General features: G+C 45.3%; 1 long non-coding RNA gene across 1 annotated transcript; it reads right to left on the reverse strand.

The window, feature by feature from the left end:
* Positions 1-29,257: 29,257 nt before the first annotated feature.
* LOC137518177 (uncharacterized) lies at positions 29,258-60,695 on the reverse strand. Its single transcript, XR_011020752.1, has 2 exons — positions 60,606-60,695; positions 29,258-29,478 (listed from the first exon to the last, which is right to left on the reverse strand). It is a non-coding gene; the product is annotated as an uncharacterized lncRNA (long non-coding RNA).
* Positions 60,696-69,371: the final 8,676 nt, after the last annotated feature.

Here is a 69,371-nt window from a genome sequence, read left to right on the forward strand (position 1 = left end):
GCCCCAGGTAAGTAAAGCTACCGTATATACTCGCATACAAGCCGAATTTTTGACCCCCAAAAAGGGGGTCAAAAGTTGGGGGGTCGGCTTGTATGCGAGTCTTCCCTGGTGGTCTAGTGGTGGGTGGTCCGCGCCCCGCTCCCCCCCTCCCCGCTCCCCCCGCGGCCGCCGCTGCTATTACCTGCTTAGGCAGCGGCCGCTTCCTAATCCGCGTTCCCCTTCTGTTTCAGAGTGTATCACAGCAGCGCGCCCGGCGCTGCTGCTGTGACGATGCAGAGGGGGAAGGAAAGAGCGGTTCCCCTGGTAACGGCGATACAGATCGCCGCTTTAGGGAGCCGCACTCTTTCCTGCACTCTGCATCGTCACAGCAGCAGCGCCGGGCGCGCTGCTGTGATACACTCTGAAACAGAACGGGAAGGCGGATTAGGAAGCGGCCGCTGCCTAAACAGGTAATAGCAGCGGCGGCCGCAGGGGGAGGGGGGAGCATTACCTACCTATGCTGGGCACTATACTGGCTAAACTAGGCACTATACTGGCTAAACTAGGCACTATACTGGCTAAACTGGGCACTTTACGAGCCATACTGGGGCACTATACTAGCTAAACTGGGCACTATACTGGCTAAACTGGGCACTATACTGGCTAAACTGGGCACTATACTGGCTAAACTGGGCACTATTACTGGGCACTATACTAGCCATACTGGGGCACTATACTGGCTAAACTGGGCACTATACTAGCCATACTGGGGCACTATACTAGCTAAACTGGGCACTATACTAGCTAAACTGGGCACTATACGAGCTAAACTAGGTACTATACTAGCTAAACTGGGCACTATACTAGCTATACTGAGGCACTACCTACCCATACTGGGCGCTATACTGGGCACTATACTGGCTAAACTGGGCACTTTACTAGCCATACTGGGGCACTATACTAGCTAAACTGGGCACTATACTAGCTAAACTGAGGCACTACCTACCCATACTGGGCGCTATACTGGGCACTATACTGGCTATACTGGGCACTATACTGGGCACTATACTGGCTATACTGGGCACTATACTAGCTATACTGGACACTACCTACCTATACTGGGCACTATACTAGCTATACTGGGACACACTGGGGGGCTGCACCAATCCAGCATTTCCTACCCCCGGCTTATATGGGGGTCAATCATTTTTCCCTGGTTTTTCAGGGAAAAGTTGGGGGGTCGGCTTATATGCGGGTCGGCTTATATGCGAGTATATACGGTACTTTATTTAGGTCACCTCACATGTCCTTTAAAGAGGAGCTGTGACCAAGGATTGAACTTCATCCCAATCAGTAGCTGATATCCCCTTTCCCATGAAAAATCTTTACTTTTTCTCGAATAGATCATCAGGGACGCCTGTATGGCTGACATTGTGGTGAAACTCCTCCCACAGTGTGATGCCAGGACCTAGGTTCTGACATCACACTGTGGGAGCCTTGTTGCATTGTGGGAAAGAACGTCTGTTTCCAACTGCCAAGCAACCAGTATCTCCCTCTGTGCACATGTATAGCTACAAAAAAACAAAAACTTTTAACCTATCGCATTGTTAGTGGGTGTGGTTACAGATAATAGCAGTTGGTGCTGTCTGTTTTTTTCATGTCTGCCAGTAGTAAAGATGATGGCGTGTAGGCTGAATGTGGATCAAACAATATCAACAAATTACATGGTGAATATCAATAATTTCTTGATCTCTCTTCTATTTTTTTTAAAGGAAACCTGCAATAAATTAAAAACAAAAAAAAAAAAAAGTTGAATTTACCTGGGGCTTCTACTGGCCCCCTGCAGACGTCCTATGCCTGCACCCCAGGATGAAACAAATCTCCGTTCCCCCGCCACAGCTCAGTTTTGGTTTCACCAACTTAGAAGTCGACGGCAACTGCGCGTGGGGTATTGTTTGCACTCCCATTGCCAGGAATGTCCTGCGCAGGCGCAGCACGAGAAAACCTTGTGCCACTCCCAGCGAAGTGAGCAGTGCGAGGGCGTGCATGGCCAGGGCAGAGCAAGCGCAGTGGCCCACACCACGTGCAAAACGGAAACTGAGCCATGGCGGGGGACCGGAGAATCGTTTTGTCTTGGCACAAGCACAGGATGTCTGCAGGGGGCTGCCAGAACCCCCAGGTAAGTTCAACAGGTTTTTTTTAACTTCTCACTTTGCAATTATTATTCTTATTTATTGTATTTATAAAGCGCCAACATATTACGCAGCGCTGGACATTAATTTAGGTTACAGACAATATTTAGGGGTGACAAACAGCAATATGACAATACAGGAATACAAGAAAACCAGATCACACAGTACGAGTACAAGGTAATGCTTAGTCAGTCACTGGAGGGGAGCATGGAGATTAGGCAAGTTAGGTTCACTCAAATGCATAGCATGGGTGCACAGTAATGGAGGTGCATGATCAGGTAGGACACAAAAGGAGGAGGACCCTGCCCAAAGGCTTACAATCTAGAGGGAGAGGTAGGGACACAAGAGGTAGGGGACCAGAGTTCAGCTGTGGGTTTAGAGCAATTGTGAGGGGTGGTAGGCCAGAGTGAAAATATGAGTTTTAAGGGCCTTCTTGAAGGTGTTGAAGAAGGGGGCTGCCCTAATGGGTGGAGGTAGTGAGTTCCATAGTGTTGGAGCGGCTCTTGAGAAGTCGTGGAGGCGTGCATGGGACTGGGTGATGCGGGGGACGGTCAGGCGAAGTTCATTGGAGGAGCGGAGTGAGCGGCTTGGTGTGTATCTCTGAGTAAGATCAGAAATGTAGGTTGGACAGGTTTTGTGGACAGATTTGTAGGTCAGACACAATATCTTGAATTTGATTCTGAACTGGATAGGAAGCCAGTGGAGGGATTCACGGAGGGGAGCCGCCCTGGTGGAGCGATGGGAGGAGTGGATAATTCTGGCTGCCCCATTCATGATGGACTGCAGTGGGGCTATTCGGGTCTTAGGGAGACCAGACAGAAGGGCATTGCAGTAGTCGAGGCGGGAAATTATGAGGGCATGGATGAGGAGTTTGGTGGTGGCAGGGGTCAGGAAAGGGCGAATCTTACAGATGTTACGAAGGTGGAAGTTGCAGGACTTTGTGAGGTTTTGGATGTGGGGAGTGAAGGAGAGTGTGGAGTCCAGGGTGACACCCAGACAGCGGGCTTGAGAGGTAGGGCGAATGGTAGTGTGGCTAACAGTGACCTGCACATCTGGGAGGTCCAGGGATGACCGGGGTGGGAAGATCATAAATTCTGTTTTGTCTAGATTTAATTTCAGGAACCTAGCGGACATCCAGGAAGAGATGGCAGATAGGCAGGAGGAGACCTTGTCCATGGTAGTGGTGGATATGTCAGGGGTGTGGAGGTAGATTTGGGTGTCATCTGCATATAGATGATAGTTAAAACCCATGGAGGAGATAACCTTGCCAATGGAGGATGTGTATAGGGAGAACAGTAGGGGGCCAATGACCGAGCCTTGGGGGACTCCCACTGAGAAGTGGTTGGGGGTGGACGAGGACTCATTGAAGGAGGTCGTGAAGGAGCGGTTGGAGAGGTAGGATGAAAGCCAGGTCAGGGCGAGATCGTGAATGCCTATTGATTGGAGGGACTGGAGGAGTAGGGGATGATCTACTGTATCAAAAGCTGCTGAAAGGTCAAGGAGGAAGAGAATGGAGTATTTACCTTCAGCTTTAGCTAAGGCAAGGTCATTGACCACTTTGGTGAGAGCAGTTTCGGTTGAGTGGGCATGCCGAAATCCAGATTGCAGTGGGTCTAGTAGTGAGTTGGCATTGAGGTACTGGGTCAGGCGTTTGTGAACCAGTACGCTCAAGGAGTTTTGAGGCGAAGGGGAGGAGGGAGATCGCGCGGTAGTTGGAGGGTAGCGAGGGGTCGAGGGAGGGTTTCTTGAGCAGGGGCAGTACTGTGGCCTGCTTGAAGTCTGAGGGGAAGGTGCCTGTGGATAGGGAGAGGTTAAACATGGTAGTGAGGACTGGGGCCAGATCCGAGAAGTGAGGCTGAAGTAGATCAGAAGGGATAGGGTCAAGGGGGGAGGTGGTGGTATGGGAAGTCTGCAGTAGGTGGTTGACTTCCTCAGTGGTAGTAGGAGTGAAGAAGGTGAGTGGAGGATAGGGTGGAGGAGGAGTTGGTTGCAATGTATTGACTTATTTTGTTCCCCTTTTCGCTAAAGTTTCCTGTTTAATCTCTGCAGCCCTGAAGAACACTGCAGGCAGGCAGAGCACTGGGTGAGTGTAGTTCAGGCTACTGGCTGGAGGGAAAGGAGGGGAGGGATGGGGAAGAGGGGGAGTACGTGAAACGGTTTAGAAACTGGTATTATTTGCAGGTGTAAAGAGCAAGTTAACAAGCATTCAGAGCTTGTGCCCCCCAATGGTGACAGTGTGACAGGGACAGCTGGCCGAGTTTTCTCTGTGAAAACACCCCCTTGGTGGACCAAACATAACGACACTGACCTTTCTGCAGGGGAATGAGGGATGTGCCGCGGCTTGAATTAGGCACAAAGACGTCTTGCTATGACTTTTGTTCCCCTCCAAAGTGAAGAAATATGGAGTCTAATATGAGGAGTATTGTTCACAGCCTTGCGGTGCCCTTTAAGAAATATTACAGTGGCCCCGCTTCACATCCCCACCCCCGCAGCCGAGGTTCAGTTCACTGCTCACTCAGCGTGGCGGATTTGGGCCGAGTTGAGAACTTTTCAGCCCTGAGCTGGACCAATGGTGGCAGTGAGAAAAAGTATGGCAAGGTGTTGCCCGTGGCAACCAGTCCAATGCCAGAGGTCGGTTGACTAGTGCAGATTAGGGGATAAAAAGGGTATTTGCTGCTGTAAACTATGATTATATTATTATTATTATTGATTTATAAAGCGCCAACATATTCTGTGGCGCTGTACAAAGTAAGAAACAAACATTGGGTACATACGGTAATAATACAGACAATGGTATACAGCACATACACAAAATACAGAATTGGTAATTACAGTGACAATAATAACATGGTAAATACAATGTATAACACATTCCAAGACACAAAAGGGTGAGAGAGCTTACAATCTAAAGGATCATATCAATGTTTATGGCATTCCCTATAGATTGTGCATAGTGGCACAAGGACAGTAACGGCAACCAAGAATGCTAACAAGCCCCTTCTGCAGACTGTCCTTCTCATATAAAGGCAGTGAGAGCAGGAGAGAAGAGCTCATTGGGGCTGCCGGGAGAGTTAAAGAGACTCCGTAACAAAAATTGCATCCTGTTTTATCATCCTACAAGTTCCAAAAGCTATTCTAATGTGTTCTGGCTTACTGCAGCACTTTGTACTATCACAGTCTCTGTAATAAATCAAGTATCTTTCCCCTGTCAGACTTGTCGGCCTGTGTCTGGAAGGCTGCCAAGTTCTTCAGTGTTGTGGTTCTGCTATGAACTCCCCCTTCCAGGCCCCTCTATGCACACTGCCTGTGTATTATTTAGATTAGGGCAGCTTCTCTCTTCTCTCATCTTTTACAAGCTGGATAAATCATCCTCTGAGCTGGCTGGGCTTTCACATACTGAGGAATTACAGACAAGGGCAAAGCTGTTTGCAGGAAGAAAAGAGCAGCCTGAAACTTCAGTGCATGAGAGATGCAGGGGGAAAGAAACACACAAATGATCTCTTGAGATTCAAAAGGAAGGGTGTATACAGCCTGCTTGTGTATGGATGTATTTTCTATGTGTGGACATACTGTACATCAACCTACTTCCTGTTTTGGTGGCCATTTTGTTTGTTTATAAACAAACTTTTTAAAACTGTTTTTAACCACTTTTAATGCGGCGGGGAGCGGCGAAATTGTGTCAGAGGGTAATAGGAGATGTCCCCTAATGCACTGGTATGTTTACTTTTGTGCGATTTTAACAATACAGATTCTCTTTAAAGAGGAACTCCAGTGAAAATAATGTACTTAAAAAAGTGCATCATTTTTACAATAATAATTTATTTATTCAAGTATTTATATAGCACTGGCATATTACACAGCGCTGTACAGAGTATATTGTCTTGTCACTAACTGTCCCTCAGAGGGGCTCACACTCCAATCCCTACCATAGTCATATGTCTATATCATGTAGTGTATGTATCATAGTCTAGGGCCAATTTACTTATCTGTATGTTTTTGGGATGCAGGAGGAAACCGGAGTGCCCGGAGAAAACCCACACAGACACGGGGAGAACATACAAACTCCTTGCAGATGTTAACCTGGCTGAGATTCGAACCAGGGACCCAGCGTTGCAAGGCAAGAGCGCTAACCACTACGCCGCCATGCTGCCCACTAAAATGATTTAGTCAGTGTTTGCCCATTGTAAAATATCTCCTCTCCCTGATTTACATTCTGACATTTATCACATGGTGACATTTTTACTGCTGGCAGGTGATGTCAGTGGAAGGAGATGCTGATTGCTTTTTTGGCAGTTAGAAACAGCTGTAAACAGTTATTTCCCACAATGCAATGAAGTTCACAGACAGAAAACTGCCAGGACCATGGGCCTCACAGCTTCCTGTGGGAGGGGTTTGACCATAACATCAGCCATACAGAGCCCCCTGATGATCCGTTTGTTAAAAAGGAAAAGATTTCTCATTTAAAAGGGGGTATCAGCTAAATTGGAATGAAGTTCAATTCTTGGTTACGGTTTCTCTTCTATGTAGCATTCGGGATGAGGATCTGTGGATGAGGCCTCTGAGAGCCGTTTTTTGTAATCGGCCACACACAGAAAGATGTCAGACTGGTCCTCTTGCTTGCAATCAATACCTCCTGGGCAAAATACAGATTAAGGAGGAGCAATCGTTACAAGTGTTCATATCAATAAAGCTGAGCGCATGCTTGAGCAGACGTTCACATTTTTGTGTGGGTTTTTTGCATGCGATTTTCAATTTTTGTAATGCATTTGTGTGTGTTTTAACACTTAGCATTAAAATATATATTTTTTTTTTATTAAGACCTCTTGCAATTCCATCAAATAAATGTGTGTCAGCTAGGGTAGTGTGACGGCTATGTGTCAGGGCAGGGCAGCCTCTAGGCGAAATACACCCCCCCTCCCCCGTGGAGCCAGGTATAGGTGACCCAGTATAGGTTAGATAGGTAGGTGCCCCGAATATAGGTTAGATAGGTAGGTGCCCCGAGTATAGGTTAGATAGGTAGGTGCCCCGAGTATAGGTTAGATAGGTAGGTGCCCCAAGTATAGGTTAGATAGGTAGGTGCCCCGAGTATAGGTTTGATAGGTAGTTTCCACCAGTATAGGTTAGATAGGTAGGCGCCCCGATTATAGGTTAGATAGGTAGGTGCCCCGAGTATAGGTTAGATAGGTAGGTGCCCCGAATATAGGTTAGATAGGTAGGTGCCCCGAGTATATGTGAGTGTGTGTGTATGTGTGTGAGTGTGTATGTGTGTGAGTGTGTATGAGTATGTGAGTGTATGTATGTGAGTGTATGTGTGTGTGTGAGTGTGTGTATGTGTGAGTGTGTATGTGTGTGAGTGCGTGTGTGTATAAGTGTGAGTATATGTGTGTGTGTGTGTTAGTATGTATGTGTGTTAGTATGTATGTGTGTGAGTGAGTGTGTATGTGTATGAGAAGGCTGCGAATCCCATGGCCGTGCATGGCACGGCTGATGGTATTCGTCTGCGTGCCCGCAGACTGGTGCAGACGTGTGTGGCACAAGTGTAAACGAGCTCTGACAGTACAAGCTGCTTGGCTATAGCTGTGCACTGTCTGTACAGTGCTTGTTCCCTGTAATGCCACCTATCAAGTAATGACTGCTATGGGCGACATATAAATCCAGCTTGTGTATGGGTCTTAAACTGTATCAATTTGTTGTCTATTCATTTAGGAGGCAGTTATTAGTGATCATTTCTTTCTATACCTAGTTTCCAAGGCCCAGCAAGACCCCAATCCTTCACCATAAAGCCTTTATAACCTATCCCTAATCTTACCCTGCGACTAACTGTAACCTTCCTCCTGTGCCAAACCTGAACTGAAACCATTACTTGCCACTACTAGCATGCCTCCCAACTTTTTGAGATGAGAAAAAGGGACACTTAAGTCACACCCCTGGCCACGCCCTCACCACGCATATAGCCACGCATACCATAAAGATGTCATAAGAAAAATATGTTGTTTTATAATTCAAACCACATTGGTCCTTTTTATCCTGGTTCATTTTCCTTTATAGTAACATTTTAAAATTAGTAATATATCAATTTAAAGGTTGGGAATAAAGTTTAGAGTCAGTCAAACACATTTTTAGTATAGAAATATATATATATTTACATAGAAAGAGGGACAAAGTCCTGAAAGAGAGACAAATGAGGAGGAAAGAGGGACAGAGGGACCGGGCTCCCAAAAAGGGACTGTCCCTCCGAAAAAGGGACAGTTGGGAGCTATGCTACTAGGGATGCTAATTCAGATTCTGTGGAATTGGAACTTCTGCAATTCAGATCGGAAATTCCGCATTACTCCAATCAAAGAACTTGGAAGCATTGGACCAATCAAAGAATGCAGAATTTTTTTGCGAAAATCAGACTACTGTGGTAAATTTAGACCAATCACCAGACTCTGATACCACCCTCGTGTATTACTGTGTCCTGTGATTGGCCTAAAATTTCCATGGTATTCTGATTACCATAGTAAAATACTGCACCCTGACTAGAAAAAATGACATCTGCGGAATCGTTAATCAGCATTGGCGGAAATAAGAGTCTTCACGGGATCGGATATCAGCATTTCTGACCATTCCTAGCCACTACCCCCTCAATAGTCTAACTACACTTCACCCGTCTGATGCCTAACTATCCATCACCTTTCCTTTATACCCAACTTTCACCATTCTAACCTTATGCTCCTATTCGCTTAGACCAGGGGTCAGGAACCTTTTTGACTGAGAGAGCCATAAACGGCACATATTTTAAAATGTAATTTTGTGAGAGCCATACAATATGTTTCAAACTGGGACAGTGTGCATGCGCAGCAGAGGGATCACGTCCCTGTTACCATGGTGATGTGTCTACAGTTGATTTGCCGGGCAGCGGAAGTGTCAGACACGTCTTCAGCTTCTCTTGGGTTTCAGCAACATCAGCAATTTTCCCCGAGAGCCAGAGAGGAGAAATACCGCTTAACAGCTTGTACTATTAGCTAGCTGACTTGGTGGATGATTCACTTTGTAGGACGAGATCCCGCACTTTAGCCCAATAGGCTGCCTGTCAAGTGACAGACAGCTTATTGAGTTAATCAAAGTGTGGGGATCTTGTCCTACAAAGTCACTGGACCTGACAGGGTCCAGGGTGGGACAATTGGAGCAGCCGTTAGTTTTGGTGTAGTGCGAGTAAGTTAGTAGTGCAGGCTACAGCAGTAGCGTGCCTACTTTAAAAATTTTACTTGCACTGCTACACTAAGCTTTGCTGCTTGAGCAGTGTAGCTTAGTGAATCAACCCCTACTGATTTGTATGTGAGCCAGATGAAGCCATCAAAAGAGCCACATCTGGCTCCAGAGCCATAGGTTCCCTACCCCTGGCTTAGAGGCAGCCAACTGTAGATCTTTGTGGTGTGGCCACATGTCCTGGGTGTGGAGTGACAGTGGCTGCATCTGTAAGTGAACAGGCAGTTCTAGGAAGTGATTTGTTGGAAACAGGAGAAGCGGCAGCAAACATAAGGATTTAAGTGACTTTGACAAGGGCTAAATAATAAGAAATTTTGATCACTTGACCAGAAAAAAACAGTGGGGGGGGGGGGGGGGGAGTCAGATTTCAGGCTTTTTTGTTGTAGTTGCTCTTTGTGTTTGGATTGCATCATCTCCACTGTTCAGACTAAAGGTGGAAGGCCCAATCCGAATCCCTCTGAGATAAATGTAGCCTACAGCACAGACAGTCTGTCATACAGAAAGTGTCCATTGTCCATGTTTAACATCCATGCAGTGCTGGTCGTAATGGAAAAAGCTACGCTTACGGATCATTACGCGTAATTTTACGCTATTACGCATTACGAAATTACGCTTACGGCATAGACAATCAATTTCGGTACATGTCTGTAATTACGCATTGCCCTTACGCAATTACGCGTAAGAATACCGTAATTCAGGTTGTTACGTTATAGGCTTACGCGTAAATTCCTACTAGCAATTAATGCGTAAGGTCATGCTGCCAAGCGGAAAAGTTGACGCATGGATCAATGTTAGGTAGCCGCCGATTTTAAGGGTTAATAGCAAAGCCCCCTTAAGTGCTAAGAGCCTCAAATTTGGAGAATATATTAAGGAGATCAGAAGGAATAAGAGGAAAATTTTTTTTTCAAAAAGACCTTATAGTTTTTGAGAAAATCGATGTTAAAGTTTCAAAGGAAAAATATATACATTTAAAAACCCGCCGACTTTAACGGTTAATAGCAAAGCCTGCTTAAAATTTAGAAACACCAAATTCACAGGGTATATTAAGGGGATCAGTGGGAATAAGAGGAAAACATTTTTTTTCAAAAAGACCTTATAGTTTTTGAGAAAATCGATTTTTAAGTTTCAAGGGCAAAAATGTCTTTTAAATGCAGAAAATGTCAGTTTTTTTTGCACAGGTAACAATAGTGTTTTAATTTCATAGATTCCCCCAAGTGGGAAGAGTTTTACTTACTTCGTTCTGAGTGTGGGAAATATTGAAAAAAAAACGACGTGGGGTCCCCCCTCCCAGACCTCTTTAACCCCTTGTCCCCCATGCAGACTGGGATAGCCAGAATGCGGAGCACCGGCCGCGTGGGGCTCCGCACCCTGACTATACCAGCCCGCATGGTCCATGGATTGGGGGGTCTCGGAAGGGGAGGGGCAGCCAAGCTTTCCCCTCCCCCTCCCAGCCCTTGTCCAATCCAAGGACAAGGGGCTCTTCTCCACCTCCGATGGGCGGTGGAGGCCGCGATTTCCTGGGGGCGGGGTTCATGGTGGCATCTGGGAGTCCCCTTTAAAAAGGGGTCCCCCAGATGCCCACCCCCCCTCCCAGGAGAAATGAGTATAGAGGTACTTGTACCCCTTACCCATTTCCTTTAAGAGTTAAAAGTAAATAAACACACAAACACATAGAAAAAGTATTTTAATTGAACAAAAAACATAACCACGAAAAAAGTCCTTTAATATTCTTAATTAACCATTAATACTTACCTGTCCCTTTAAAAGCCAGTTCCCACGCAATATCCTCGGAAATATACTAATCAGTTACAATGTAACAAAGTTATTACAATGTAACAACTTTGTTACTTTGTAACACCACCGCACCCGACGTCACTCACCGCTCACCCGCCGGCCGCCGCATACACGCTAAGTCCCCGCCGGCTCCCGCCGTCCACTCCACCCACACCTGTCACCCATATACATGCTGGCACCCATGGGTGCCAGCATGTATATAGGTGACATGTGGGAGAGGCGGGGAGGGCAGCGGAGCCGGCGGGGACTTAGCGTCCCTTTACCCGACAGAGCTCTGAGCTATAGCTCAGAGCTCTCGAAAGCATCTTTGTATTTGGGCTCCAAGGAGCCCCATTGGTCCTTAGCAGACCAATGGGGTTCCTTCTGATTTGAAGGAACCCCATTGGTCTGCTAAGGACCAATGGGGCTCCTTGGAGCCCAAATACAAAGATGCTTTCGAGAGCTCTGAGCTATAGCTCAGAGCTCTGTCGGGTGAAGGGACGCTAAGTCCCCGCCAGCTCCGCTGCCCTCCCCGCCTCTCCCACATGTCACCTATATACATGCTGGCACCCATGGGTGCCAGCATGTATATGGGTGACAGGTGTGGGCGGAGTGGACGGCGGGAGCCGGCGGGGACTTAGCGTGTATGCGGCGGCCGGCGGGTGAGCGGCGAGTGACGTCGGTTGCGGTGGTGTTACAAAGTAACAAAGTTATTACATTGTAATAACTTTGTTACATTGTAACTGATTAGTATATTTCCGAGGATATTGCGTGGGAACTGGCTTTTAAAGGGACAGGTAAGTATTAATGGTTAATTAAGAATATTAAAGGACTTTTTTCGTGGTTATGTTTTTTGTTCAATTAAAATACTTTTTCTATGTGTTTGTGTGTTTATTTACTTTTAACTCTTAAAGGAAATGGGTAAGGGGTACAAGTACCTCTATACTCATTTCTCCTGGGAGGGGGGGTGGGCATCTGGGGGACCCCTTTTTAAAGGGGACTCCCAGATGCCACCATGAACCCCGCCCCCAGGAAATCGCGGCCTCCACCTCCACCGCCCATCGGAGGTGGAGAAGAGCCCCTTGTCCTTGGATTGGACAAGGGCTCGGAGGGGGAGGGGAAAGCTTGGCTGCCCCTCCCCTTCCGAGACCCTCCAATCCATGGACCATGCGGGCTGGTATAGTCAGGGTGCGGAGCCCCACGCGGCCGGTGCTCCGCACTCTGGCTATCCCAGTCTGCATGGGGGACAAGGGGTTAAAGAGGTCTGGGAGGGGGGACCCCACGTCGGTTTTTTTTCAATATTTCCCACACTCAGAACGAAGTAAGTAAAACTCTTCCCACTTGGGGGAATCTATGAAAATAAAACACTATTGTTACCTGTGCAAAAAAAAACTGACATTTTCCGCATTTAAAAGACATTTTTGCCCTTGAAACTTAAAGAGAAACTCCGACCAAGAATTGAACTTTATCCCAATCAGTAGCTGATACCCACTTTTACATGAGAAAAATAATGATTTTCACAAACAGACCATCAGGGGGCGCTGTGTGACTGATTTTGTGCTGAAACCCCTCCCACAAGAGGCTCTGGTACCGTACGGTACTCTGGGCAAACTGCCACAATGTAACAATGTTCAGACAGGAAATAGCTGCTTACAGCTGTCTGTTAAAGCCAGACCAGCTCCATAATCTGCCCACAGTAACAATGTCACCATGTAAAACATGTCAGAATGTGAATCTGGGAGGGAAAAGATTTTACAATGAGCAAACACTGACTAAATCATGTATACATAATTATTGTAAAAATGAAGCACTTTTTTTATTACATTATTTTCACTGGAGTTCCTCTTTAAAAATCGATTTTCTCAAAAACTATAAGGTCTTTTTGAAAAAAAAATTTTCCCTCTTATTCCCACTGATCCCCTTAATATACCCTGTGAATTTGGTGTTTCTAAATTTTAAGCAGGCTTTGCTATTAACCGTTAAAGTCGGCGGGTTTTTAAATGTATATATTTTTCCTTTGAAACTTTAACATCGATTTTCTCAAAAACTATAAGGTCTTTTTGAAAAAAAATTTTTTCCTCTTATTCCTTCTGATCTCCTTAATATATTCTCCAAATTTGAGGCTCTTAGCACTTAAGGGGGCTTTGCTATTAACCCTTAAAGTCGGCGGCTTTTTTATATTATACGGGAGCGTAATATTACGCGATTACGGCAGACTGTGTAATTTCAATGGGAGTTTACTGTCTTACGCGTAATTTGTTACGCGTAAAAACGTAACCCACGGTCTACGCGTAATTAATTACGCGTAATACCGTAACCTTACACGTAACGCTTACGGTGCATTTGTAGTGAATTACGATGCGTAATTACGCTAATGCGTAATTTCGGCCCAGCACTGCATCCATGTACTGAAGCCCCTCTCTTTACTGTTGCCTCCCTAAGGCAGCAGCTCTCCTTTTCCATATGTTGCTCCGCATTTGCGTCCTCCCTTTTCCATTTGAAGCCTCCTCTTCCATATGCAGCCACCCCAACACATGTCCAGGTGTCCTATTGGGCAGCAGCTACCCGAGGCCTGGGCCTTTGTGGCCTTCACAGAAATATGGCCGTGCAAGTAGGATTATGTCAGGTCTGCATGCTAGATTTTTGTAGTTTGATGGTCTTTCGGTTGACCATCCAGTGTGTGTAAAGAAGTATCTTCACATTAGCAGCCTCCCAATCATCAGTACACAGAGTTAGATCCTATCCGTCCGTCTGCTGTTGTAGTTATCACTGCACCTCCTGCTTGTCCCTTACCCATCCCCATCCCTATGATAGAACAGGTTACTCAGCAAAGAGCCAAGTAACTCACTGTTACACCGATTGGGGAAAAAAATTTCACCTGTGAGGATTACAAAATATTTATCGCCTTTGTATATGTAGGCACGTGCGATGCAAGAAAAATTTGGTGGCGGTGCAACACGCATGCGCGGAACAATGCAAATACAACGAGGAAATACAGCAGGGAGTACGTGACTGGGTGAGGTGCAGCAAAGGGCTTGGGGGGGAGGGCATGCACGGGTGGGGGCGCCATGCATATGTCCCCGTCAGTGCACTAATTTCTGGCATTGTAGTGTGATGCAAGGGGGTGGTGCATCCTCCAATCGGCTTACAGAGGCAGGGAGGGAAGGGACACAGGCTGGGAGCCGTGTAATACAGGAGGAGGGGGAACAGCAGTGACTGACAGGCTAAGGTAAATAGCAGGCTAGCGACAATCTGCGTGTCGCTGGCCTGGCACTTTTTTTTAATGGGGGCAGCAGAGCCGGGGGGGGGGGGGGGGCTGGCAGCACACTGAAAGGACACAGAGGGAGGTCATTGTATACAGAACATCCCTCTTTGTCCTAATATGATTTGACACACCCACCTTGTGTTCTCTTTAAGCAATTTCTACTGCAGTCCAACTCAGAAGCTATCGTTTACAACTGTGGATTCTTAACCCTTACAGTGAGGAAAAATGAGACACAGGTTCGTTCTACAGTATGTAGGACTGGGATTGTGCATACAACTGCTTATCTTACCATGTTAGCCAATAAATGGTATCATCCTGACTCAAAACTTTTTGTTTTTATCTTACCATGGTACAGGACCCTTTATACGAAATCTGTGTGTGTGTTTGTGTGTGTGTGTGTGTGGGGGGGGTCTCGATTAGAGTACTTATCTAGGTAAAGGGAAGCCTCTGGAGTCCAAACAACCCCCTCAAAGCTGGCTGGGCCACGTGCCTCCTCATTGCATTCCTGTGCACTGCAGCATTCTGCGCATGCGCAGTACAGGAACATCACAACTCCCAGCAACAGGAGGGCGAGCAGGGTGTGCGTGATTCTGGCCTACAACTGGCCAGCTTTTAGGGGGTCCCACTGGTGGGTCGCAGAAAGACGGTGCTGGCACAGGATAGCTGTATATGGCTGCAAGAAGCTTAAGGTAAGTTAAACAGCTTTTTTTTACTTAGGTAACCTTTTACGAATAATATTGCTAATAAAATAACAGGAACAATATGAGCTTCTTTAAGTCTAGAAAAAGACTCAGAAAAACATTCTCGGTCGTACCAATTTATCAGAGACCACCACAAAGACAGACTTGCCCCGAATCCAGAGTTATTCTTTCTTCCGTTAACTTTTATTTACATACAAAAAAAAAAATTGTTGAAGACAAATGTGATAAATTAGAGATATGCAAATTTCTTTCAAGTGCGAGTCTGAATGAGGCCGAATCTGTGCTCACGCCGGACCCCAGGGAGCTGATCAAAGCACCCTTTCTCATTCAAGCATTGAGCCCCCTTCCAAACTATCTCTATACAATATGTTTCCATCATGCACTTAATGTGCTCAGACATAGAACTCACTGCTATCAAGCTAGCCCCCCCTTCCCTCCCTTCTCCCCCCCCTTTTGTTCCCTGGTTTAAGCTGAGAAAGAACTGAGCTTTTTTCCCCTTGTTGTCAGCTTTCTGAAATGCTAAAACATGCGTCATTTTTCACTAGCGTTCTCCACGATATTCTCAAAAGCCAAACTATAAAACCGACCTTGCTTCTCCTTTTAGCATTAATTACTTGCTGTCCGGCCAATGTGTCCCCCTCTTTTTTTTTTTATACCCCATTATAGGCATTTCACAGCAGGGACCTTTTCCTTTCGAAGCCCATTGCAGCTGGGAATGAAGCTATTTTATAACTGGAAAATTACTTGAAAGTGGAAGACAAGTGGAGATTTCAAGCACTCCGTCTTATCCTATAGATGGTCATAAGGCACAATGGCAGTAGACGGTGCATTGTGTCTGTGCATATTAAGTGGCTCTGTTGCCTTTAAGTTTTTAAACTAGGCTCAAACTTTGGCTTTTGCCTTGCTAAGTTGAACTTATCGGGTTTGGGAGCGGGGCGACTCACCCCAGCGTGGCCACGCATACCTGGGTCAGGGCAGGTGACGAGGATGTGGCCGTTGGTTGGTGAGGTTTAGGGAATTACCAACTATGGCGTGAAGCCAGTTCTGGGAAAGATTCCAGTACTGACTCCTATTAACCCTCTCTGGTATAACTCTGCTGGATTCCAACTCACCAGCCATTGCCATTAATCTACTTACTAATTAAGCCAATTCATCGCTAAAGGGGGAAAATTCCTCTCTTTGGAAAGAAATTTGAAAGAAGCGCCAAAGTGTGTAACTGTAATTATACCCGAGACTGCCAGAACAAGGTGTTGATATATAGCAGTTTGTTTAGGGAAGTTTAACGGGTTTCTAGGGCAACACAGCAATGGAGATTGGGGGAAAATTTGCAGATTTGCGAGGACTGCTCGCTAGGCGTCCTACAACAGCGAGCTGCCAATTATAAGAGATGGGCAGAAGTCCATCCATGAGAACATATTGATAAATACCAACACAGAAGGCAATCACATTAGGGTATTTCTTAAAGCCCAATTCAGTATAAATGTTTTGCACAGCATCTGTGTGGCAAGGGGGTTAGAATCTGTTTTGAGTTTTTTTGGCTAATCTGGGCTCTCCATTTAAGAGAATTTATATCATTTCCCGTCTAGACAAAACATGGGAGAACTCTCCAAGAGTGATATGGGTACCGGTACTTAAACTTTTCTCCGGGGATAATTTTTCATCTATTCTGCAAAACATCTTTTTTAGCTAGAAATTGAAAAAGTACTAAAAGCTAGATAACAGTATCATATCAGCCTGTTTCTTGGCTTGCTGTGGACATAAAAAGTACTTTATTGAAGAGGTGTAAAATTATCTCCTCGGAGAAATGCTAACCAAGTAGAGGCCAATAGAGACCAAGCACGTTAATTGCAGCACAGGAGATTTGGGCACAGCCGGTGCCCATCATAGGCCGTAATAGGAATTAGGGCTGTAGCGGCGCACAGGGAGTAACGTCAGAAGATGGAGCTGAAATTACTTTTACAACACTAATTCCACCGCCAGCAATAGCTGGAAGCCGAATTACATCATTCCTCACCATCCACATGGATCTGGAGGGGGAATAGTAATTAACGCCGCCGGGACTTGTGCAGGAGCGGGGTAAGCTGTATATCGGCTGTATCCTGCACCCAAGTCTCCTGGCGGCGATTTCTCTCGTTACGCCATAGAGACAGCTACAAATACTAAAAATACTGCTGGATCAAACAACATGAACAAATTACACAGCAAATATCAATCATTTATTGATCTATCTTTTATTTTGTAACTTTGCAACATATTGATTTACAGGTGAAACTCGAAAAATTTAAATATTGTCTATTTATTTCAGTCATTCAACTTAAAGGACCACTATCACGAAAATCTTAAAATTTAAAATATATGTTAACACATATAAATAAAAAAAATACGCCATAAATTACTTTTCTACTATGTTGCTGTCACTTCCAGTAAGTAATAGAAATCTGACATTACCAACAGGTTTTGGACTAGTCCATTTCTCCAGAGGGGATTCTCAGCATGGGCTTTATTCTTTATAAAGACACTCCCTGAAAAATATTTATATAAAGATGCTGACCAGCTTCCCTGCTCACCGAACACTTTTTTTGGGCAGTTGGAGAGAGCAACTGCCATTTACTAAGTGCTTTTAAAAATAAAGGAAACCCTGAGAACCCCCCCATGAGGAGACAGACTAGTCCAAAACCTGTCAGATTTCTACTACTTACTGTAAGAGCTGGTCCACACTAGGTCCGGAAATGTATCCGTGGCTGCGTTTTTCAAACCTGATGAAAAACGGAGTCCCGGATACTAATGTTTAAAATAGCAGCCAGCCTCACCCAAGTAAAAAACGGATCCGTCTGCATTTGCGGGGACCCGTTTTCAAAACCTGAACGGAAGGTCCGGACCTGCTGCATTTTCACGCAACGGATCAGGACCACGGATACACGCAGGGGTAGTGAAAAGCAATGAGAAAACGCAACTCCAGCTCCACAGGCAAAAAACTGATGTGAAAACAGATAGCCTGAGCTTTATGATTGGCCCAAAAAAATCCTCCCACTCCTTCCTAATGATAGAGACGTTTTCTGTCAGGGAAAAACTGAACGGAAACTGATGCAAAACTGATGCACCTTCATCAGTTTGCAGTACAGAGGTACTTCCCCTAATCTTCCCCTGATCCGGACTGCAGTGTCCGTCCTGCAACTGTGTCTAGTGCGGACCTAGCCTAAGTGACAGCGACATAGGAGAAAAGTAATTTATGGCTCATTTTACTCTGGAAGAAACATACTTCTTATCTGTATATGTTTACATATATGTTACGGTTTTTGTGACAGTGGTCTTTTAAAAGGTGATACTAATGTATGAAATAGGAACTCTTTGCAGGTGTTTTGGATGAATTAGCTGATTAGAGTCTGACACTTTGAGCCTAGAATATTGAACCTTTTCACAATATTCTTATGGTCTGAGATTTAGATTTTAGGGTTCTCATAAGCTATAAGACATAATCAACAAAATGATAACAAATAAAGGCTTGAAATATTGTGTATTGGGGATGATTCTAGAAGCTTTTTCACCTTATCAATGTTACATTTTTTATATTTTTTTTAAAATAATATAATTAGGGTAAGAAAAGTAATATTGAGATGAAGTTAATCAGGAAAAACTTACTTTGAGTGATTAGTTTGCTCGTAAATGTGCTGAAAGGTTATTTTTTACGAATTAGGTGAAAAATAAGTCATTTATATGAGAAGTTTTGTGAAGTGACTCCTTTGCATGTAACAAGTCTATTTCAAATATTAGGTTCAGCTTTTAAAGGACATCCAATGTGAAAAAAACCTGATAAGAAAAACAATTGTATCTATCCTCCTGCTCCTAAAAATGACTTTTTTAGATATCCCACAGTTTTATTGTATTTATTGTACTATTAAATCTAGTTTTTAAGTTTTTACTGTTTCATTGCCTCTGCTCAATGATACCTTCATTGAAGTATGCCAGAGCTCAAATCTATGAATTATTGACCCTTTTTATCTCTTTCCTGCTCCAGGAAGCCAGTAACTGTCAGGAAAGTGTTTTATGGCTGTAATTACTTATCAGTGAAGGTTATTTTATAGTCTGACCCAGTCCCGACCCGGGCAGAAACTGTCTTTTGCATACCTGATGTTTAAAGGCTCATACACACGGGGTACGGCCGTCGCCGCAACCACGTGGCACGCGCGTGTTGCGGCGACAGTTCCCCCGTGTGTATGATGCGCGCGCACCGAACCGTCGCCCGTCGGAGCTGTCGCCAGGCGATTGACATGTTCAATCGCCGGCTACAGCCGTCGCCGCAACCTCGCCGGAACTGTCGCCAGTCCCGCATGTGTATGCGGGCTAGCGACAGTTACCCACACACGGCACACGGAGCTTCCGGCGGGGGGGAGGAACCTCGGCGACAGCTTCCGCCGCATCGCTAATCCCTCTGCTGCCGTGTGGATGCAGAGGGACTTGGCGACGAGCTGTCGCCGAACTGTCGCACACACGCTCCCGTGCGCAGCGACAGCTACAATTGTCCCCCCGTGAGTACTTAGCTAAAGTTTTCAGGCAGAGAAAGAAAAAAAAGGAACACAGCCCAGTTATTTGTGTTTTTTGCACTGTACATACACCTGTCTATATCATCATATCACATGTCTCCTCGGTTGTCCTTTAAGCTGAATCACTGAAAAAGATGAACTTTTGTGCAATAGTCTAATTTTTTGAGTTTCACCTGTATTTCCCCCCCCCCCGCTATATTTTGATAATGTTTCACTTTAAATTCCCACAAGTTTTTTGGAGGCTGACGTTCGGCTTTAGCTGTAATAAATACACACAAGGTTCCTGGTGGAGAAATGCAACGTTAACTACTGCGCAGCAGCTGTGTACAGATAGGATTTAATCCTTCCCAACGGAACGCAGGAGTCTTATCCCTCGCTGACCCCATTGAGCAGAAGTGTAGAGATCATCCAGTGTCTCCCGGGACTGATCTCCATAGTGTATACAGCCCTCTGTACATTAGATGCCAGGGCTATGCCTAATTATGTTCTGAGTTGGAAGAGGAACCTGGGGAAACTATTTAATGATGCACATCTGGTGCCTGCATGGTGATGGATCCCCAGCAGTCTGATGTGTTTCTGCAGGAGAAACCCGCTGCAAGGTCCTCTTCCATCGGTGCCTCATGCCAGACAGAACTGTCTAGAGCAACCCTAGTTGAAAGACAGAAAACAGGACAATCGAGAGCCCACTACAGTGTAGTAATATTGATACTGAGTAATAAGAGAGAAGGAAATGCTGATCACAAAGATAGATAATCTTTCAGGGAACCACTATATGTGATAGTAGAAAAATTAGCCTGTTATTACTCAGGTTAAAAGGTCACTCTCTGCAGAAGATGGGTGACACCCCTCCAGCAGGATGGGTAACTGAAGTACCAGAGAAACAGAGGCGCCAATGCACGATAAAATATAATAAAAACAGTTTAAAAGGGAAGGTAGCGGTGGACTTGCCTCCCCATAGAAGACTCATTATGTCAATATCAGACAAGAATGAATGTTTATTGTTCACGCCAACAAAGCTGTAACGTGTTTTGACCCACAGTTAATCCTTTATATTGCCTGATGAAGCAGGCTATAGAGCCTTGAAACACGTTGCAGATTTGCTAAAACAGGTCAACTTACCTGGGGCTTCTTGCAGCCCCCTGAAGTCATCCTTCAGCCACTCTCCAGCGAGCAGCGGCGAACCCCTCATAGCTGGCCGGCCACAAGCCTCCTCATTGCGTCCCTATGCACGGCAGCCTTCTGCACATGCGCAGTATGGGAAAATCACTACTGCGCATGTGCAGAATGCTCCCGACGAAGGGATCGTGGGCGGGCACAGCTTGGGCTGTGCATGCTGGCTATGACCGGCTAGCTTTGAGGGGGTCACTGTTGCTCGCTGGAGGCAAGGACTGTGTGGGCACAGCATGACTGCAGGGGGCTGCAAGAAGTCCCTGGTAAATCAAACTGTTTTTGTATTCCTTTAAAGCAGTCCCAAACTCTTGCACAGCACACAATGAAAAGTCTTAATTCCACATATAAGTGGAAACACAGGATCTCAAGCCCCCTGCCGGGAAAGCCAGCATCCGAACTGGAGATAATGTTATCTTGTGTTTACATTTCTCACTTTATACAATTAAGTAAACACTTCTCTGACACTGTAGACTCTCCTGAACACAGTCAGCCAATCAGAAAGCATTTCTGCTTACATTACAAGATGAATAAAGCAGTTATGAATAAAATGCAGTCAGCTCTCAGAGCAAAAAAAGTGTACTTTGGGAACTTGTAATTTCTAAATGAATAAGAATACTTTTGTACAAAAGCAAATATGATAACCGTATGGCATATAAAAAGTAGGAAAACATGTTTTTATTGAATATTATGTCAGGGTTTTATACCGCTTTAATAATCCTTTACTGATAATGCCTCCCTTGAAGAGATCTGAAGTTCCCTGGTTGCCTATTGTATAGTAAAAGCAGTAGAGTGTTGTACCATGTTAGCCATCAGAAAAGGCCTGTACACACGCCTAAAGCCTGGTACACACCATGCAATTTCCCGTCAAACAGATGGGTTGAATAGATCATTTCCGACAGGCCTGATCTGATTTCCGATCGTTTTTCTGATTGATTTGCATAGAACAGATCAGAACATCGATCAGAAATCTGATCAGATCTGGCGGAAATTATCTATCGACCCTTCTATCTGATTGGAAATTGCATGGAGTATACCAGGCATTAGAGATGTCGCGAACCTCCGATTTTCGGTTCGCGAACACCGTTCGCGAACTTTCATGGAAGGCTCGGTTCACGCGAACTTTTGCGAACCGCAATAGACTTCAATGGGGAGGCGAACTTCAAAATTTTGAAAAATTTCTGCTGATTGGAAAAATGATAGAAAAGATGTTTCATGGGGTCTAATACCCGGAGGAAGACATGGTTGAGTAAAATACACATCAAAAGTCCCAGAAAAAAAAAATCTGGAGTTAATACAAAGCAGTGTTTTAAGGTCAGAAATCTCATTGAATGTTCAATTGCAGGCCTACACTACTTTATGACATCAGGAATCCTCTCTCTCCCTCCTCCCGGAGGGTCTCATCTTCCAGGGAATTGTAGTATTTCAAAAGCCAGCTTACATACCGTGGCTGGGAATTGAACCCAGGCTGGGCTGGGAATTGAACCCATGTCTCAGTGTGCAGTAGGTAACTCATTTAACCACTATACCACTAACAACACTACATGCTGAAGCCAGCCTAGCATGTACCATTATGAACAATCCAAGAGAAAAATTAGCTTGCTTAACCACTTCCCGACCGCCGTATATACAATTGGCGGCCGGGAAGTGCACCCCGCAAGGACCGCCGTATAGACAAATGGCGGCGGTCCTTGTAGGGGCATGGGCGGAGCGATCGCGTCATCCGTGACGCGATCCTCCGCCTCTGCCTGGCGCCGCTCACCCGCCGCAACATCCCGCCGGCCATACGGAAGCGCCGGCGGGATGTTAACCCGACGATCGCCGCATACAAAGTGTATAATACACTTTGTAATGTTTACAAAGTGTATTATACAGGCTGCCTCCTGCCCTGGTGGTCCCAGTGTCCGAGGGACCACCAGGGCAGGCTGCAGCCACCCTAGTCTGCACCAAGCACACTGATTTCCCCCCCCCCCTGCCCCAGATCGCCCACAGCACCCATCAGACCCCCCCCTGCCCACCCCCCAGACCCCTGTTTGCACCCAATCACCCCCCTAATCACCCATCAATCACTCCCTGTCACTATCTGTCTATTTTTTTTTATCCCCCCCCCTGCCCCCTGCTCCCTCCTGATCACCCCCCCACCCCTCAGATTCTCCCCAGACCCCCCCCCCTCATGTACTGTATGCATCTATCCCCCCTGATCACCTGTCAATCACCTGTCAATCACCCATCAATCACCCCGTCACTGCCACCCATCAATCAGCCCCTAACCTGCCCCATTTCGGGCAATCTGATCACCCACCCACACCAATAGATCGCCCGCAGATCCGACATCAGATCACCACCCAAGCGCAGCGTTTACATCTATTCTCTCCTCTAAACACCCACTAATTACCCATCAATCACCCATCAATCACCCCCTATCACAACCTGTCACTGTTACCTATCAGATCAGACCCTAATCTGCCCCTTGCGGGCACCCAATCACCCACCTACACGCTCAGATTGCCCTCAGACCCCCCCTTATCAATTCGCCAGTGCAATATTTACATCTGTTCTCCCCTGTAATAACCCACTGATTACCTGTCAATCACCTATCAATCACCCATCAATCACCCCCTGTCACTGCCACCCATCAATCACCCGCTGTCACTGCCACCCATCAATCAGCCCCTAACCTGCCCCTTGCGGGCAATCTGATCACTCACCCACACCAATAGATCGCCCGCAGATCCGACGTCCGATCACCTCCCAAGTGCAGTGTTTACATCTGTTCTCTACCCTAAACACCCACTAATTACCCATCAATCACCCCCTGTCACTGCTACCTATCAGATTAGACCCCTATCTGCCCCTAGGGCACTCAATCACCCGCCCACACCCTCAGAATGCCCTCAGACCCCAGCCCTGATCACCTCGCCAGTGCATTGCTTGCATCTATTCCCCCCTCTAATCACACCTTGAGACACCCATCAATCACCTCCTGTCACCCCCTAGCACACCTACCCATCAGATCAGGCCCTAATTTGCCCCGTGTGGGCTCCTGATCACTCGGCCAACCCCTCAGATCCCCCTCAGACCCCCTTCCGATCACCTCCCCAGTGCATTGATTGCATCTATTTTCCCCTCTAACCACCCCCTGAGACACCCATCAATCACCTCCTGTCACCCCCCTAGCACTCCTAGCCATCAGATCAGGCCCAATACAACCTGTCATCTAAAAGGCCACCCTGCTTATGACCGGTTCCACAAAATTCGCCCCCTCATAGACCACCTGTCATCAAAATTTGCAGATGCTTATACCCCTGAACAGTAATTTTGAGACATTTGGTTTCCAGACTACTCACGGTTTTGGGCCCGTAAAATGCCAGGGCGGTATAGGAACCCCACAAGTGACCCCATTTTAGAAAAAAAGACACCCCAAGGTATTCTGTTAGGTGTATGACGAGTTCATAGAAGATTTTATTTTTTGTCAAAAGTTAGCGGAAATTGATTTTTATTGTTTTTTTTTTCACAAAGTGTCATTTTTCACTAACTTGTGACAAAAAATAAAATCTTCTATGAACTCGCCATACACCTAACGGAATACCTTGGGGTGTCTTCTTTCTAAAATGGGGTCACTTGTGGGGTTCCTATACTGCCCTGGCATTTTAGGGGCCCTAAACCGCGAGGAGTAGTCTAGAAAACAAATGCCTCAAAATAACCTGTGAATAGGACGTTGGGCTCCTTAGCGCACCTAGGCTGCAAAAAAGTGTCACACATGTGGTACCGCCGTACTCAGGAAAAGTAGTATAATGTGTTTTGGGGTGTATTTTTACACATACCCATGCTGGGTGGGATAAATTTCTATGTAAATGGACAATTGTGTGTAAAAAAAATCAAACAATTGTCATTTACAGAGATATTTCTCCCACTTAGCATGGGTATGTGTAAAAATACACCCCAAAACACATTATACTACTTCTCCTGAGTACGGCGGTACCACATGTGTGGCACTTTTTTACACCCTAAGTACGCTAAGGGGCCCAAAGTCCAATGAGTACCTTTAGGATTTCACAGGTCATTTTGCGACATTTGGTTTCAAGACTACTCCTCACGGTTTAGGGCCCCTAAAATGCCAGGGCAGTATAGGAACCCCACAAATGACCCCATTCTAGAAAGAAGACACCCAAACGTATTCCGTTAGGAGTATGGTGAGTTCATAGAAGATTTTATTTTTTGTCACAAGTTAGCGGAAAATGACACTTTGTGAAAAAAAACAATTAAAATCAATTTCCGCTAACTTGTGACAAAAAAATAAAAACTTCTATGAACTCACCATACTCCTAACGGAATACCTTGGGGTGTCTTCTTTCTAAAATGGGGTCATTAGTGGGGTTCCTATACTGCCCTGGCATTTTAGGGGCCCTAAACCATGTGGAGTAGTCTTGAAACAAAAATGACCTGTGAAATCCTAAAGGTACTTCATTGGACTTTGGGCCCCTTAGCGCAGTTAGGGTGCAAAAATACTCAGGAGAAGTAGTATAATGTGTTTTGGGGTGTATTTGTACACATACCCATGCTGAGTGGGAGAAAGATCTCTGTAAATGGACAATTGTGTGTAAAAAAAAATTAAAAATTGTCATTTACAGAGATATTTCTCCCACCCAGCATGGGTATGTGTAAAAATACACCCCAAAACACATTATACTACTTCTCCTGAGTACGGCAATACCACATGTGTGGCACTTTTTTGCAGCCTAACTGCGCTAAGGGGCCCAAAGTCCAATGAGCACCTTTAGGCTTTACAAATTAGCACCCCCCAAAATGCGAGGACAGTAAACACACCCCACAAATGACCCCATTTTGGAAAGTAGACACTTCAAGGTATTCAGAGAGGGGCATGGTGAGTCCGTGGCAGATTTCATTTTTTTTTTGTCGCAAGTTAGAAGAAATGGAAACTTTTTTTTTTTTTGTCACAAAGTGTCATTTTCCGCTTACTTGTGACAAAAATTAATATCTTCTATGAACATACTATACCGCTCAGTGAATACTTTGGGATGTCTTCTTTCCAAAATGGGGTCATTTGGGGGGTATTTATACTATCCTGGAATTCTAGCCCCTCATGAAACATGTCAGGTGGTCAGAAAAGTCATAGATGCTTGAAAATGGGAAAATTCACTTTTTGCACCATAGTTTGTAAACGCTATAACTTTTACCCAAACCAATAAATATACACTGTATGTTTTTTTTTTTTTTTTTTATCAAAAACATGTTTGTCCACATTTTTCGCGCTGCATGTATACAGAAATTTTACTTTATTTGAAACATGTCAGCACAGAAAGTTAAAAAAATCATTTTTTTTGCCAAAATTCATGTCTTTTTTGATGAATATAATAAAAAGTAAAAATCGCAGGAGCAATCAAATAGCACCAAAAGAAAGCTTTATTAGTGACAAGAAAAGGAGCCAAAATTCATTTAGGTGGTAGGTTGTATGAGTGAGCAATAAACCGTGAAAGCTGCAGTGGTCTGAATGGAAAAAAAGTGGCCGGTCCTTAAGGGGTAGAAAGCCCTAGGTCCTCAAGTGGTTAATTCACGGAATTGTACTATATCAAAAGCCAGTTTACATACCGTGGCTGGGAATTGAACCAGGTCTCAGAGTGCGGTAGGTAACTCATTTAACCACTATACCACCAACAACACTACATGCTGAAGCCAGCCTAGCATGTACCATTATGATCAATCCAAGAGAAAAATTATCTTGCTTAATCCACGTAATTGTACTATATCAAAAGGCAGCTTACATACCATGGCTGGGAATTGAACCCAGGCTGGGCTGGGAATTGAACCCAGGTCTCAGTGTGGGGTAGGTAACTCATTTAACCACTATACCACCAACAACACTACATGCTGAAGCCAGCCTAGCATGTACCATTGTGATATACCCAAGAGAAAAATTCTCTCTCTCTCTCTCTAGAACTTGATGCCATTGAAGTGAATTTTCAGCTTAAAACCATTAACGGATACCGGCAGAATTTCACAGGCAATTTCCGAATTCCGCCAGATTGAAAAAGCAACCAAACGGAACGGAATTACCAATTTCCACCTAAAATTGCGGAAAATACAATTCCGCGGAAAGCGGTGACCATCCGTACTAGAGAGAGAGAGAGAGAGATTAATCTACCTGGCTATCTGGGGTTCTCTTTGGACAACTGTTGAACACAAAAGGCAAGGCCATGCCTGGGTGGGCTTGAACCACCAACCTTGCAGTTAACAGCCAAACGCACTAACCAATTGTGCCACACAGACTGTGTACCACAAAGACTGTGTATGCAGTTGCTGTTGAATGATTTTATGGGGATGTATGTGTGTCTTTTGGAGGGAGGAAGTAAGTCTGCTCCAAGAAGTTTCAGCATGTAGTGTTGTTGGTGGTATAGTGGTTAAATGAGTTACCTACCACACACTGAGACATGGGTTCAATTCCCAGCCCAGCCTGCGTTCAATTCCCAGCCACAGTATTTAAAATGGCTCTTGATATAGTACAATTCCGTGGATTAAGCAAGCTAATTTTTCTCTTGGATTGATCATAATGGTACATGCTAGGCTGGCTTCAGCATGTAGTGTTGTTGGTGGTATAGTGGTTAAATGAGTTACCTACCGCACACTGAGACCTGGGTTCAATTCCCAGCCATGGAATGTAAGCTGGCTTTTGAAATACTACAATTCCCTGGAAGATGAGGAGGAGGGAGTGAGTGAGGGAGGAGGAGGAATAACAATCAGCTAGGAACAAACCTACAAGATTCTAACTAAACTCTCCCTAGCAGAGTCTGTCAGCAGCTGTCCCTTAACTAATTACTGGAGGCAGACGAGTGAGTAAAACGACTGCAAAACCTTGCCTTTTATAAGGGGGGGTGGGGCTCCAAGAGTGAGTGTAATCTGATTGGTGACAATGTGCCTGCGGACTGTGATGTAGAGGGTCAAAGTTCGCTCAATGGAGCATTATGGGGCGTATCGAACTTCCGCCAAAGTTCGCCTTCGCCGGCGAACGCGAACCACCTAAAGTTCGCCTGGAACCGTTCGCGGGCGAACCGTTCGGGACATCTCTACCAGGCATTAGGCGGCCGATGACGACTGCCTGAGCCCATAGTCAGGCATGTGTACAGCGGCTATTCTAACGAAGGCTTGTGTACTTTTGCGCTGTCAGTCAGAGTTCCAGGGCACAGACTCCCTTGTGATGCAGGTGGTAGATACACGGCTCAGCTCCTTAGATTTGGGTGATGCAGAATACTAATGGAAAGAGGAGCGCTCCATAGTGTATTACCATAAAAATTCTTTAATACGCAAGGAATAAAATTGTACTTACAAGATGTACAAAAGATATACGCATGTAAGCGGGCAGGTCATCCGCTAACTCCCCTCCTGCGGACAGATCGTACGCTTCTGTGGCCAGCAGTGCGCGCTCCGATGTGACCGTTGCTCGTCTCGCTGGGGGGTGGGCGGAGCCTAGACCTGGCGTGCCTGTTGCGTCATTACGCGTTTCGGCGCTCTGCGCCTTCCTCAGATCTGTGTACAGCGGCTGCCGACCCCAACCAGTTAGTGATCTGCCCTGCGGATCAACTCACCTCCGCGACGGTTGATCACATTGTCTGCTCTGCTCCCCTGCCCGCCACATGATGTCACACACATGCTGCTCCGTCATCTACATAGTTGGAGACTTGGGTGCAGGATACAGCCAGTATATGGCTTATCCTGCTGCTGCACAAGTTCCCTGTGGCGTTAAATACTATTCCCCCTCCAGGTCCACGTAGATAGAGCTGAAAAATGTAATTTGGTGACGGCCGAATTACAGTGTTTTAAAAGCAACTTCAGCTCCGTCTTCTGATGGCGCCGAAGTTACTGACTGTGTGCCACTATTGCCGTAATTCCTATTACGGCCTATAGTGGCGCCAGCTGCGCCCAAATCTTCTGCGCTGTAATTAAAGTGCTCGTCTGACTCACTCACCTGAAACAAGCTTGCAGCAAATCCTGACACACTTCACTCAGAAACATCTGATCTGCATGCATGTTCAGGGTCTATGACCATAAGTATTTCAGACAGATGATCAACAGGACAGCCAAGCAATGTGCATTGTTTAAAAGGAAATAAATACCTCCCATCTATCTACTCAATACTATATTGGCATGTAGCCCCTCCCAGTGAGGCTTAGCCTAGGCTGTTAAGCTATGCAGAATTCTCCTCCCAGATTATTCAGGGAGACCAAACTGTTTTATTGACTTTGGTATTCTCAGAAGCAAACATTCTGCAGAGCTGCCCCTGACAGGACTAAAGAGGTCGCCACGCGTGATACATTTCAGAAAGTAAATCAGGGTGAGGAAAGATTTTACAATGGGCAAACACTGATTAAAACCTTTATACATGAATAATAAAAACCATTTTTAATTATTGTTATTTTCACAACAGTTCCTCTTTAAGTTTAAATAAAATGTAAATAAAGTTCTCAGTACATTAGGCTTCGTGCAGCAGAGCTATGCAGTGTTCACATGGTGGTCTCTGACTGGGTCGCAGGGCGGAGGCGGCAGAGGGGGGACTCCTCCCACATCTTCTTCAGTATCTGACACCACCTGCAATTCTAGAAGAGCAGACAACAGTTACATGTTATCGCCAGTGAATAATCCAACTGTCAGTCTTGCTGCGCGGGGGGCTCCAGCGTTGTGTCTGATTAGCGAAATCCCTTGTTGTGGCGGCTTTAAGTGGACATGCTCTCTCTGCATGCCTCAGTACCAGCTAAAAGGATTAACGACTTCTACACTGGCCAAAAATCAAAACTGAATGGAGGACGGCTTCCTAACTGAAAGTAATCCGCAATAACGCCGCTATGATTGTCGCCGCGCTCTTGTTAGCAGGAAGGCCCGAGAAAAATATTTGCATGTGAAACACTCAAGTGCCCTGAATGTTTGTACATGAGGGCCTGACTTCCCCACACTTCAGCAAGGGGTACCTCTGCCCTGGTCTGGCCTATGGCAGCTAATCGGCAATGAGAGAAGCGAAATCAAGAAATTGGGATTGGTTGCTATGGACAACAACTGTTTTCTTTTTAAAAAAAAGAACTATGTCCATTAAAGTGGACCTGAACTCTTACACAGGAAAACATAAAGAAATGCACTTTGTATGTATTTAATAATCCAAAACCTGAACATTTGTGTAGCGCTTTTCTCTTGCTGGATTCAAAGCACTCAAGAGCTGCATCCACAAGGGCTTGCTTAAGAGGCCACCCGGCAGTTAGGGGGTCTTGCCTAAGGACTCCTTACTGAATAGTTACTGACCCTAGCCAGGATTTGAACCCTGGTCTCCCATTTCATAGGCGGTGCGAGAGTTTAGTCAGTGTAAGTCCCCTGTATATGTGACTAATCACAAGTGTAATTTGATCTCTCAGCTCAGGAGCCTCCGCAAAGCAGCAAATTTGTAAACACGGGTTGTTAATCCTATGGCTGCTTCCATAAAAGCAGGAAGTAGACACACTGCAGATCAATTGCAGGATTTGTATGGGCTGTAACAAATAAATATTTTCCATTTAACCCTTTCCCTGCCAGCTGATTTGTCCTAAACGCAAACGTCTACTGCCAAGCAGTTTTTAGACATTTTGCACCTATTGGGTTTACTTGGGATTTTTTGACAAGAAAACCAACATGAAATAGGACATATTATAAATAGTTTTTTTCCGTAATGAATTGGGCTTGAACACAGAAACAAAATGTTGTACTTTTTCTGGAGATATAACAACATTTTTGAATCAAATATGTAAAAAAAAAAGTATGTTAAAAGATATTAAAATTAAATTAAAAATATGTTATAAAAAGCTCCTGGGGGAGTCACTCTGCGGCCCCCAATTGGCGTCAGGCGGTCGCAGAGTGCTTAACACTACAATATTCTCCTTAGATGTGATCATTCAATCAGATTGGCAGGATCGTAAGTAATCAGAAGGTAATTATCGATTGTTCCCAATTGTTTCCATAAAAGGGTCGATTAGGGCACGTTCTTTCTTTAGATATGATAATATGAAACATTCCAACACCCTCCCCCCCTCTCAGGTCAGGGGTATTTTAAACAGTGCACATTGCCTGGCTTTTCTGCTAATCCTCTGCCACTTATATTTTTAGCCATAGACCCTGAACAAGCATGCAGATCAGATATCTCTGACTCAAGTCTGACTGGATTAGCTGCATGCTTGTTTTAGATGTATGATAGAGACATTGTTAACCAGAAAGATGAGCATTACAGCCAGGCAACTGGTATGGTTAAAAAGGTAATAAATATGGCAGCCCATATATCTCTCACTTCTCTCTCAGCTAGGTCACCAGGACACTATCTGCAGCTGCAAAGAGGCCCCATGTCCTCTGGGGCCCATGCAGCTGCACCACCAGTCAGGGCCGGGTTATCCTCTTGGTTCATGTATGTGTCGGCACCCAGCCCATTCCCTTAAAGCTGAACCACAGATGTTCAGCTTTAAGTGAACATTTGTGGTTACCCACAATGCACCACTACTGAATATGCAAATTATCTTTTTTTGCCCCTGTAAGCCAGGCTAGCATCCAGAACCGGTGGTGTATAGCAAGCCTATAGCTTTAAATTTTACGGAGCCACATCAACCCCACATGCAGACAGCCTGTTTCGGACAGTTTGTCCTGATCAGTATATGGTAGGGATTGATTTGGCTCTATGGGATAGGGCTTGGACCAGTAGAGCAGAGTGCCCAAGCAGCTTGGGGTGCTTAGGTACTCTATGGTAGGTGCACCGGAACAGTCCACAAAGTGGGGGAGCTGTCAGGGCCGGATTTCTGGAAAGGCCCCAAAGGCCCGGGCACTGGGCGGCTGCAGCCAAAGGGGGAACCCAGACATGAAAGAGGGGTTGCTACATATGAAAGAGGAGGCTGAATATGGGGAGCAACACATGGAAAAGGAACTGATGCTGAAAGGAACTGCTCATGAAGGCGAGAAGCTACAATACATCGATGATATACATAGAAGAGGGGGCTGCACATGTAAGGGGAGGGGCGCTGCTGCACATGAGGGGATCAACAGGAAAGTTGGCCTAATGCCGCTTGGAAGCAGTAGTAACCAACAGGCTATGTAACAACATTTTAAAGGACAACTGACCTGAGAGGGATATGGAGGCTGCCATATCGATTTCCTTTTAAACACTGCAGAGTGCCTGGCTGTCCTGCTGATCCTCTGCCTCTAATACTTTTAGCCATAGACCCTGAACAAGCATGCAGATCAGATGTTTGACTTAAAGAGACACTTAAGTCAAGAATAAAAAATCAGTTTTACTTGTCTGGGGCTTCTACCAGCCCCCTGCAGCCTTCCCGTACCCTCGCAGTCACTCGTGGAGCCTCCAGTCCCCTGACTGCCAGCTAGTTTTGTTTTCACTGACAGGGAGTCGGCGGGCCTCCTGCGCCTGCGCAGGTCTGACCACACGTATCTTTCTTCATATTCCCGTCCTCAATAGCATCCTGCATAGGCGCAGGAGGCTTTTGCAGACGGGAACGTGAAGAAAAATAGCCAGCAGCTAGGCCTGTCAGCGAAAACAAAACTAGCTGGCGGCGGAGGACCGGAGGCTCCGTGAGTGACTGCGAGGGCAAGGGATGGCTGCAGGGGGCTGGTAGAAACCCTAGGAAAAGAAAACTGATTTTTTTATTCCTGGCTTAAGTGTCCCTTTAAACCTGACATGAATTGAAAAAAGTTTTATACATATCTGGGGCTTCAACCAGCCCGCTTCAGGCTAATTGATCCCTCGCCGTCCTCCTCAGCTGCCTGGGTTCTCAGCTACGGGTCCTGGTAATTTCCCAGCATGCTCCCGTACCCGGGAGAGTTCTGTGCCTGCGCAGGCGCAGAACGCTCCTGTTTGAGGTATTGCGATGGGGGAGCGCGCTTGGTCGGACTACGCCTGCGCCGACTTAGGAAATTACCGATACCCGTAGCAGAGGATCCAGGGAGGATGGCGAGGGACCGATCAGCCTGGAGGGGGCCTTTTTTTTCCATTAATCTCAGGTACTCTTTAAATTTGACTGCATTTGCTGCGTACTTGTTTCAGGTGTGTGATTTAGACACTATTGATGCATGAAAGATCACCAGGATGCCAGGCAAATGGAATTGTTTAAAAGGAAATAAATAGGGCAACTTTCTTATGCCACTCAGGTCAGCTGCCCCATGAATTATTTTTTCCTCTAAAATATTTACTAAATAAATACAATAATAAAACCAGGAACTCTGGAATATGGCTTTATAAAGAACTGGCACTTAGTTGCTCTGCACACCGATAGTTGATGCAAACACTGGTTCTTTAGGTCAGTGCATAATTGCCTCCTATACTAAAGCAGCAGTCAGGAGAAGACTTATGAAGCAGCCACCACTTCAGCCAGATGCCAAAGCTCCAGAATTGTTCCTACCAATGGTCACTAAGCAGGCATGAAAGCCTTTGATGGATCTGCTCTGGGCTTGCTCTATTGACTTAACACTGAGGGACAATAAGGCAGCGTCTAGACATGTCGCTTACTGTGACCAATGGCAACTGCCCGGTGGATGGGGAAGAGAAAAAAGGAAAGACGCAACAAAATATACACAATCACACCAATACCTTGTATAAAAAAAAAGGAATGGTACATAAAATAAGTGCACCAGAGACAAAAAATGGAGTGTGGAGAACCTGCGCTAAGACCTACATGTGCCAAGATGAGCAGCGCGGAGGTTAGAAGCAATTCATTCCTGTCTCAGCCCATAAAAATCCAGTGCTGCTCATCTGGGACTGTTGGGTTGCAGCACAGTTCTCCTTCCATTTTTGGATGGTTTGGCTCCGTAGGTTAGTTTATACAGCAGCATGGTGGCGTAGTGGTTAGCGCTCTTGCCTTGCAGTGCTGGGTCCCTGGTTCGAATCCCAGCCAGGTCAACATCTGCAAGGTGTTTGTATGTTCTACCCGTGTCTGTGTGGGTTTCCTCCATGCACTCCGGTTTCCTCCCACATCCAAAAAACATACATATAAGTGAATTAAATGAATTGGCTTCCCCCTAAATTGGCCCTAGACTATGATACAAGCACTACACGATACATACATAGCCATATGGCAATGGTAGGGATTAGACTGCGAGCCCCTCTGAGGGATACTTAGTGACAAGACAATATACTCTGTACAGCGCTGTGTAATATGTCGTACTCTAAAATAGGATACGGAAAATTCCCTTGTTTTTTTAAACAACAGTTTACTTCTCCAGCTGCATAAAGCAAATAAATTACCAACCAGTCATATAGCAATAAGGGATGCAAAGGTTGTGACTGCACCATGGCCCCTGGCCCTGAGTAGCCAACTTAGGAAAGGCCAGGCTGAGGCAGAAGTTTGAGAGGTGCCACCCTTTGGGCACAGAGCCGTGAGGGCGCGGCATGACCGCCCTCCAACCCTCCCAGCATTTGCTGTGTCCCCAGGTCATAGTTGCAACTTGCAAGCAGAGCATGATAGTTTACTCACCTCTCGGAATCTCTCTACAACAGCGTTACAGTGCACAACATGGCTGAAGAGAGATCCAGGTGACAAGAGGTGAGTAAGTTCTCTATCATGCTATCCTTATGACCCTACATATGGGGGTCCTACCTAATACCGTGGGCACATCTTGCTACGTATACTAGAGAAGGGGGCTACCTAATACTGGGGGCACATCTGGCCACCTATACAAGGGAGAAGGGCTACCTAATACTGGGGGCACATCTGGCTACCTATACTGGGGAGGGAGGCTACCTAATACTATGGGCACATCTAGCTACCTATACTGGGGAAGGAAGCTACCTAATATGAGGGGCACATCTGGCTACCTATACTGGGAATGGAGGCTACCTAATACTGGGGGCACATCTGGCTACCTATACTGGGGAGGGGGATACCTAATACTGGGGGCACATCTGGCTACATATACTGGGAAGGGAGGCTACCTAATACTGGGGGCACATCTGGCTACCTATACTGGGGAGGGGCTACCTAATACTGGGGGCACATCAGGCTACCTATACTGGGGAGGGGGATACGTAATACTGGGGGCATATCTGGCTACCTATACTGGGGAGGGGCTACCTAATACTGGGGGCACATCTGGCTACATATACTGGAGAGGGAGGCTACCTAATACTGGGGGCACATCTGGCTACCTATACTGGGGAGGGGGCTACCTAAAACTGGGGGCACATCTGGCTCCCTATACTGGGAAAGGAGGCTATCTAATACTGGGGGCACATCTGGCTACCTATACTGGGGAGGGGGGATACCTAATACTGGGAGAACATCTGGCTACCTATACTGGGGAGGGAGGCTACCTAATACTGGGAACACAGCTGCTATCTATACTGGGGAGGAGGGCTACCTAATACTGGGGGCACATCTGGCTATCTATACTGGGGAGGGAGGCTACCTAATACTGGGGGCACATCTGGCTATCTATACTGGGGAGGGAGGCTACCTAATACTGGGGGCACATCTGGCTACCTACACTGGGGAGGGAGGCTACCTAATACTGGGGGCACATCTGGCTACCTATACTGGGGAGGGAGGCTACCTTATACTGTGGGCACATCTGGCTACCTATACTGGGGAGGGAGGCTACCTAAAACTGGGGCACAGCTGCTATCTAATATTGTGGTGTAGGGCTAGCTAATACTGGGGACACAGCTGCTATGTATACTGGGGAAAGGGCCACCTAATACTGAGGGCACTTCTGCTATCTATACTGTGGAGGAGCTACCTAACACTGGGGACACAGCTGCTATCTATACTGGGGAGGGGGGCTACCTAATACTGGAGGCACAGCTGCTATCTATACTGGGGAGGGGAGCTACCTAATACTGGGGGCACAGCTGCTATCTATACTGGGGAGGGGGGCTACCTAATACTGGAGGCACAGCTGCTATCTATACTGGGGAGGGGAGCTACCTAATACTGGGGGCACAGCTGCTATCTACACTGGGGAGGGGAGCTACCTAATACTGGGAGCACAGCTGCTATCTATACTGGGGAGGAGGACTAGCTAATACTGGGCGCACAGCTGTTATCTATACTGGGGAGGAGGGCTACCTAATACTGGGGCACAGCTGCTATCTATACTGGGGAGGAGGACTACCTAATACTGGGGGCACATCTGGCTACCTATACTGGTGAGGAGGGTTACCTAATACTGGGGGCACAGCTGCTATCTTTACTGGGGAGGGGGGATACCTAATACTGAGGGCACTGCTGCTATCTATATTGTGGTGGAGGGCTACATAATACTGGGGGCACAGCTGCTATCTATACTGGGGAGGAGGGTTACCTAATACTGGGGGCACAGCTGCTATCTATACTGGGGAGGAGGGCTACCTAATACTGTAGGCACAGCTGTTATGTATACTGGGGAGGGAGGCTATCTAATAATGGGGTCACAGCTGCTACCTATACTGGGGAGTGGTACTACCTAATAATGGGGTCACAGCTGCTACCTATACTGGGGAGTGGTGCTACCTAATAATGGGGTCACAGCTGGTACCTATACTGGGGAGTGGTGCTACCTAATAATAGGGTCACAGCTGCTACCTATACTGGGGAGGGGGCTACCTAATAATGGGGTCAAAGCTGCTATCTATACTGGTAAGGGGGGCTACCTAATACTGGGGGCACTTCTGGCTTCCTATCCTGGGACAATTACTCTACCTATGGCGCTGGCAGTGGCATAGCAATAGGGGGTGCAGAGGTTGCGACTGCATCGGGACCCTTGGGCCAGAGGGGCCCCAAGAGGCCCACCAATAACCACAGCATTAGCGCTCTATTGGTTCTGTGCTGGTAATAATCACTTGTATAGATGCTTTGAATAGTAGTAATCAATAACAAACTGTTTCCCACCCCCTTCTTGCACCTCAGACACTGTGGATGTCCTTGTTAGGTTTGGTGCGCCATATCAATTGTTATGTACGCCGTGCTTGGGGGGCCTCAATGTAAAACTTGCACTGGGGCCCATAGCTTCTTAGCTACACCACCGGGTGCTGGGCAACCTTGTCCCAGAACGTCACAAGGTGCCCAGTTCCAGTCACTACATTAGCTCTTTGTAGGTGCTGTAGTGGTAATGATCACATCTACAGTCCTGTCCGAAAGTTTTGAGACTGTCAAAAATATTGGAAATTAGAAAAGTTGGTGCTTAATTAAGTTTTTATAATAGCAATTTGCATATACTCCAGAATGCTAAGAAGAGTGTTCAGATGAATTGCATAGTCCTTCTTTGCCATGAGAATTAACTGAATCCCAAAAAAACCTTTCCACTGCATTTCATTGCTATCATTAAAGGACCTGCTGAGATCATTTCAGTAATTGTCTTGTTAACTCAGGTGAGAATGTTGACGAGCACAAGGCTGGAGATCAATATGTCAGGCTGATTGGGTTAGAATGGCAGACTTTACATGTTAAAAGGAGGGTGATGCTTGAAATCATTGATCTTCCATTGTTAACCATGGTGACCAGCAAAGAAATGCGTGCAGCCATCATTGAGTTGCATAAAAATGGCTTCACAGGCAAGGATATTGTGGCTACTAAGATTGCACCTAAATCAACATTTTATAGGATCATCAAGAACTTCAAGGAAAGAAGTTCAATTCTTGTTAAGAAGGCTTCAGGATGTCCAAGAAAGTCCAGCAAGCGCCAGGATTGTCTCCTAAAGAGGATTCAGCTGCAGGATTGGAGTGCAACCAGTGCAGAGGTTGCTCAGGAATGGCAGCAGGCAGGTGTGAGCGCATCTGCATGCACAGTGAGGCAAAGACTTTTGGAAGATGGCCTGGTGTCAAGAAGGGCAGCAAGGAAGCCACTTCTCTCCTCAAAAAAATCAGGGACAGATTGATCTTCTGCAGAAAGTATGGTGAATGGACTGCTGAGGACTGGGGCAAAGTCATATTCTCCAATGAAGCCCCATTCCGATTGTTTGGGGCATCTGGAAAAAGGTTTGTCAGGAGAAGAAAAGGCAAGCGTTACCATCAGTCCTGTGCCATGCCAACAATAAAGCATCCTGAGACCATTCATGTGTGGGGCTGCTTCTCATCCAAGGGAGTGGGCTCACTCACAATGTTGCCAAAAACTACAGACATGAATAAAGAATGGTACCAAAACACACTCCAACAGCAACATCTTCCAACAATCCAACAACAGTTTAGGTCAAGAACAATGCATTTTCCAGCATGATGGAGCACCGTGTCATAAGGCAAAAGTGGTAACTAAGTGGCTCGGGGACCAAAATGTTAAAATTTTGGGTCCATGGCCTGGAAACTCCCCAGATCTTAATCCCATTGAGAACTTGTGGTCATTCCTCAAGAGGTGGGTGGATAAACAGAAACAACTAATTCTGAGAAACTCAAAGAAATGATTATGAAAGAATAGGTTGCGATCAGTCAGGATTTGGACCAGAAGTTGATTGAGAGCGTACCCAGTTGAATTGCAGAGGTCCTGAAAAAGAAGGGCCAACACTGCAAATACTGACTCTGCATAAATCTCATGTAATTGTTGATAAAAGCCTTTGAAACGTATGAAGTGCTTATAATTATCTTTCAGTACATTACATAAACAACAGAAACAAAGATCTAAAAGCAGTTTAGCAGCAAACTTTGTGAAAACTATTATTTTTGACAGTCTCAAAACTTTTGGCCAGGACTGTACACATGCTTTGAATAGTGGTAATTATTCTCAGAACATTCCTTTATTCCCCTCACACTTGGCTGTGCCTAGGAAGCCAGTGTTGGTCATCTATATCATGTGATTATTACACATACAGTGCTAGGTGATGGGGGGGGAGGGGGAGCTATGCAGTGTAAAATCTGCACTGGGATCCAAGGCTCAGTAGCTACACCACTGTAATTTACATGTGATCTTACCAAAGTTCTGTACAACCAGGCAATACTGAATCTGAGAGTGTCCCAGAACTTTCTTCAATTCTCCATGTTTATAAAGCCCTATCAAGCGCCACTGTCAATCAAGTCCGTAGAGGACGACCTTGTGCCTCTGTACTGGCTGGGACCCCAGGTCGGCGGCTGAGAGCAGAGTTCCGGCGTGGGACATAGCGGCTGCCAGGGGCTGGAGGAAGCCCAGGGTAAATAGATCTTTTTTTTCTATAGCCTGGACATTCCCTTTAAAGTACCCCTGCGTGGGGTTTTGAACAGTATACTTTTTATATATTATTTGATTTCTTCTGCTGTGAACGATCCTCCTCCCGCTCCAGCTCCTCCTCTATCCCCCACTGTACTGTGTCTTCAATGATGGGCGGGTAGGAAGTGTCAGTTCTTCCTCCTCTCCCCAACCTTAGCTCCGCTACCTGCACTTGTAGTTTACAGTTCCTGAGTACCGCGCACAGGGGAGGTGTGTTGTGTGCAGGCTTCTATCAAAAGCTCGCACACAGCGCTGCTTCCCTGCACGCTGTGTGCAGTACTCGGATCGGAACTGTAGCTATGAGTGCAGGGGGCGGAGCTAAGGATGGGCAGAGGAGGAAGAACTGCAGAGAGGAGGAAGAACTGACACCTCCTCCCTGTCCATCATCGACGTTCTGCTCAAGTCGAATATTTCGGCTGAGCAGAAAAGGGTCCCCTTCATTGTCCCACAGGGCGCTGGAGGCAAAGGAAGGTGCTGTGTGAGGTATGTCACAGCACCAGATATTAAAGAGACACTGAAGCGAAAAAAAAAATATGATATAGTGAATTGGTTGTGTACTATGAATAATTACTAGAAGATTAGCAGCAAAGAAAATATTCTCATACTTTTATTTTCAGGTATATAGTGTTTTTTCTAACATTGCATCATTCTATAATATGTGCAGACACAACACTCAGCATTCAAAATGAGTCTTTCAGAGCAGTCTGTGAAGTAATGACCTCTCCTCTGGCAGAGAAAAAGTAAACAGTTCACTTACAGTTGAGATAATAAAAGTCAGATAACAGCCCTCTCCAAGACTAAAGGTGGCCATACACTGGCCCGATTCACGGCCGTTTCGACAGCAGATTCGATCCTGGGATCGAATCTGCTGCCAATCGTTCGCGCTAAACGCACCCGCCGATCCGATTTCCTCCCGAAATCGGATCGGTCTGTCGATCGCGCCGTGCGGGAAATTACCCTCGATCGCCCGCAGGTAGGGTGCGCGTCGCTAGCGGCGGCCGATCCGATCAGGTATACATTACCTGACGCTGGCTCCCGGGTGTCTTCTCTGCGCTGCACCGCTCTGTTCCGGCTCCATCCCGGCGCTTCCTGTGTCACTGCAGTGACCAGGAAGTTCAAATAGAGGGCGCTCTATTTGGACTTCCTGGTCACGAAGTGACACAGGAAGCGCCGGGATGGAGCCGGAACAGAGCGGTGCGGTGCAGCGTGGAGAAGACGCCCGGGAGCCAGCTTCAGGTAATGTATACAGGGGGGGGGAAGGGGGGGGCACAGGCGGCAGGAGCAGCTCAACAGATTGTGATCGGTTTCAGGCTGAAATCGATTCACAATCTGTTTGCAGTAAGGGCAGCCAAACGATTCCTCTCTGATCAGATTCGATCAGATAGGGATCTGTCTGTTGGTCGAATCGGATGGGAAATCGACCAGTGTATGGCTACCTTAAGACTTAGTCGGAGAGTTAATGGCTTGTTTGCATAGAGATAACAACTGGAGTTTCTGAACTCTTCCTGTACTGGAAACAATTAGACTGATGTATCTGATCTTAATGTTTTATTTCTTAGCTGTACTACACATACAAATCATAATATCATAATTTTTTTTATCGCTTCAGTGTCTCTTTAAACAGTATAACAAGTATATTATTTACAACCCAGTTCAGAGTTACTTTAAGCTGAACATACACTGCTATTCAACCATGTAGTTATTCTTTTGTTGATCAACACGTTGATTAACTTGTACAGCAAACAAAGACAGGTTGCTACAACCACCTCTCCTATGTCCAGTCAGGAGCAGGAATCTAAACAGAGCTCATAGGTATCAGTGCAGAAAAGGAATCCCGCTACACAGACCGAAGATAAAAGTCAGATTTTCATTGCCGCATATATGGACATACAGCATTAAAGCTGTATCGGAGCAAAAACATGGCTCTTTAGTTATAGCTCAGCAAGAAACACGTTGCCACGTAGGTATAACAATATAGCTATAATGGCATACAGGTTCAGTGCTGCATGGTGGCCAGCGAGTGCCGAAATGACCTGCTTCGCTAAAGATGTTGCAGCCTGTGATAAATTTAAGAATGTAAATTTGTAAAGATGTAAATTTTAAGCACTCCAGCAAAAAGAAGTAAGCAGTTAAAATCCGACAGAACCGATAGTTTTTGGACTAGTCCATCTGCTCATGAAGTCTAACTGACAAAAGTGAGTAGGAAGGCTGGCTGGTATCTTTATAATAATACTTCTGAAAACAAAGAAAACCCTGAAAATCCCTCAAGAGGAGATGGACTAGTTGGTTCAGTCAAATTTTAACTGCTTAATTTTTTTCTGGAGTGGTCCTTTATTAGTCCACTATCGCAAAAAAGTAAGCAGTTAAGATCTAACAATACCGACAGTTTTTGGACTTTTCCATCTCCTCATGGGGTATTCTCAGGGTTGTCTTTGTTTTCAAAAGCATTTTGGCAGTTACTAAGGCCAGCTGCCAAAATAGTGTGCAAGTGAGTCGGGAGGCTGGCTGGTATCTTACTATTTTGGCAGTTTTAAACTGCTGTTCAGTAAATGCTGTTGAAAACAAGGAAAACCCTGAGAATCCCCCATGAGGAGATGGACTGGCCCAAAACCTGTTGGTTCTGTCAGATTCTAACTGCCTACTTTTTTCGCAATAGAGGTCCTTTAAGAATGTAAGATTTTACAATGGGCAATAACTAAATAATTTATAAATGAATATTGTAAAAAAAAAAGTTATATTTTTCATTATGTTATTTTCACTAAAGTTCCTTTTTAAAATCCATCCACTTAATGTTGTAAGCGGAATCTCACAGCCCTACTAAAACTCTTCCAACAATGAAGAATCCTTTCATGCGAGAAACGGAATGATCACAGGCAAGTCACTAAGTTGTATTTACGGCTTGCTAAAAGTTATTAAAAATGAACTCCTCTCTATAGCGAAAGGCTAATGACATTTCACAGGTAATGCGATTTCGCACGAAACACCCCCGTGTTTCTTAAGCCTCAACAATGTGAATTTTTGTAAACTGCCATAAATTGCTATTGAAAAGCCCCAGACCCTGCCGTCCCCAGTCATTTTTTCATACGGATGAAATGAATGCGGATCCTCCCCTTGGGGTGGGGCGACATGACAAGTCTCTTGCCTTCTTGTAAACAGGTCAGGGACCTTTCACAGACCCCTAAGGCAGTAGGAGGGAGCGCTTTGCTAAAGCGTGTAACCAAATCAAGCCAATGGTTAGCTCTATTCAATACCGCTGGAATGGCCTGACACAATTGCTCATTCACATAGCGTCACACTGGCCCTGAAAGGATGGTCAAGCTTGTACGGAAATTCTCTCTACCAGCAGCAGGTTTCTTGAAGTCCATCTGTGCCTATCGGCAACAAAAACGACAACAAAAACTAAAAAGAGAGAGAGGAAAAAAAATAAAGTGCTTAAACCTCAGAGGTGACAGCAGAACTCTAGAGATGGTAACGGGCAGAAATCTTCAGAAACTCTGCTCATTACACCGCTGCAAATTCCTTTGTCCCGGCCTCAAGACACAAAGGCCCAACAAGCCTGCCCTAGAGATGACCTATTGCTTTCAAGTTCCTTGAGCACATCAGAAATTCCATTGTTGGAGTTGATTAATTGAAACTGATAAGTTACCATGAATAAAGATTGTTTTTTTTCTGTTTAATGTGCTGGGGCTGATTTGGTCAATGCTTATTCATGTAGCTATACGGCGCAGCATATGGACCAAGTGCATTCAGCAGTGCAAACATATACAATTTATTATGCTTGTATGGCCACGGCCAAAAGGCCCTTTTCTGCCTTTTTACGGGTAAAGCGTGAAAAAAGAAAGAAAAAAATAGACCCATTTAAAGAATCACTAGTATTATTACACAGGGTGACAATGCGGGCTTGACGGCGTCTGCGTCCCCCTTCTGAATGAGGGACAGGGAAAGGGGTGGACAAAACCCCTGAAAGTACATGTCAACAGGACGGCCCTTGTGGGTTTTAATACGGGGCGGACAAAGAAAGTTGAAGTCAACGGTTGGCTGGTTCACTGAGTGGAGATATTTAGACCCCCAACTCATGTCAAGTGTCAGATTACCCTGATTAACTCATCGCTTATATGAAAGGAAATATTTCATTTAGGAGAGGGGTGAGTGTTAGGCCACTAATATATTGAATTATACTTTAACTACACTAATGTCTTTGGTCACACTTTGGTGTGGTTTTTTGCAGGAGCACAGTTGGAACTGGAAGGGAAGCCAAGAAGGTACAACTTGTGTTGCTTTCTGGAGGAGCTATAATAAAAGCAATAGAGTGTTGTACCCTGTTAGCCATCAGTAAAAGCAAGATGAATTGAATCAGGATGTAGCCATTTATTGACTAACTTAGAAGAAAAGGTATAGAGTTTTGGTGATTCTTGTAGGGACCAAGAATGCCTAGGTGAGAAGTAGGGAGACACCCGGGAGCACAATGGTGCAGTATCGTCAGGTATAGGGAGGATAAACTTATATAGATATATACTCACAAAGGTGGGGAAGCATTTCCTGCAACCACCATATAGGTCTGCAGGGAATTAACCGTCCCTGCTCGGTACTCCAGGTCATGCTGGATACTGGACGGTCGCTCTCCTGTAGTACGATAGACTTTCCAGAAAAACTGCAAAGCCATTGCCTCCAAAGGAGATCTGACTGATAATGGGTAGGATTGAGGCACCCAATGTGTGTTCTATTTTAGTATTTTAAAATACAAATAAAAAAATATACAATAAGAGAGAGGTAATCGCTTCCCTCTCCAGAGGATATAGACACCAGTTCAACAGGAAAACATTTTTTATTCAAAAAGCAATCTGACAATGCGTTTCACGGGTCATGGCCCGCACCTCAGGTTAATACATTTGTATGCCTTGATAGCATAGGGCAGAGTTCCCCAACCCTGTCCTCAAGGCCCACCAACAGTACATGTTTTGCAGAAAACCACAAACATACACAGGCGGGATAATTAGTGTCTCAGCAGAGCTGATTATCTACCTCTGTGGATTTCAACAAAACATGCACTGTTGGTGGGCCTTGAGGACAGGGTCGGGGAACACTGGCATAGGGGATAGAGTGTAGGCGCCTCTAATGTCACCACTGGCGCCTACACTCTATCCCCTATGCCAGTGATCTGCATACTTGGCTCTCCAGCTGTTAAGAAACTACAAGTCCCACAATGCATTTGCCTTTATGAATTATGACTGTGGCTGTCAGACTCCTGCAATGCATTCTGGAACTTGTAGTTCCTTAACAGCTGGAGAACCAAGTTTGCAGATCACTGCCTTAAGTTTTCAAGGCATTTTGTATTGACCTGAGGAAGCGGGCCATGACCCGTGAAATGCGTATTATTTTTTATTTGTATTTTAAAATACTAAAATAGAACACCCATTGGGTGCCTCCATCCTGCCCATTTGAAGATAAGGAGTAAGCTTTCGTCTATGAACTGATTCCTGTGTACTGAGAACATTTAGAACACAGCTTATATACACTGGACATTAAAAAGGAGATCCATTGTTCTACAGCCATAAATAAATGTCAAATGATGTTGTAAATGCCTTATTTACAACATCAAGAGGGTCTCACAGGGATGCTAGCTAATTTATAACAAAAAGATAAGACCACTTGTTCGAGGAGCTATCAAAGCAAAATGCGGTCATTGCAGTGCAATCCATTCATAGCAGATCGTCCTTGTTTATTCAGAAAATGCAGTGTGATGTTTTGGAGGCCTAGAATCTCCTTTAGCAAGTCAGTCAGGACTGGTCAAAATGAACCACTAGGAAAGTACTGTATATCTGAAACAAAAGTTGTTTAGACGATACCTTTAATGCCTAACTGTACAAGATTTCTATGCAAGCTTTCAAAACTCAAGTTTCTTCTACGGCATGATATAGAACTGGATCAGATCCAGTTCTGCATCACGCCTGATAAAAAGTACTGTATATTTGGACTATAAGACTCACTCTTTCTCCTCCAGAAGTAGGGGGAAAAAGTGACTGCGTCTTATAGTCCAAATGCAGGGAGTTCCTGACTTGTGAACACCTGCCAATACGAACCTACAACCCGCCGCAATGTCGGGGACTCCCTGTGTGCCCATGCAGAGGAGGACACAGGGGGACAAATGGAGGATACAGGGGGGGCACAAAGGGGCATACACTAGAGGACACAAAGGGGCATAGAGGAGGACACAAGGAGGATAGAGGCGAACACAAGGGGGGCAGAGGAGGACACAGGAAGACTCAAGAAGTACAAGAGGGCATGAGGTACAAAGGGGGCATAATCCACAAGATGCCGCTTCACCATGGATACACCAGATTTAGTATATATTTTTTCCCCTAGTTTTTGTCCTCTAAACCTAGGTGAGTCTTATGGTCAGGAGCGTCTTATAGTCCGAAAAATACGGTATTTTCCAAAACTTGCAGAGAAGTCTTGTACAGTTAGTCATTAAAGGTATAACCTAAACAACTTTTGTTGCTATGTCTTTGGATTCTCTCCATAACTTATACCGGACCACATGCAACTAGGAAAGTATAAAGGGCTAAAAGAGACTAAGAGCCCTCTATTAAAAAAGCAAGGCTACATGTAATTTTGCATTTTAAAAACAGAGGGTATTTGGGTTAATTCAGCTGTAAGTGAGCAACCATGGTTTCCCATGATGCTTCACTCCCAAATATGCTGTCTGGGTATTCTTTATTACTGGTCCAAGTCCTATCCCATACGCCATGCGCCGATGAGGGCCTGAATGTCCAAAACAGGCGGTATGTATGTTGAGTTGATGTGGCGCTGTAAAATGTATTAGCTATATGCTCACTATACACCAGCCTTGGTTTCAAGGGCATAAAGTGATGATTTGCATACCCAGGAGTGATGCATTATGGGAAACCACAGTTGCTCACTTAAAGCTGAATTATCACAATTACCTTCTGTTTTAAGTAGGGAAAATTACATTTAACAGAAATAATGTGTTAGAAAGGAAGGGGGCTGGTGGGATACAGCAAGCATGGACTGGATTCTTTTAAATATCATCTCGTATCATGTGACAAATGTTTGCAATGCTTAGCTGGGCCCTATTGGATCATAGTGAGGATTGATGAAAGGTTGGTGAAATCAGTGATTGCAGTTACGTGCATAAGCTGCATGAATAAAACATTGCTTTTTTCTTTAGATCCAACATGGCCTACATTTGTCTGATGAAACCGTATGAATGCCCTATGGCGATGCTCAACAGAAAATATAAACCCTGGTAGGTCTGATTTGAACTTCTCACTGGGAGATAATTAGAATTTTTCCACCAATGATTCCTATTGGTTCACAAAAATGGACCGATGGAAAGACCTGTCTGGAAAGCTGAACTGCTGCAGATGGGGCTCCTGATCAGGACAGCAATGGAATGTGGAGATAATAGACAACAACCAGCATGCTGAAAAAAAACTTTCACAAAAAATAGGGGTGTGTGTTTGTGTGTGTGTACAGTGTGTGTGTGTGTGTATAGTGTGTGTATAGTGTGTGTGTGTGTGTATAGTGTGTTTATAGTGTGTATAGTGTGTGTATAGTGTGTATAGTGTGTGTATAGTGTGTGTGTGTGTGTGTGTGTATAGTGTGTGTGTATAGTGTGTGTGTATAGTGTGTGTGTGTATAGTGTGTGTGTGTGTATAGTGTGTGTGTGTGTGTGTGTGTGTGTGTGTGTGTGTGTGTGTGTGGTGTGTGTGTGGTGTGTGTGTGTGGTGTGTGTGGTGTGTGTGTGTGTGTAAATCAATACACTGAAAAGTGAGAAGTTACAAAAATAGAAGAGAAATCAAGGAATGATTGATATTCACCATGAAATTAGTTTATGTTGTTTGATAATGAGCCTGCACATGATCATCTTTACTACTGGCAGGCAAGAAAAAAAACTAGACAGAAACTGTCATTACAGGGAGTGCAGAATTATCAGGCAAATTAGTATTTTGACCACATCATCCTCTTTATGCATGTTGTCTTACTCCAAGCTGTATAGGCTCGAAAGCCTACTACTAATTAAGCATATTAGGTGATGTGCATCTCTGTAATGAGAAGGGGTGTGGTCTAATGACATCAACACCCTATATCAGGTGTGCATAATTATTAGGCAACTTCCTTTCCTTTGGCAAAATGGGTCAAAAGAAGGACTTGACAGGCTCAGAAAAGTCAAAAATAGTGAGATATCTTGCAGAGGGATGCAGCACTCTTAAAATTGCAAAGCTTCTGAAGCGTGATCATCAAACAATCAAGCGTTTCATTCAAAATAGTCAACAGGGTCACAAGAAGCGTGTGGAAAAACCAAGGCGCAAAATAACTGCCCATGAACTGAGAAAAGTCAAGCGTGCAGCTGCCAAGATGCCACCAGTTTGGCCATATTATAGAGCTGCAACATCACTGGAGTGCCCAAAAGCACAAGGTGTGCAATACTCAGAGACATGGCCAAGGCAAGAAAGGCTGAAAGACGACCACCACTGAACAAGACACACAAGCTGAAACGTCAAGACTGGGCCAAGAAATAGCTCAAGACTGATTTTTCTAAGGTTTTATGGACTGATGAAATGAGAGTGAGTCTTGATGGGCCAGATGGATGGGCCTGTGGCTGGATTGGTAAAGGGCAGAGAGCTCCAGTCCGACTCAGACGCCAGCAAGGTGGAGGTGGAGTACTGGTTTGGGCTGGTATCATCAAAGATGAGCTTGTGGGGCTTTTTCGGGTTGAGGATGGAGTCAAGCTCAACTCCCAATCCCACTGCCAGTTTCTGGAAGACACCTTCTTCAATCAGTGGTACAGGAAGAAGTCTGCATCCTTCAAGAAAAACATGATTTTCATGCAGGACAATGCTCCATCACATGCGTCCAAGTACTCCACAGCGTGGCTGGCAAGAAAGGATATAAAAGAAGAAAAACTAATGACATGGCCTCCTTGCTCACCAGATCTGAACCCCATTGAGAACCTGTGGTCCATCATAAAATGTGAGATTTACAAGGAGGGAAAACAGTACATCTCTCTGAACAGTGTCTGGGAGGCTGTGGTTGCTGCTGCACACAATGTTGATGGTGAACAGATCAAAACACTGACAGAATCCATGGATGGCAGGCTTTTGAGTGTCCTTGCAAAGAAAGGTAGCTATATTGGTCACTGATTTGTTTTTGTTTTGTTTTTGAATGTCAGAAATGCATATTTGTGAATGTTGAGATGTTATATTGGTTTCACTGGTAAAAATAAATAATTGAAATGGGTATATATTTGTTTTTTGTTAAGTTGCCTAATAATTATGCACAGTAATAGTCACCTGCACACACAGATATCCCCCTAAAATAGCTAAAACTAAAAACAAACTAAAAAATACTTTCAAAAATATTCAGCTTCGATATTAATGAGTTTTTTGGGTTCATTGAGAACATGGTTGTTGTTCAATAATAACATTATTCCTCAAAAATACAACTTGCCTAATAATTCTGCACTCCCTGTATCTATAACCACACCCCCTAACAATGCAATAGGCTAAAAGCTTGGTTTTTTATAGACATACAAAAGCACAGAGGGTGATACTAGTCGCTTGTAAGTTGGAAACAGCTGTTATTTCCCACAATGCAACAAGGCTCACAGAAAGGAAACTGTCATGACCATGGTCCTGACATCACACTGTGGGAGGGGTTTCACCAAAATATCAGCCATACAGAGCCCCCTGATGATCTATTCCAGAAATGTTAAAGATTTCCCATATGAAAGGGGGTATCAGCTACTGAAGATCAATCCTTGGTTACAGTTCTTCTTTAAGAACTTTACAGACAAAGAAAGAAAATCACAGAAGAGACTACAGAAGATAAAAGTACGGTAGGTAGAAAAAGAGGAGAAGAAGAAACAAGTTTTGCAGATGAAAGATTAAGTATATAGACGAATAGAGATTAGAAGTGATGGTCATTGATATGCAAATAATTCTGAGTTTTGAATTTTTTTTTTGTATAAATGAATGCAGCTTGAAAATGGACCAATGTAATCCTGTCAATGTGGAATCTGTATAAATGTACATTAAATGCACAGACTTGATTCAATAATTTGCATCTCATTGGCCATTCCTACAGATCAAGAGTGATGAAGGACAAAACACAAAAAACGAAATGATTTTATTGTTAATTTATAAAACATGTTTTTTTTTCATGGTGTGGTTGTTTTACTTAAAAGAGAGAGAGAAGAAAAGATGTTATGACTATGGTAGGGATTCAACCGTGAGATCCTCTGGGCAACAGTTGGGGGTTGATTCACTAAACCGTGCTAACTCATAGCACGGCTGCGCTAGCGTTTTGCACGCATTATAACGATTTCCGAACTTTCGCACGCAAAATGCCACGTTTGCGTGCAAAAATTTGCGATTGCGATTGAAAACCATGACAAGCGTTATAACACGCACAAAACGGTAGTGGTATGAGTTAGCACGGTTTAGTGGATCAACCCCTTAGTGACATCACTATGTACGCTTTGAAGAGAAACCGTGACCAAGAATTGAACTTCATCCCAATCAGTAGCTGATACCCCCTTTTATATGAGAAATCTTTTCCTTTTCACAAACGGATCATCAGGGGGCTCTGTATGGCTGATATTGTGGTGAGACCCCTCCCACAGGAAACTGCCAGGACCATGGTCCTGACAGTTTCCTGTCTGTGAACCTTGTTGCATTGTGGGAAATAGCTGTTTACAGCTGTTTCCAACTGCCAAAAAAGCAAGCAGCATCTCTTTCCAGTGACATCAACTGCCAGCAGTAAAAATGGCACCATGTGAGAAATGTCAGAATGTAAATCAGGAAGAGGATAGATTTTACAATGGGCAAACACTGACTAAATTATTTATACATAATTATTGTAAAAATGTAGCACTTTTTTTATTACATTATTTTCATTGGAGTTCCTCTTGAAAGTGCTATGGAAGACGTCCACACTGTATACATATACAGTATAGTAATATATTTGGTTCCGAAAAGTGCTTCCACATTCCACCATATCTCTCACCTTACCACTACACATGGCGGCGAAATTGGTTGCAACGTTGATCAGGCATGCTCTCGGCGGCACTTATTTTCATCCGACTCGATAATTAGTGAACCGGATGGTCGATCGGCCACCAAGGTGATAGATGTATGGCCACCTTTAGCACCCTGGTGTCCTCTGCTGCCTAAGCTCCCAAATGCTTCCCTTCTGCCTCCATTCTACACAGTGATAAAGAGTAATTGCACGCTGCTCATAGTGACATATACATACATGGTGAAGCCACTTTTTAATATTAACGAGTATCCTTTGGGAAGGCTGAAACACCCTATTTTGACTGACAACTGTCCCTTACTTAGCCAGGGACAGAGATGTCCTCCTCAAGTGTCATACAGTGCTAGACAACCATTTATCAAACTTCACTTCAGTCTATGTGTTCTGGAGGACCTTTCTCACAGTCCTGTCATTTGGCTGTGTTGACACAGGGATCATTAAGACTCTTCTTAATGAGCAGACAAGACACGAATCCCGAAGATAAAGCTCTGGCATCACAGCGATTCTTCACCTGCTTGTCAACAGAAGAAAGCTCAAACATGCTTATCTGATGCACAGAAGTCCCACAAATCCCAACAGATTACAATGTTTTCCCTCTTAGCACATTCCCTCTGATAGTGTGTATGTGGCTGGGGGGCACAGACAGTGCTGAAGCTATGCGCACACGTGACAGGCTACTCCTTGGCTGTGCAGACAGTTTGGTCAAATGTCCATTCCTAGGTAGTGGAGGATGTGTCCCAGGCTGCATCTGCTTTGGAAGAAAGCATTAAGGTGGCCATACACTGGCCCGATTCGCGGCCATTTCGACAGCAGATTAGATCCTGGAATCGAATCTGCTGCCAATCGTTCGTGCTAAACGCACCCGCCGATCCGATTTCCTCCCGGTCCGTCGATCGCGCCGTGCGGGAAATTACCCTCGATCGTCCGCGGGTAGGGAGCGCATCGCTAGCGGCGGCCGATCCGATCAGGTATACATTACCTGACGCTGGCTCCCGGGCGTCTTCTCCGCATCTTCTCCGCGCTGCACCCGCTCCATCGGAGCGGGTGCAGCTTGGAGAAGATGCCCGGGAGCCAGCGTCAAGTAATGTATGCGCGGGGGGGGGGGGGGGGCAGGCGGCAGTGGCGGCTCCACAGATTGTGATCGGTTTCAGGCTGAAATCGATTCACAATCTGTTTGCAGTAAAGGCAGCCATACGATCCCTCTCTGATCAGATTCGATCAGATAGGGATCTGTCAGCTGGTCGATCTAATGGCAAATCGACCAGTGTATGGCTACCTATAGTGGTTGGGTAGAGAACCACTCAATGCCATTCCTGACACACACTTGCCAACTGATTTCCTGATATTTCTAGGGAATATTGCAAAAAAAAAGCACCTCATTCCTTTAGAGGATCTTCCTTCATCACATCACAGGTGAACTAATGCAGTGCCCTCCAAAATAAAGACCTACTCCGCCTGTAGCCAGTACAAAATGCTGCCGCCAGACAGTTAACAAGCCAACCCCACCATTGCCACCTAACACCAATCCTTTGCTCACTACACTGGCTACCCATAAAATGTAGAATCCTTTTCAAAATTGGCATGCTTATATTCAATTCCCTACACAACCTAAGCCCCAGATACCTGAAGGATTAGTTGCAACTGTGTCACACCACCCAGAACTTCAGATTAAAACAATCCAATAACTTGACCACCCCCAGAGTGCAACTAAAAACTTTTGGAGCCAAAGCTTTTTGTCATGCTGCCCCTACCCTGTTGAATGCCTTGCCAAACTTAAGCAGGACAGCTCCAACCCTGGACACGTTTAAAAAAAAACTGAAAAGCCACCTGTTTAGTCTTCCCCCCTGTGCACATCACTATGTACTGATCTGGGATAAGCTTTTGCGCTTTGGGTCCGATGGGAGAAAAGCATTTTACAAACATTTTGTTGTTGTTGACAAAGAAATGCCATCATTTCGCTACAAGAGGCATGATCCCATTCTGCTGACACTGTAAATAAGCAGAGGCTTGTTTGTCAGTGGCAGTCTCCCCCTTTCCTCAGCAACGTTGCTCCTAAGGTAGTGGAATGTATTCATTGGACAGGGTGGAAAATCTAGATCAATTGGGGGCGGGGCAAGAGCGGCAGTAGGTTAAAGGCCCATTGACAGTAGCAAGTGGCTAGAGTACCAGTTAATGGTGTTGCCTTCGATGTGGGTTCAAGCCTTTAACCAGGGCTGGAATCCTGGCTCAAGTGTTCATACGTACGTAAAAATAGTGAGGAGTCTTTGGACAAGGTTCCCTAAACTCCTGGTTGCCTGTGAAGAGCAGCCTAAGGGCTCCACAACTAGCTACTGTCTCTTGAAGACCAAGAAAAAGCTATTCAAACGTCTTGTTTTTTAACGTGGAAAAGCAGTTTGGGAAAAGACCATATAATAATAATGATAATAAACAAAACCTCTTCCTGCGAGCATGACTCCTTCTAAATATTTTAAGTGTACCTGAAGGGAGAAGATAAGAAACATAGGTACATATAATACTAGCCTTAGTAAGAAATTCTCTGAAGTTAAAAAACTAGAGTTGTTATCTATGCAAAAGAGCTTGTTGACAGCTTTTCAAATTCAGTTTAGTTTCTTGAAAAGTAAATAGAGGATTAAAGTCCATCCACATGCCCCCAAAAAAGTCACAGAAAACATACAACCAATGTCATAGAATTTACTTTACTAGTGACATTGTTGAAAACACATCATTTCCAGACACTGATATTGCAAACAATGCTTCAAACTACCAAGAAACAGTGAGGTAAGGCTTCTAATAAGGTTTAAGTGCAGGAAAGTTTAAAGGGTCATCACTTCTCTTTCAATTTAGGCAGAGTATGGGTTCTAAAAAGCAACTGTGACAGTCTATTGCGATCTTTAAAATTAAGCCATTAAACTGAAAATATGAGACTCAATTCCATGTTACTAATGTTCTATTTATCATCCATACTATACATATAATTGATTATCACATACTTTTTTTTTTTTAATTCAGGTTCACATTAAATCAAGCAGACAACTGACTATTCTTGTGAGGTGTATCACTTAAAAAAATAAGTTTAGAGAGGAACTGTAAGCAAGGATTGAACTTCATCCCAATCAGTAGCTGATACCCCCTTTTACATGAGAAATCTTTACCTTTTCTTGAATAGATCAGGAGGGTCTGTATAGCTGATATTATGGTGAAACCCCTCCCACAGTGTGATGTCAGGACCTAGATCCTGACAGTTTCCTGTCTGTGAGACTTGTTGCATTCTGGGAAATAATGGCTTTCTAACTGTTTCCAACGGTCAAGCAACCAGCAGCATCTCCCTCTGTGCATACTGCATACTATATACTGTATATATATATCTATAAAAACAAAACAACCTTTTAGCCTATCGCATTGTTAGGGGGTGTGGTTATAGATAATAGCAGTTGGTGCTGTCTTTTTTCCCATGTCTTCCAGTAGTAAAGATGATGATGTGCAGGCTGATTGTAGATCAAACAATATGAACAAATTACATGGCGAATATCAATCATTTCTTGATCTCTCTTCTAGAACTACTCACTTTTTAATTTATTGATTTATTTTTCTCCCCTTTCGCTTAAGTTCCTCTTTAAACTAGTTCTATGTAAGTTTTCCTGAGTAACCCACGCGGGAGGCCTTGACTCCGAGCTCTGCTTCCAGACATTTCAGCGGTGGTCCACAAGGAGAAGAATTGTTATTATTTCCAAATAGCTGACTACAGTATTCTATGTGAATTCAACCCCAGTATGGAAAGGCTGTATTGCCGTCTAATGAAAGCATCTCTATAAAGCTTTGTACAGTAGGTGGGAGGCCTCTGTGCACTGGGATTAGGACAATACAAAAGGCCATATTTCTATACATAACCCTAACACTATTTGCATAATCCTTAGATCCCTCAATGGCGATTATCTATATTCTATAATGTAACTGCGAAGGGAAATTGCTCAGTGAAGCAAAGGGAATTAATACTACTTTACTACGTGGCCATCCTCACCAGTGAAGGATCGCTCTTCCATCTATTGTACGGGATTCTGTATACTGTAATATCTCTAAGACTTAAATACATTTGTAATTTTGACACACATAGAAGTATTCTAAGCAGCCAAGAGACAAAAACTAAACTGGTGATTTCCTACACTTAAAGGACCACTATCGCAAAACATTGTAAAATGTAAAATACATGTAAACACATACAAAAAAAAGAATTATGTTTCTTCCAGAGTAAAATAAGCTATAAAATACTTTTCTCCTATGTTGCTGTCACTTACAGTAGGTAGTAAAAATCTGACGAAACTGACAGGTCTTTAAGTAGTCCATCTCTTCATGGGGGTTCTCAGTATTTCATTTATTCTTTACAAAAGCACTCCCTGTAAAAGATCTATACAAAGATGCTGCCCCCACCCATTGGTTTGCACACTATTCTGGCAGTTGGACTGAGCAACTGCCATTCACTAATTGCTCTTTAAAATAAAGAAAACCCTGAGAATCCCCCACGAGGAGATGGGCTAGTTCAAAACCTGTCAGTTTTGTCAGATTTCTACTACCTACTGTTAGTGACAGCAACATAGGAGAAAAGTAATTTTTAGCACATTTTACTTAAATGTTTTTTGCAATAGTGGGCCTTTAAAAATAATGAAAGCAGTGTGTTATATTGGGGTTTGATTTATTTAAGTCAAAATAACCATCTATCCACCAGGAAAAAAAAACTGGAAAAATTCTTATTGCGCTTTTTATCACCAAGAGGTGCCCCGTAATGTGAGTCCACAGGTTGGACATGTGCGGAGCCATGATGTCATGTTGTGCATTTATCGATTTGTCATCCATTTCTATGTCTCAGGTGACGGCTAACGTGGACAGCAGGAAATCGCAGGCATCATAGCTCTATAACTACATACTTCGCAACGAATAAATTATAATAAAAAATTGCTGAAACCTCAAATATTAGCATATTTAAATATTTTTCGGTCAGTTTCATCTAACCAAAACAAGTGGATTCACACACTTCTGCTGCTGCTTCTGGGAGACTTGGAGGTGTGTCAAAGCATGCCAGGCCTCTGCCACCTCACCACTGGGCAAGAAAGTCTCCCTAGAGGATTTTTTTCTTTAATTTGGTGCTTTTTTGGGCTACTGTGCAATGAGAAAATCATCTGAGGCTGCCCAGAGCTACTGAGGGCTTCAGTTTTTAAACCGGGGGATTATGACTGGGATAGGAGGTAAAACTAATTACCTTTCGCCTTGCTGCGCTAGGTCCCCGGTTGAAATCCCGGCCAGGGCAGTATCTGCACGGAGTTTGTATGTTCTCTCCGTGTCTGTGTGGGTTTCTTCCGGGCACGCCAGTTTCCTCCCTCCCACATCCCATAAACATACACATAAAAATTAGCCCTAGACTATGATACATACACTACATGATACACACAGACATATGACTATGGTAGGGATTAGATTGTGAGCCCCTCTGAGGGACAATAAAGGTAACAATAAACTCTGTACAGCACTGCGGAAGATACTAAACAATAATAATAAGTATCAGTTTTAAGAAGCAATAATGCACTACAATATTACACTTAACCTCCCTGGCGTTTTGATTAAACGGCCGTGAGAGGGTTTTTTTTTTTTTACCTAATTTTTCTTTCCCATGTAGCTAGCCTAGCGCACCACAGTGTGACTCTCTTGTCTGGATGAGGGGATAAGCTCCATAGACAGAGCTGCATGCGCACCACAGTGTGACTCTCTTGCCTGGAGAGGTGGATAAGCTCCATAGACAGAGCTACATGCGCACCACAGTGTGACTCTCTTGCCTGGATGAGGTGGATAAGCTCCACAGACAGAGCTGCATGCGCACCACAGTGCGACTCTCTTGCCTGGATGAGGTGGATAAGCTCCATAGACAGAGCTGCATGCACACCACAGTGTGACTCTCTTGCCTGGAGAGGTGGATAAGCTCCATAGACAGAGCTGCATGCGCACCACAGTGTGACTCTCTTGCCTGGAGAGGTGGATAAGCTCCATAGACAGAGCTGCATGCGCACCACAGTGTGACTCTCTTGCCTGGATGAGGTGAATAAGCTCCATAGACAGAGCTGCATGCGCACCACAGTGCGACTCTCTTGCCTGGATGAGGTGGATAAGCTCCATAGACAGAGCTGCATGCGCACCACAGTGTGACTCTCTTGTCTGGATGAGGGGATAAGCTCCATAGACAGAGCTACATGCGCACCACAGTGTGACTCTCTTGCCTGGATGAGGTGGATAAGCTCCATAGACAGAGCTGCATGCGCACCACAGTGTGACTCTCTTGCCTGGATGAGGGGATAAGCTCCATAGACAGAGCTACATGCGCACCACAGTGTGACTCTCTTGCCTGGATGAGGTGGATAAGCTCCATAGACAGAGCTGCATGCGCACCACAGTGTGACTCTCTTGCCTGGATGAGGGGATAAGCTCCATAGACAGAGCTGCATGCTGCACCACAGTGTGACTCTCTTGCCTGGATGAGGTGGATAAGCTCCATAGACAGAGCTACATGCGCACCACAGTGTGACTCTCTTGCCTGGATGAGGTGGATAAGCTCCATAGACAGAGCTGCATGCGCACCACAGTGTGACTCTCTTGCCTGGATGAGGGGATAAGCTCCATAGACAGAGCTGCATGCGCACCACAGTGTGACTCTCTTGCCTGGATGAGGTGGATAAGCTCCATAGACAGAGCTACATGCGCACCACAGTGTGACTCTCTTGCCTGGATGAGGTGGATAAGCTCCATAGACAGAGCTACATGCGCACCACAGTGTGACTCTCTTGCCTGGATGAGGTGGATAAGCTCCACAGACAGAGCTGCATGCGCACCACAGTGTGACTCTCTTGCCTGGATGAGGGGATAAGCTCCATAGACAGAGCTGCATGCGCACCACAGTGTGACTCTCTTGCCTGGATGAGGTGGATAAGCTCCATAGACAGAGCTGCATGCGCACCACAGTGTGACTCTCTTGCCTGGATGAGGTGGATAAGCTCCATAGACAGAGCTGCATGCGCACCACAGTGTGACTCTCTTGCCTGGATGAGGTGGATAAGCTCCACAGACAGAGCTACATGCGCACCACAGTGTGACTCTCTTGCCTAGATGAGGTGGATAAGCTCCATAGACAGAGCTACATGTGCACCACAGTGTGACTCTCTTGCCTGGATGAGGTGGATAAGCTCCATAGACAGAGCTACATGCGCACCACAGTGTGACTCTCTTGCCTGGATGAGGTGGATAAGCTCCATAGACAGATCTGCATGCGCACCACAGTGTGACTCTCTTGCCTGGATGAGGTGGATAAGCTCCATAGACAGAGCTGCATGCGCACCACAGTGTGACTCTCTTGCCTGGATGAGGTGGATAAGCTCCATAGACAGAGCTGCATGCGCACCACAGTGTGACTCTCTTGCCTGGATGAGGGGATAAGCTCCATAGACAGAGCTGCATGCGCACCACAGTGTGACTCTCTTGCCTGGATGAGGTGGATAAGCTCCATAGACAGATCTGCATGCGCACCACAGTGTGACTCTCTTGCCTGGATGAGGTGGATAAGGTCCATAGACAGATCTGCATGCACACCACAGTGTGACTCTCTTGCCTGGATGAGGTGGATAAGCTCCATAGACAGAGCTGCATGCGCACCACAGTGTGACTCTCTTGCCTGGATGAGGTGGATAAGCTCCATAGACAGAGCTGCATGCGCACCACAGTGTGACTCTCTTGCCTGGATGAGGTGGATAAGCTCCATAGGCAGAGCTGCATGCGCACCACAGTGTGACTCTCTTGCCTGGATGAGGTGGATAAGCTCCATAGACAGAGCTGCATGCGCACCACAGTGTGACTCTCTTGCCTGGATGAGGGGATAAGCTCCATAGACAGAGCTGCATGCGCACCACAGTGTGACTCTCTTGCCTGGATGAGGGGATAAGCTCCATAGACAGAGCTGCATGCGCACCACAGTGTGACTCTCTTGCCTGGATGAGGTGGATAAGCTCCATAGACAGATCTGCATGCGCACCACAGTGTGACTCTCTTGCCTGGATGAGGTGGATAAGCTCCATAGACAGAGCTGCATGCGCACCACAGTGTGACTCTCTTGCCTAGATGTGCCCCTATTGAAGATGTGCCTGCTAGGGAGAGACATTCTATACGTTACTGCTGCGATCCACAGGGATCATTCACAAAGTGTTTACAGTACATGTGTGCAGAAATAAAACACAGGCATTATCTGCTCCATGATAGAATTTAATGCAACAACACTACAAGAACACGGATGGGCATATGAGTCCTAGGTCCTTATTCAACTCACTTTTCCTCCTATGTTTTCTTCTAAGACAGAGTTTTCTCAAACCTGTCCTGGTGACTCCCCAATGTACATGTTTTGCAGGCAACCTCAGCTGTGCACCGGTGGGGAAATTAGTGTCTCAGCTAGGAAGATTCCATGTAGCTGAGACACTAATTACCCCACCTGTGCATAAGTGAGGTCACCTGCAAAACATGCACCGCTGGGGAGTCATGAGGACAGGTTGGAGAAACACTACTCTACGAGATAATTTTTCATTTTCTGTATAAAATAGCTTTTCAGCACCCTGCAATTGGAAAATTGCCAAAAAGTAGGTGAAAAAGTACTGCCAAAATGATTCTGAGTGTTTTCTTGCTTGCTGGTGGCTTAAAGAGGATCTTTACTAAAAAAAAAAAAAACCTCCCCTGGAAGGTACTTACCTCAGGAGGGGGATCCTAATGTGGCTTCCCCCGTCCTCCTAAGCCTCAGGGATCCAGAGCTGGCTCCTCTGAACCCGCAGCCAACAAGGATGTCGGTTGTGGTGCAGTAGTGCCTGCAATAATTACCTACCACGATCCAGCACAGGCACAGTGGCGGCTTTGCATCTGGGCTCAGGCGGAAACACCCGTGCCCAATTTAATCCGCTCTACTGCGCAGGTGCGAGTTGCCGGTGTTTGGGGCTGCCGACGCTGGATCCTGGAGGGTGAGGAGGACGGGGGGAGCCTCATTAGGATCCAAAGGTTTCCCCCTCCAGAGGTAAGTATCCAACGGACTGTTTTTTTTGTGTGAAAGATCCTCTTTAAAAGGAATTTTATTGGTAAAGTGTAAAAATATCACCTAGGAGAAAAAGTGAATTCAATAAAGCCCTAGGGCTCATAGCTCTGTAGCTATGTCAGCAGACCAGGGCTGTGGAGTCGGAGTTGTAGTCGAGGAGTCAGAGATATTTTGGTGTTCTGGAGTCGGAGTTGGTGGTTTCATAAATTGAGGAGTCGGAGTTGGGAATCAAATGATTTTTGTACCAAATCCATAGCCCTGGTAAGTATTAGACTAAAGCTGGCCACTAACGGTCCAATTTCTAGCGAAAAATCGTTCGAGCGATCAGAAATTCTGATCGAATTGGTTGAAAATAATCTCAGTTGATGGGCACAATCGATTACAAATGATTATAAAAATAGTTGTCCAATTAGATTTTTGTCAAACCAAAATTTGGATTTTCTTGTTGATTGTGATAGATAGGAAGCAAAGATTGGTTCGTTGATGGTGTAGTGAACGATTTTTCGTCCAATCAGAATTTCTGATCGCTCGAACGATTTTTCTGCTAGAAATCAGACCGTTAGTGGCCAGCTTTAGGAGTTGGAGTCGAGGAGTCAGAGATATTTTGGTGTTCTGGAGTCGGAGTTGGTGGTTTCATAAATTGAGGAGTCAGAGTTGGGAATCGAATGATTATTGTACCAAATCCACAGCCCTGGTAAGCATTAGACTAAAGAGAACCCGAGGTGGGTTTGAAGAATATTATCTGCATACAGAGGCTGGATCTGCCTATACAGCCCAGCCTCTGTTGCTATCCTAAACCCCCCTAAGGTCCCCCTGCACTCTGCAATCCCTCATAAATCACAGCCACGCTGCTGACAAACAGCTTGTCAGAGCTGGCTGTGTTTATCTCTATAGTGTCAGTCTGCTGCTCTCCCGCCTCCTGCAGAACTCCAGTTCCCGCCTGCATCCCTTCCCTCCCTGCTGATTGGAGGGAAGGGAGGGGGGCAGGGACCGGAGCTATACAGGAGGCGGGGGAGCAGCTGAGACTGACACTATAGATGTAAACACAGCCTCACAGCACGGCTGTGATTTATGAGGGATTGCAGAGTGCAGGGGGACCTTAGGGGGGTTTGGGATAGCAACAGAGGCTGGGCTGTATAGGCAGATCCAGCCTCTGTATGCAGATAACATTCTTTAAACACACCTCAGGTTCTCTTTAGACTAAGGAGTTGGAGTCGAGGAGTCGGAGTCTGAGCCATTTTGGGTACCTGGAGTCGGTAGTTTGATAAACTGAGTTGACGGAGTTGGAGTCGGATGATTTTTTAACCGACTCCACAGCCCTGCAGCAGACAGGGCTAAATTTGATCTATGGAAACTAGTTATAGCCATCCTACTACAAACAACGCAGCACACAATGCAGTAAGAACCTTACCATCTTCCATGTAAACGTCTTGCTCAGAAGCATCTAAGTCATTAGCTTCATTCATCTGAATTGTACCTAGTGGTTTAGATCCAATCTGGGGCTATAAAGGCAAATAAAATATAGTTAAAAAGTACCTATATGTTATTACTCAATAGAAAGTAATTGTCCAAGTGACACCCACGCTAACCTAGAAATAAAAAAACACATATATAGTAGAAGTAGATAAATACTAGTTCTTACATAACAGATGTATTGCACTGTCCACGCTATGATTCCTGTGTATCTTATAAAGGAAAAGCAGAGAATCCTATTCTAGACAGTCAGTTTCCATCTTGGTTAACTTTGAATAAAGCTAATCCTGACATCATTTCCTCCCTCACTCTTTTTTCTCCTCTTGCTTATTGTGTATTCGTTACTCGCCCTCCTCCCAGAGTCTTCAGACACTCCCAGCGAGTTCTATACTAGGAAGTGCGCTGTCTTATGTCATTAGAAGGAGGGGGAACTAAAGGGAAGAGGAGGAATATATTATAGATAAAAAGACCCCCCAGCATGCAACTGTTTTGCCAGCTGATGGCAGTGGCAATTAAGGTATGTGATATCTCCAAACCATAACAGCAGAAAAAGTTTTGAACGTTTTGAATGCAGGATTAGCATCCTTATGAATTAATACACTCAGACCAGTTACTGTTGAAATTTGATTTTTATGGTGACAATCCCACTTTAACAATTTCTTAGCACGTTCTTCTTCCCCACTCTCTGCACCAATGCAGATATAAGGGACAACTAAAGTGACATCTATTTCCTTTTAACCACTTGAGGACCTAGGGCTTTCTACCCCTTAACCACCCTGGCGTTCTATTAAGATCGCCAGGGCAGCTGCATGAGGGTTTTTTTTAAATTAAAAAAAAACTATTTCATGCAGCCAACTGAAAGTTGGTTGCATGAAAGCCCACTAGATGGCGCTCCGGAGGCGTTCTTCTGATCGCCTCCGGCGGCCAAAAGTAACACGGAAGGCCGCAATGAGCGGCCTTCCGTGTTTTGTTTACTACGTCGCCATGGCGACGAGCGGAGTGACGTCATGGACGTCAGCCGACGTCCTGACGTCTGCCGCCTCCGATCCAGCCCTTAGCGCTGGCCGGAACTATTTGTTCCGGCTGCGCAGGGCTCAGGCGGCTGGGGGGACCCTCTTTCGCCGCTGCTCGCGGCGAATCGCCGCAGAGCGGCGGCGATCGGGCAGCACACGCGGCTGGCAAAGTGCCGGCTGCGTGTGCTGCTCTTTATTTGATCAAAATCGGCCCAGCAGGGCCTGAGCGGCACCCTCTGGCGGTAATGGACGAGCTGAGCTCGTCCATACCGCTAAGGTGGTTAAGGACCGGCCACTTTTTTTCCATTCAGACCACTGCAGCTTTCACGGTTTATTGCTCGCTCATACAACCTACCACCTAAATGAATTTTGGCTCCTTTTCTTGTCACTAATAAAGCTTTCTTTTGGTGCTATTTGATTGCTCCTGCGATTTTTACTTTTTATTATATTCATCAAAAAAGACATGAATTTTGGCAAAAAAATTATTTTTTTAACTTTCTGTGCTGACATTTTTCAAATAAAGTAAAATTTCTGTATACATGCAGCGCGAAAAATGTGGACAAACATGTTTTTGATAAAAAAAAAAAACCCATTCAGTGTATATTTATTGGTTTGGGTAAAAGTTATAGCGTTTACAAACTATGGTGCAAAAAGTGAATTTTCCCATTTTCAAGCATCTCTGACTTTTCTGACCCCCTGTCATGTTTCATGAGGGGCTAGAATTCCAGGATAGTATAAATACCCCCCAAATGACCCCATTTTGGAAAGAAGACATCCCAAAGTATTCACTGAGAGGCATAGTGAGTTCATAGAAGATATTATTTTTTGTCACAAGTAAGCGGAAAATGACACTTTGTGAGAAAAAAAAAAAAAAAAAAGTTTCCATTTCTTCTAACTTGCGACAAAAAAAAAAATGAAATCTGCCACGGACTCACCATGCCCCTCTCTGAATACCTTGAAGTGTCTACTTTCCAAAATGGGGTCATTTGTGGGGTGTGTTTACTGTCCTGACATTTTGGGGGGTGCTAAATTGTAAGCACCCCTGTAAAGCCTAAAGGTGCTCATTGGACTTTGGACCCCTTAGCGCAGTTAGGCTGCAAAAAAGTGCCACACATGTGGTATTGCCGTACTCAGGAGAAGTAGTATAATGTGTTTTGGGGTGTATTTTTACACATACCCATGCTGGGTGGGAGAAATATCTCTGTAAATGACAATTTGTTAATTTTTTTTACACACAATTGTCCATTTACAGAGATCTTTCTCCCACTCAGCATGGGTATGTGTAAAAATACACCACAAAACACATTATACTACTTCTCCTGAGTACGGCGATACCATATGTGTGGCACTTTTTTGCACCCTAACTGCGCTAAAGGGCCCAAAGTCCAATGAGTACCTTTAGGATTTCACAGGTCATTTTGAGAAATTTCGTTTCAAGACTACTCCTCACGGTTTAGGGCCCCTAAAATGCCAGGGCAGTATAGGAACCCCACAAATGACCCCATTTTAGAAAGAAGACACCCCAAGGTATTCCGTTAGGAGTATGGTGAGTTCATAGAAGATTTTATTTTTTGTCAAAAGTTAGCGGAAAATGACACTTTGTGAAAAAACACAATTAAAATCAATTTCCGCTAACTTGTGACAAAAATAAAATCTTCTATGAACTCGCCATACTACTAACGGAATACCTTGGGGTGTCTTCTTTCTAAAATGGGGTCATTTGTGGGGTTCCTATACTGCCCTGGCATTTAAGGGGCCCTAAACCGTGAGGAGTAGTCTTGAAATGAAATTTCTCAAAATGACCTGTGAAATCCTAAAGGTACTCATTGGACTTTGGGCCCTTTAGCGCAGTTAGGGTGCAAAAAAGTGCCACACATGTGGTATCGCCGTACTCGGGAGAAGTAGTACAATGTGTTTTGGGGTGTATTTTTACACATACCCATGCTGGGTGGGAGAAATAACTCTGTAAATGGACAATTGTGTGTAAAAAAATCAAAAGATTGTCATTTACAGAGGTATTTCTCCCACCCAGCATGGGTATGTGTAAAAATACACCCCAAAACACATTATACTACTTCTCCCGAGTACGGCAATACCACACGTGTGGCACTTTTTTGCACCCTAACTGCGCTAAAGGGCCCAAAGTCCAATGAGTACCTTTAGGATTTCACAGGTCATTTTTGTTTCAAGACTACTCCTCACGGTTTAGGGCCCCTAAAATGCCAGGGCAGTATAGGAACCCCACTAATGACCCCATTTTACAAAGAAGACACTCCAAGGTATTCCGTTAGGAGTATGGTGAGTTCATAGAAGATTTTATTTTTTGCCACAAGTTAGCAGAAATTGATTTGAATTGTTTTTCTTCACAAAGTGTCATATTCCGCTAACTTGTGACAAAAAATAAAATCTTCTATGAACTCACCATACTCCTAACGGAATACCTTTGGATGTCTCCTTTCTAGAATGGGGTCATTTGTGGGGTTCCTATACTGCCCTGGCATTTTAGGGGCCCTAAACCGCGAGGAGTAGTCTTGAAACTAAATGTCGCAAAATGACCTGTGAAATCCTAAAGGTACTCATTGGACTTTGGGCCCCTTAGCGCACTTAGGGTGTAAAAAAGTGCCACACATGTGGTACCGCCGTACTCAGGAGAAGTAGTATAATGTGTTTTGTGGTGTATTTTTACACATACCCATGCTGGGTGGTAGAAATATCTCTGTACATGACAATTGTTTGATTTTTTTTTACACACAATTGTCCATTTACAGAGAGATTTCTCCCACCCAGCATGGGTATGTGTAAAAATACACCCCAAAACACATTATACTACTTCTCCTGAGTACGGCGATACCACATGTGTGACACTTTTTTTGCAGCCTAGGTGCGCTAAGGGGCCCAACGTCCTATTCACAGGTCATTTTGAGGCATTTGTTTTCTAGACTACTCCTCACGGTTTAGGGCCCCTAAAATGCCAGGGCAGTATAGGAACCCCACAAGTGACCCCATTTTAGAAAGAAGACACCCCAAGGTATTCCATTAGGTGTATGGCGAGGTCATCGAAGATTTTATTTTTAGTCACAAGTTAGTGAAAAATGACACTTTGTGAAAAAAACCCAATAAAAATCAATTTCCGCTAACTTTTGACAAAAAATAAAATCTTCTATGAACTCGTCATACACCTAACAGAATACCTTGGGGTGTATTTTTTCTAAAATGGGGTCACTTGTGGGGTTCCTATACCGCCCTGGCATTTTACGGGCCCAAAACAGTGAGTAGTCTGGAAACCAAATGTCTCAAAATGACTGTTCAGGGGTATAAGCATCTGCAAATTTTGATGACAGGTGGTCTATGAGGGGCCGAATTTTGTGGAACCGGTCATAAGCAGGGTGGCCTTTTAGATGACAGGTTGTATTGGGCCTGATCTGATGGATAGGAGTGCTAGGGGGGTGACAGGAGGTGATTGATGGGTGTCTCAGGGGGTGATTAGAGGGGAAAATAGATGCACTCAATGCACTGGGGAGGTGATCAGAAGGGGGTCTGAGGGGGATCTGAGGGTTTGGCCGAGTGATCAGGAGCCCACACGGGGCAAATTAGGGCCTGATCTGATGGGTAGGTGTGCTAGGGGGTGACAGGTAGTGACAGGAGGTGATTGATGGGTGTCTCAAGGTGTGATTAGTGGGGGGAATAGATGCAAGTAATGCAATGGCGAGGTGATCAGGGCTGGGGTCTGAGGGTGTGGGCGGGTGATTGGGTGCCCTAGGGGCAGATGGGGGTCTAATCTGATGGGTAGCAGTGACAGGGGGTGATTGATGGGTAATTAGTGGGTGTTTAGAGGAGAGAACAGATGCAATGCACTTGGGAGGTGATCTGACTGCGGGTCTGCAGGCGATCGGATGGTGTGGGTGGGTGATCAGATTGCCCGCAAGGGGCAGGTTAGGGGCTGATTGATGGGTGGCAGTGACAGGGGGTGACAGGGGGTGATTGATGGGTGATAGGTGATTGGCAGGTGATTGACAGGTGATCAGTGGGTTATTACAGGGAAGAACAGATGTAATTATTGCACTGACAAATTGATAATTGGGGGTCAGAGGGCAATCTGAGCGTGTTGGCGGGTGATTGGGTGCCCGCAAGGGGCAGATTAGGGTCTGATCTGATAGGTAAAAGTGACAGGTGGTGATAGGGGGTGATTGATGGGTAATTAGTGGGTGTTTAGAGGAGAGAATAGATGTAAACAATGGATTTGGGAGGTGATCTGATGTCGGATCTGCGGGCGATCTATTGGTGTGGGTGGGTGATCAAATTGCCCGCAAGGGGCAGGTTAGGGGCTGATTGATGGGTGGCAGTGACAGGGGGTGACAGGGGGTGATTGATGGGTGATAGGTGATTGGCAGGTGATTGACAGGTGATCAGTGGATTATTACAGGGAAGACCAGATGTAATTAATGCACTGGCGAATTGATAAGGGGGGGAGGGGGGGTCTGAGGGCAATCTGAGCGTGTGGGCGGGTGATTGGGTGCCCGCAAGGGGCAGATTAGGGTCTGATCTGATAGGTAACAGTGACAGGTGGTGATAGGGGGTGATTGATGGGTAATTAGTGGGTGTTTAGAGGAGAGAATACATGTAAACAATGGATTTGGGAGGTGATCTGATGTCGGATCTGCGGGCGATCTATTGGTGTGGGTGGGTGATCAGATTGCCCGCAAGGGGCAGGTTAGGGGCTGATTGATGGGTGGCAGTGACAGGGGGTGATTGATGGGTGATAAGTGATTGGCAGGTGATTGACAGGTGATCAGTGGGTTATTACAGGGAAGAACAGATGTAATTAATGCACTGGCGAATTGATAAGGGGGGGGTCAGAGGGCAATCTGAGCGTGTTGGCGGGTGATTGGGTGCCCGCAAGGGGCAGATTAGGGTCTGATCTGATAGGTAAAAGTGACAGGTGGTGATAGGGGGTGATTGATGGGTGATTGATGGGTAATTAGTGGGTGTTTAGAGGAGAGAATAGATGTAAACAATGGATTTGGGAGGTGATCTGATGTCGGATCTGCGGGCGATCTATTGGTGTGGGTGGGTGATCAGATTGCCCGCAAGGGGCAGGTTAGGGGCTGATTGTTGGGTGGCAGTGACAGGGGGTGATTGATGGGTGATTGATGGGTGATTGACAGGTGATTGACAGGTTATCAGGGGGGATAGATGCATACAGTACACAGGGGGAGGGGGTCTGGGGGGGGGTCCTGGGGAGAATCTGAGGGGTGGGGGGGTGGCCAGGAGGGGGCAGGGGGCAGGGGGGGGAGATAAAAAAAAAAATAGCGTTGATAGATAGTGACAGGGAGTGATTGATGGGTTATTAGGGGGGGTGATTGGGTGCAAACAGGGGTCTGGGGGGGTGGGCAGGGGGGGGTCTGAGGGGTGCTGTGGGCGATCAGTGGGCGGGGGGGGGCAGATCAGTGTGTTTGGGTGCAGACTAGGGTGGCTGCAGCCTGCCCTGGTGGTCCCTCCGACACTGGGACCACCAGGGCAGGAGGCAGCCTGTATAATACACTTTGTATACATTACAAAGTGTATTATACACTTTGTAGCGGCGATCGCGGGGTTAACATCCCGCCGGCGCTTCCGTATGGCCGGCGGGATGGTACGGCGGGTGGGCGGAGCCAGTTGCCGGGGGAAGCGCGCGTCATCAATGACGCGATCGCTCCCCCGGCATAGGAAAAGGACGCAACGCCCTAAGGCGTATTGCGGTCCTTAAGGCATCCACTTTGCCGCCGCCCATGGGCTGTGGGCGGTCGGCAAGTGGTTAAACAATGCTCATTACCCAGCTGTCCTGCTGATCCTTTGCTTCTTTTACCGTACTGTTAGCCAAGCATGCAGAACAGATGTTTCTGACAAAAATCTGACAAGCTGCATGCTTGTTTCAGGTGTGTGATTCAGACACTACTGCAGCCAAAGATCAGCATGCTAGCCAGGCAAATGATATTGTTTAAAAGAAAATAAATATGGCAGCATCCAATCCCTCTCACTTCAATAGTCCTTTAAGGGATATGGTTTTGCATGGAAATAAGGTAGCCCAGGAGTCGGCGGGGCCAGATCAACACTTCAAGACTGCCACTCCCACAAAGTTAGGACTCCTGGACCTAGAGGAGGAGCCATAGTAGAGTATGCATTTGTCTTCTTTTACATATTAAATGATTTCCCTCCAAATACCCTGCTTACTTGACAAAAAAGTCAAGTAAACAAACAAATGTAGGATAGGCTCTCCTTAATTCTTTCACTTCTGAAATGTGCTGTCTGCTGTCTCAATGTGACCCGAGAAATATAAACTGGAATTACATACCAAAGGTAAACTAGGTAGATAGAAGTTGTTCCGTCCAGAAATATCGGCAGGAGGGCCTCCCGTTGTCCCGTCTGTCTGTGTACAAGATGAGGATGTAATAACAAGGATTATTATTTATATAGTCCTGTACAGAGTATAGTGTCTTGTCACTTAACTGCCCCTCAGAGGGGCTCACAATCTAGTCCCTACCATAGTCATATGTCTATGTACGTATCGTGTAGTGTATGTATCTTACAGCAGGAGGAATGGCAGTGCTTTCAAAACTCATACCTGAATGATTTTTTTGCATAGATGTGCAGAGCTCCAATAACTACTGGACTAAAGTACACACCAACACTCATTGCAGGCACAAAGGGGGGAACATAGCTTCAGTGTGGGGTGATCCTATACCTGAATAATTGGAGCTCTGCACATCATGACAGATAAATCACTGAAGCTATGTCCCCCCCCCCCCCCCCCCCCCCCCCCCTTGTGCCTGCAATGAGTGTTGGTGTGTACTTTAGTCCAGTAGTTATTGGAGCTCTGCACATCTATGCAAAAAAAGTCATTCAGGTATGAGTTTTGAAAGCACTGCCATTCCTCCTGCTGTATGAATTGAAAGTATACTAGTGGCCAGCTGCATTCACTGTTTCAAAATCACTTCAAAAAGCTTTAGATTAGAATTAATACACAATTTGCATCTGTTTTGCATTCAGGGCGTGTATTTAGTTCCAGAGGGGCTCTGCATTGCCTCTGTAGGCTTGCAATCAGATGCATCCATGAGCGCTGTCACCAGTTTGTATATTAGTGTATGTATCTTAGTCAAGGGCCAATTTAGGGTAGCCAATTAACTTATCTGTATGTTTTTGGGTTGTGGGAGGACACCATGATGCCTGGAGGAAACCCCCCACACACGGGGAGAACATACAAACTCTGTGCAGATGTGCACTGGCTGGTATTTGAACCAGGGATTCAGGGCGAGAGGGCTAACCAGTCAGATGATTCAGAATATACCTGTTTCATTTGTACAGTATGCACAGTAGAGTCAATAAAATGCATATGAGGGTGGCTGGACACATGTACAGTATGACCCCTGAGACCATCAGGGACACCGTAGAACTACTTGTTAGGAGTACAAGCAGTAAACGGTTGCACATAAGGTTGTAGAGGGGTCTTTGTGCTGAATCTGTTTGCAAACAATGGTGTTCTGATGGGTTAAAGAACGCCTGAACTAAGAGACATGGAGGCTGCCATATTTATTTCCTTTTAATCAATACCAGTTGCCTGGCATCCTGCTAATATCTTTGACTCTAGTCGTATCTGGATCACACCAGAAACAAGCATGCAGTTAATCCAGTCAAGACTTCAGTCAGACACATCC

Source organism: Hyperolius riggenbachi, chromosome 5, assembly GCF_040937935.1.
Source record: "Hyperolius riggenbachi isolate aHypRig1 chromosome 5, aHypRig1.pri, whole genome shotgun sequence".
Classification (NCBI taxonomy): Eukaryota; Metazoa; Chordata; class Amphibia; order Anura; family Hyperoliidae; genus Hyperolius; species Hyperolius riggenbachi.